Source organism: Globicephala melas, chromosome 15, assembly GCF_963455315.2.
Source record: "Globicephala melas chromosome 15, mGloMel1.2, whole genome shotgun sequence".
In the NCBI taxonomy this organism is placed as follows: domain Eukaryota; kingdom Metazoa; phylum Chordata; class Mammalia; order Artiodactyla; family Delphinidae; genus Globicephala; species Globicephala melas.
This window is the reverse complement of record NC_083328.1, coordinates 41,890,237-41,962,154: the sequence shown is the minus strand read 5'-3', so window position 1 is coordinate 41,962,154 and position 71,918 is coordinate 41,890,237. Positions and strand designations below refer to the sequence as shown.

Below are 71,918 nucleotides of genomic sequence, written 5' to 3'. Positions count from 1 at the left end.
TGTATCATTTACTTAGAAAAGTATGCATTGAGTTATATATATGTATATATATATATATATATATATATATATATATATAAAATAAATGTACAGCTTAACAAATTGTCACAAACTGAGTACATCCATGAACCTGATCCCAGATCAAGAGACAGATTCTTCTCATTTCATTTTCAAGGACTTAATTGTATTCTATTTGAGATCCAGAATTCTTATGAGTTTGGCATTGTGTAATAGTTAAATTTTGTTCTTTGGAAATATTTATGCGGTTTTTTGTATCATTAAGGGTAAGGTTAATCATATATTCTCAAATTATTCTGGACAGTTTTGCAGTAATGTAACACAAAAGAACTCTTGGAAGTCAAAATCGGCTCATGACTGACATGAGTTTACTGTAGAAATCTTTCACCTCTCCTACATATTTGACAATTTTCCTAACAAAATTCTTGATTGTTTACTGTGATAATACTTGAGTTTTAGTCTCTCTGTTGGAAGAAATGAATAAATAAAATCGGATAAAAGTTGATTTTAAGGATGTCATGGACAGCACGGTGACTACAGTTAATAATACTGTATTGCCAATTTGAAAGTTGCTACGAGAGTAGAACTTAAAAAGCCCTCATCACAAGGAAAAAACAAAAACAACAAAAAACCTTTTGATCTATGTATGGTGACAGGTGGTAACCAGACTTCTTGTAGTCATCATTTTGCAATGTACACAAATATTGAATCATTATGTTGTCCACCTGAAACTAATGTATTGGTATATGTCAATTAGACCTCAATTAAAAAACACCTCAATACAAAGAAACTCATTAAAGCACTTTTCAAATGTATAAAAATGCTTATTATAATAGAAATATAAATAATAAACCAATGATTTTTTAAAATCTGATTTTATAAGTCATCAGCTGGGTTTTAAACATGACCATTTTATAATAATATTGCATTTGAATACTTTTTAAATGTAAATAGTTTTCATTACTAACAAAATGCAGTGCTTATTGTGCATCTTTTCCAGATCATATCCCTTGTGCCAGCCTTTCACTGTCTCCTCCAAAGAACGTTGTAGTGAAGTCATCTACCTGAAGCATCAAAGGCTGACCTAGAAGATCACAGGACACATATCGGGCTGGTCCCATCCATTCGGGATCATCAAAAGAGCATCGGACGCCCGATCGCACTGACCCGCTTCAACCAGTGGTCAGAAGGTCACATTCCAGGGGCCGAGGAGTCTTGACCAAAAGATAATGTAACCAGTGGTGGCCAGAGCACCAGCCCTTAAGCTGGGACGTCAGCTGCCCCCACGGTGAGCACTTTCTGCCACAAAGGAAATCCAAACAAATGTGTCCAAGGGAAAGGCTCACCCAGCAGGCACGTGAAACACTCTCTGTTCTAGTGTGGTCCTCACACTGCACCTTTTTTTTTAATTGAAGTATAGTTGATTTACAATATTGTGTAAGTTTCAGGTGTACAGCAAAGTGGTTCAGTTGTACATATATATACACACATTCTTTTTTATATTCTTTTCCATTATGGTTTATCCCAGGATATTGAATAGAGTTCCCTGTGCTATACAGTAAATCCTAGTTGTTTATCTATTTTATATATAGTATGGTGTATCTGTTAATCCCAAACTCTCAATTTATCCCTTCCCCACCCTTTCCACTTTGGTAACCATAAGTTTGTTTTCTATGTCAGTGAGTCTGTTTCTGTTCTGTAAATAAGTTCATTTGTATTATTTTTTAGATTCTACATATAAGTGATATCATATATAACATTTGTCTTTCTCTGTCTGACTTACTTCACTTAGTATGAAAAATCTCTATGTCCATCAATGTTGCTGCAAATGGCGTTATTTCAGTCTTTTTTATGGCTGAATAATATTCTATTGTGTGTATATATATATATATATATATATATATATATATATATATACCACATCTTCTTTACCCATGCATCTGTTGATGGACATTTAGGTTGCTTCCATGTAAACAGTGCTGCTATGAACATTTGGGTGCATGTAGCTTTTCAAATTAGTTTTTGCCTTTCCTGGATATATGCCCAGATATGGATTGCTGGATGATATGGTAGTTCTATTTTTAGTTTTTTAAGGAAATTCCATACTGTTCTCCATAGTGGCTGCACCAAGTTACATTCCCGACAACGGTGCAGGAGGGTTCCCTTTTCTCCACGCCCTCTGCAACATTTATTATTTGTAGACTTATGGTGATGATGGCCATTCTGGCTGGAGTGAAGTGTAGTGTCTGCTACCTTCCTCCTGGACTGGTGGGGGACCATCTGCCCATCTCTAGGCTCACCTTAGCAAGGTCTACCCTACACACTGCTACATCCCATGAAGCCAGGGGACCAGGGCCTCCTGTAGTGCACTGCAGGAGGCCCAGGCCAATGAATGTTGTCAGTGAATGGATGAATGAATGAATGAAAACTACTGTGTTGATTCTGTCTAAAGCAACACTGTAAAGATGATAACTGTATTCATTATCTATTATGCATAACAAATTGCCCCAAAACTTAGTGGCTTAAAACAACAAACATTAATTATCTCACAGGGTTTCTGAGGGTCGGGAATCCAAGAGCAGCTTAACCGGGAGGTTCTGGCTCAGGGTGTCTCATGAAGTTGCTGTCAAGCTGTCATCTGAAGGCTCAGCTAAGGCTGGGGGATCTGCATCCAGGACGGCTCCTTGTGGGGCCTGCTGCTGGGGGACCTCAGTTCCTAGCTGACTGTCAGCAGGAAGACTCAGATTTTCCACACATGGGCCTCTCCATAGGGCAGCTGGAGTAGCCTCAGGGCAAGCCACCTGGTCTCCCCCAGAACTAGTGACCCAGGAGAGAGCAGAAAAGAATCCACGTTACCTTTACAACCTGGTCTTGAAAGTCACAAACCCCCCCCCCCACCTTCCTCTGTTCTTTAGAAGTGACTCACCAAGTCCAGTCCAGTCCACATCAAGGAACAAGGACTTCAGCTCCATCTTTTGAAAGAATGTCAAAGACTTTGTGGCTATACCTTAAACTCCCATAATGACCATGTTTTTCTTCCATCCCCTCTAAGCCTACCACACAAACACGTCATTCTCAGCCCACACTCAAATGTCCCAGCCCTGTCATCCCAACTGTATCCGCCAGCCCACTCTTTGATACTCCTTATTCTAACCCAAGCATCTGTTTGCAGGTCCTCACACACGCACAGGGCTGCTGCATCCGTAAGCCTTTCTTACGTTTGTTCTTTGAACAGGAATATTCTGCAGACATTTTGGCATCGTCATCTGCTACCCATCCATCAAACTGAGCTTGACCTTCACCTTCTCCGTGATGCCTTCCCAGTACCCCCACGGAAATCCTAAAGCATGTTGTACCCTCTATGGTTCTAGTCACTTTCTTATACTTTAAACATATTAGTGTTCATGCCTTCTCTTTCTCAATTAGACAGTAAGTTCCTTGAGGTGAGGCCCAGGCACATCACAGTACGTTCAAGAGTGTATCTCCTGATAATCTAATCTTTACCAGATGAACTAGACCAGGAGTCAGCAAATGCTTTCTGGAAAAGGCCAGATGGCAAATATTTTAGGCTTTTCAAGCCATGTGGTCTCTGTCACAGCTACTCAACTCTGCGGTGTATTTCCCAAGCAGCCAGAGACAGTCTGTAAACATATGGGTTCTGTTCCAATCAAACCTTACCTACAAACAGACGGCCGGCTGGATTTAGCCCACAGGCCATGGTTTGCCAACCCCTAAACTAAATATTGCTTATAGATTGTCAAGTTCTAGAATTCTAAGATTCAGATACAGGGATTTCTATAACTATTTTTAGATAATTTTTTTTTCTGTTGTGGAACTGTGCATATTTTTTACTGTTTCTAAATCTGGGTACATTTCCTTCATAAAAACAAAAAAAGATATTTTAACTTTACAAATCTTTCATAGTTTTAAAAATCATCTCAAGGGAATAGAGGCTAGATGAGGTATACATACAATTATATATTAACCTCTTTATTCCCATATTTTTAACACAGAAGTCTCTAATTATTGTATACTTTCCTATCTCATGTGAAAAGCAACTTGCTTTATTCCCAGTTTTAGCAAGACTACAATTCTTTAACGGTTAAACAATAATTTCTGTTTGAAGCTGAGTTTTAGATCCTTGTTCTAAAGGCAGATCTTAATTTCATCTTTGACTCATATATTAGCTTCCTTTATACAAAGAGAGTTGCATGAATAGTAATAGTTTAAGAATCAGTGACCCACAACCATATACAAGGATATAATATCATTACTTAAGGAGTGAAGTTGAGCTCAATAAGGGTATAATACAAAAATAAATAACTGTCAAGTTGTATTGAAACAGCCAGAGGATATGAAGGGATGTTAGTCTGAAAAGTGGAATTATGGGTTTTCACGAGGAAGTTACAGTGCTCAACAGAACCACTCCTAAAAAACTCAGCTCACCTTTACAACAGTGGATATGAAGCTTGAAAACTAACCTAGTGATAAAAAGAAACTTGCCATTTTCAGGGAAATGTCAGGATGCAAACTATATCCTTGTTTAAACAGAGCTAAAAGAGACGCCACTGTGTGTTTGACAGTGACAAACGGCTTCCAAAGTAAACGGCAGGGTCTGCCCACTCCTGCTGTCTGTAACCTGTTTTGCCGGCTGTCAAACCTTTGGCCTCCTTTCTACCTGTTGCAAGTGGTCATGGGAAACGATCATGAATTACCTACTGTCCTGAAATGTAGATAGACCCCTTCATTTCAAGTAGTTCACATCACCTCAAACTCTATATACAAGAGGAGAAGAACGTTGAAGTGTAATTCAAAAGCAAATGTAGAAGACATTCAAACCAGCTTTTGACTGACTTCTCTGCCTTTTCAGAGGGCAAGCCTTCCCTAGTTGTCCGTGGGACTTTGAGGATAGTATAATTAAGCCTCAGTATTTCAGAAAATACTTAGAAGAAAAAGAAGGAAAAAAAAAGATCCTGATCTCACAAGTGAGAAGGTACATATTTAGGTCAAATTCATTGACCGTTTATTTCAAAGGATAGTCCAAAGTTGATGAGCTAGATCTGGAAAATGATGGAAGAATCTAGAAAGTCTTTTCTTATACTGTGCAAAGACCTCTATTTTAATTATGGGACACTATTGGTAGGTAATTAGGTTTACTAAAACGTTATTCAAGAATATGCCTGTCCCAACTCCCTGGTGGTCCAGTGGTTAAGACGACGCACTTTGACTGCTAAGATCCCACAAGCCGCGCAGTACCGCCAAAAATAAATAAATAAATAAAAATAAAGAATATGCCTGTCCCATCAACAAGAGAATGGATAAATAAAATGTGGTTTACTTTTACAGTATAATACTACACAACAATAAAGAAGAACAAACTACTGGTACCCTTAAAACATGGGTGAATCTCACAATACTGGGCCAGACACAAGAGCACTAACAGTATGAATCTATTTACATGAAGTTGCAGGACAAGCAAACTAATATATGGTGATGGAAGTCGGGGTGGTGGTTAATTCCAGGTAGAGATGGAGATAGACTGGGAGAAGGAGTGAGAGAACCCCATGGGCTCCTGATCTTGGTGGTAGTTAACATGGGTCTCTACGTTTAGAAAAATTCACCAAAGTACATACGTAAGACTAATGTACAATACACACTTTACTGGTCTATGCTAATCCTCAATTTTAAAGCTCCCTAAAGCAAAAGTCAAGCAACTGTAAATAACTCTGAAATCAAAGAGAGTAACTGTAGGAAAGATCCAACAGGAAACAGGCACATCACTCATGGGGAAATAAAAACTTGGGAATATAAATGGAGAAAAGAGGAAGAGAGAAGGAAAACAGGAAAGAAGGAAAAGGAGCGGGAGCAGGAAATAAAACACTAATTTTGAGTGAAGGACAAGAAAGAAATTAACTATGTGCTTAACAACTCTACCGGAGCCTGTGTGATCTACAGTTTCTTCACACCTATCTTTTAATCCTTTATTTCCTCATCAAGAAGAATAAATTGGGAAGAAGAGCTAGAATTTTTGCAATGAAAAGAAGAAGGAGAAGGAGGAGGGGGGGAGGGGAGGGGGAAGAGGGGAGGCGGGGGGGACGAGGGGGAGGAGGAGGAGGAGGAGAGGTAGAAGAAGTGGCCCATTGATCATGTATCAAAACACACTAGAAAAGCACAAAAATCCAATCACTGTGGCAACAGTGCAAAATACATAGGCAAGCTAAGAGAGTGAAATAGACAACCCAGAAACTAGCACATTTAATTTAATATATTATAAAGAAGTTAGCAAACGTGAATAAGGATGGGGGAAAATATTCGATATAATTGGTTAAATCCTGGATAACCTTCCCAATGTGAAACCAGATGCATTCCCTAAAGGGCCAAAAAGCCTGGAAGTCTTAGGAAATCTGATTACTAGGAAAGATAAGCATTTGCAGAAAAGGTAAAATAAATATAGGTCATGAACACAGAGTTATCCAGGAACATGTTAAAAGAAATACAAATTTGTGGTGTTGTCAGAAGCCCGTATTGAAATATCCACAGGTCTTCCTCTCCCATGGGTTCAGAGGCTACTCAAGGGAGGTGTATCTGTTACTGTCCCTTTTCTATTTTGTGATAAAATCATCCTCTTCTCAAACCCTCTTGCTGGAAGTGGAGTTCCCACAGGGTCCTACAGACTCACACACAACAGCATGGTCTCTTGCCCACTTTTCAGCATTTGATGATGGTACCTGGGGAGATAAAGATAAGAAGGAAGGAGGAGAAAAACTTGCTCACATACAGTACTTCATAAACTTTATATGAACAGTCCCGTTCAAGAAAATGTGTTGTAAAGTGATTTGTAGCAAAATTTGGAAACAAGCTACATGTCCACCTAAAGGAAACTGATTAAATAACTGTAATGTCCCTATGGTGGAACATTATACAACCGGTAACACTTGTGCATTTGAAGACTGCACGAAGCACCTGTCATGCATTATTCCATCTACTCCTCATCAAACCCTACGGGATGTGTACTATGCTCACTCACATTTTACAGAGAAGAAACCCCTCAGCATGGTTACTGGCAGGGGTCTCAGCTCCTCGCCATCCGGACCTCTCCATAGAACTGCTTGAGTGTCCTCAAGACACGGCAGCGGGCTTCCCCCAGGGCAGGTGATGTGAGAGCAGCAGGGCAGGAGCCGCAGTGTCTTTTGTGACCCAACCTCAGAAGTCACGTGCCATAATTTCCATCGTATCCTGTGGGTAACACAGGTCAGCCCTGTTCAGGGTGGGAAGGGCTACGGAAGAGATGGACACCACACCAGGAGCAGAGAGTCAGTGGAGCCCCTCCTGGGTCTTCAGGAAGTGCAAGCTGCCCAAGATGCTTCCTGGGGCTTCACTGGGGAACCAAAGACCAAGCCAGAGACTGTTGCTGAATGTCTTCTGTTGGATTTTTGGCTACCCATTGGAGAGTCATTCCTTCAGAGACTGAAGAACAAATTCTCCCCTTGCTTGAGGATGTTGGAGACCTGGTGGTGCTGTGGATCCAACAAACACATATATGTGTAAGGCCTGGAGATACCAAGTTGGCGGTGCCTCTACCCAGGGAAAAACACCCCTGTGGCCCACTGACCCTTTTCCCCTTCAGGCTGTAGATTCCTCTCCTATGTATCAGCCTAGGAGGCATCTGGCAAGTAAATTGCTCATGCCTTCATTCAGCGGGAGGAATCGAGTGTCTGCTACCTACTAGGTGCCGAGAACTTAACACTGAGACAGACACGTGTTCAGGAGAACAGGTAGCAGGTGTCATCTGTGGGCAGATCTTCAGAACTCTTAGCCTCATCAATGCAGAATCCACTTGACCATCTACAATTTAAATTAGAGGAATGCAGTCCAGTTTTCCAAGAGTAAGTCATCTCCATCACCATGGCTGCAGAGGCATGTTCTGGGATAAGGTAATGGTTCATGCCCCGAGTGAGGCCGTTTGACAAGGATGCAACCTGGCACGTCATCTTGAAGTTCCTCTTCCAAAAACCCAGAGTCCTCACTCCCCAAAGTCTCAGGCATTGGGCCTGATGGAAAAACAAGGTGGTCTTAGGAGGTACCAGTGGATCAGCCCAGAGTTCCCCCAGAGGAACTATTCTGAGGTCTCCCATAATATAATTTTGGTTGAACAGTAATATAAAGCGCTATATATTTTGTGACCAACACCGGAAAAAGGATATGAGGAATGTGGGGAAATTTTCTATTTTATTTCTATTTCAGGTAGACCCTTTCTCCAAGGAGCTCTGGGGGCTGCTTGAACACTAGTCAACATTATATATGGTGCTTCTGTTCACACATTTTCTTAGATTGTCCAGTCCGGCTTCTGCTGTGGTTACTTTTTTTCCTTTCTTTCTCTCATTGCCTCTCACAGTTGTAATGTTCTGGTTTATCCATTTACTTAAGTGCCCTGAGACTTCTGTTTTAGAAATCTAGAATACTGAAACGACATGCTTAAAAATAGAATAGTTTTTACGATCGCAACATGTCGATCCAGGCTTTTATATATTACATGGTGAATAAATGCATTGACACGCTAAGAAATATTAACAGTGTGTCCTGCTTTTGTCAAAGTGCCAGTAAATGCACATCCAGCCACGGGGAGCAAAGTGCCTGCAAAAGTAGGGACAGATGTTCTTCCTGTGAAGGATTAAGTTCAAGGTGATTCTCCCCAGAGGATGGCATGTGACCCACGGGGGATCAAAATAATAGCTTTAGTAGGAGATTTGGCAATAGTCAAATGGGAGGATGTAGCTTGGATGTGAGGCCATGGCGGGCTCCAGGCCTGCCCTAAAGTGGGGAAACCGACAAGTCCATGGCTCTGCCATCAGCTCCAGGTGGGGAGCTGTGTCCCCTGCACAGGGCTTCAGCAGAGTGGAAGGAGGAGAAGCACTTGTCCTGGGCTGCTCACGGCATGGGACCCTGGGGGTCCAGACACATTTTCCTGATTCGTGAGAGGCAGCACAAGAAAGGAGAAGGTGGGGACTGGGCCCTGTTTTCTTGTTGTTTTGTTTAGTTTTTGCCTTTGAGGCCCAGTCACCCCACCCTCGGACATGCAGACCTAAACTACCAGCAAGCTGTCACCAGTCATGTTAGCTCCTACCTTTGGGGCAAGGAAGCAAGAGAAAGGCTGAAAGTTTCTGTTCCATGTTACTCCCCCTGAAAAGTGGAGATAAAATGTACGAAAGGAAGTAAGTGCCCATCTCACGTGCATTGGCCAGAAGACAGGGTCGTTGAAGAGACTGTTCTGATTTTGGACGTTGCTAATCCTCCTTATTCTTGAGGCTGTAGAGGGAAAGGATTTGGGCAAGAGTCTCACCCTGACCTCCATTTTGACACCATGAGTCAACCTCCATGACTTTGGGGGAGAAATGAGGAAAATAACCATTACTGTGTCATCCCCAGCTGTTGGGGGGCCACTAAAAAGCAGTCTTACGGTTTGAGTTCCTCCACAGAATAGCAGATTGGCTTCCCCTTCGGCCCCCTCCCCGTCCATAACAGCCCTGGGCGGCATTCTCTACTTAGCCTCCAGTTAGGGTCAGACTTCAAGCCTCTTGGAGAAATGTGTTGGCTCTTTTCCTCCAGAAGGAGAAATGGTAACTGTGGAGGTCTGTGGCTAGAACTTCCTGGTGTTACGACTAAAGCTCTTATGTGCTCAGTTCCTTTGAGGCCAAACCAATTGTCCTTCAGGCCCAAGGTGTGATTGGCCTCACAGCATATGTGTCCTAAAAGCAATAAAGATCCTTGACCAGTTTCCTAAATCAACTGACCGCAGGTGGCCAATATTGCCTGAGAAGCCTTCTTACTGTAGGTGCCTCTTCGGATCCAGTGGGCCTGGTCACACGTATGGCTGCAAGTCTTACGTTGTGTCCATGAATGAGTGGTGAATGTGGCTTCATCAGAAGTGTGGCTTCAGCCAAGCTCAGAATGAGAACAGTGGCAAACAAGGTGAGCAGACAAGCTGGTTGACTCCTTCAGGCCGTCCCTCAGCTCACTCCTCCCCTCCTCTCTGTTGCCTGGGCTGAGGCATCAGCTCTTAGATGGGATTGCTATGGGGAGCGGTGGCATCTTGAGAGCAGACTGGACAAAGACCTGGTCCAGACTCTGGTTCTGCTCTGAACTAGACAGTTCACCTTGGGAAATCGTTCCATCCTCTTAGTCCTGGATTCATGACCTACAAGATGAGGATAAGTGAGAACTTTTTCTAAAAATTTTATATGTGATTCCAGCTATGGTAGACTAGCTCATGATAAACCAAACCTCCCATACGGAACAACTAAAAACGTTGGATAGAATATTTAAAATACCTGTTCGGAGTCATCAGAGTTGAGAAGGCAGCAAGAATTTGAGGGGCCATGATCCAAGACAGAAGAAGAACAGAAGTGAGCCTGCATTTGGTCCAGCCTTTCTCCTTGAGAGATTTCTGGTTTCCAAAGCAGCAGCCTTAAGGGCTTGGAAGCCTAGAAACTGGGGCGGGGGGGTGGGGGAACAGCAGAAAGTGACAGTCAGAAGTCATTGAGACATGCTAGGTGTAAGTTTAAGTGGTCTCACTGTCTCACGAAGCTGGGTGGGGGAAACAGATCCCAGCAAAGAGGAGAACCCCTGGACAAAGGCATGGGCTGTGGGATCGACCATGTCAGGGACACAGCCCGGAAGTAAAGGCAAGCCAGACACAGACCAGCCAGGACACAGCCTGGGCTCTGCTGCTGCCTGGACGTGGATGGTCTCCCCCTTCTTCAGCAGCCTGCAGGAAGCACAAGTAAAGTCTACAGAGAGGAAGATAAGACTGTCCAGAGCCTCAAAGTATCTCTGACGTTTATCAAACAATGTCTGGTATTTAAGAAAAATTACTTAGCATACCAAGAGACCAGACAACACGACAGGACACAAGTTTAAAAAAAACAGACCCAGAGAAAACAGGCAACAGAATTGCCAGCAAAGGATTTTAAAACAGCTGGGATAAATTTAATGTTCCAGAAAAATAGAAGAGGGAGAATTTCAGTAGATAATTAAAATAATTTAAGGAAGAATTAAATGCAGATTCTATACTGAAAAATAAACTGAAAAGAAATGCTAAATAGATAGGTTCAAAAGCAGGTAAGAACTGATGTATTGGAAGAAAGATTAGTAGAAATTAACTGAGACACAGAGAGGAAAAAGACGGAAAATACGGAAAAGAACATATAGGACATGGTGAAGAAGTGTAACATATCATATAATTGGAATCTCAGAAGTAGAGGCACGAGAGAATGCGGCAGAAACATTACTTTAAAAAAATAATGACCAAAAACTCTCCAAAAGTGATGCAAGACATCAAATCTTAGATTTAGGAAGGGCTATACACCCTAGGCAGAAAATCGTACAAAGAAAACCACATTTAGGCCCATCATAGTGCTGTTTAACAGAGCAAACAGGAAAAAGTATCAGAGGATATAGAAGTTTTAAATGAGAAAATTATCAAACTTGACGTATTCAGTATATACAGAACATTGCAGGATATACACTCTTTTTGAGCTCTTGTGGAAAGTAGAAAAGTAAATGTAAATATTAAAGTAAGTGTGGGGTCTTTAAAGTTTTAAGGAACTTCAGAGGTTTTAAATCAGAGAGGGGTATATTCTGAGAAGAGTGGAATTAAGCTAATAATCAGTGCAGAAAAGATAACTCACAAAATCCCCTAATGTTTGCAAATTAAGTAATACACTCCTAAATTCCTCATAGAGAAAAGAAGAGGTCACAGTGGAAATTAGAAATTATGTAGAACTGGATAGTCATAAAATATAACATATTGAAAGTTGTGGGATACAGCAAAAGTCATAGTCAGGGGAAAATGTACAGCCTCAAAAGAATATTTTAGGAAAAAAAAAAAGGATAAAATTAATGAGCAACTCCAGAAGGTGGGGAAAAAAAGAGCAAATTAAACCCAAAGCTGGGAATAATAAAGGTGATAACAGAAATTGGTGATACAGAAAACTAACATATAATACAAAAATCTAGAAATCCAGAAGTTGTTCCTAGAAAGGAAGAGGGAAGGAGGACACAGAGTACCAATATCAGGAATGAAAAGGAGAACATCACTGCAGATCTTAGAACTTCTTTTTAAATGAGAGGATAATATAAACAACTCATTTAAAAACAACTTGCCAACATCATACAAGAGGAAAATAAAAATCTGAATAGTTTTATAACAATTAAAGAAAATATTAAATAAACTGAATATGTAAAAACAAATTTCTTTTACATAAATAAACTGAATATGTAAAAACAAATTCCCTCAGGGAAAGTACAGCTTCACTGGTGAAATCTACCAAGTACTGAATAAAGAGATAATATCAATCTTACACAAACGTTTCCAGTATACAGATAAAGAGACATTGTTCCTAATAATTTTATGAGGCCAGCATAACCTTGATACCAAAATTTGAAAAATCCATTACAAAGAATGAAATTTGCAGGCCAATGTTACTTGTAAATGTTGGTGCAAATTTTTAAACAAAATTTTAGAAAACCAAATCAAGTTACATGTAAAAATACTAACATGACAAACTTGAATTTATTTCTGAAATGCAACATTGATTAACATTCAGAAATTAGTAAATAATTCATCACATTGTGAGAATAAAGATAGAATCATATGACTATACAATAGATGCAGAAAAAATTCAATACACTTGTGATAGAAAACAAAAATGGTTTGCACATTGGAAATATAATAAAACTTCCTTAATATAATATAAAAACCAGTATATGAGAAAATCTAGAACAAACATGATTCATAATGTTGAAATACTGAACATCTTCACTTGAGATCCAATGCCTATTCTAAAATGCAATAAAGCAGACAAAGAAATGTAAAGATAAAGGCTGAAAAGAAAGAACAGAAAGTCATTGTTCACAGAATACATGAATGCATACATATAAAATATGCAAAAATCTACTTATAAACTATTGAAATTAATAAGTGAATTTAGCCAAGTCAATGGGTGTGAAATTAATATACAGCAGTAAACATCTAGAAAATAAAAACTTTAAACAGATACTGCTGATACTACAGATGATAATTATAGAATCAAATTCTCAGAAATAAGCCTAACAAAAATGTTCAAGATCTCTACACATAAAACTATAGAACATCATTGAGAAAAATGACTGGACGGATATATCATGCTTGGGGATTAAAAAACTCAAGATTGTAATAACATCAATTATCACCAATTTACTCTCTAGATCCAACAAAATCCCAATTAACATTCCAGCAGGCTTTTGTGGAAAAATTTGAAATTATATGCAAATGCAAAGGGCCAAAATAGCCAAGATGATCTTAAGGAAAAAGCTGAAAGATTTACAACACCAGATATCAACTGCATCTGGACTTCCTTTTTCTGAAGACACTTCCAGAAAAGTTATCTAATTCAAAGAGCAGAAAACAAAAGTATTGAAGGAAAATGAATAGAGTCTCAGAGACCTGCAGGACACTATCAAACAGTCTAACGTGTGTGTAACTGGAGACTGAGAATGAGTCAGAAAAAAAAAATATGAAGACTAATGGCCAAAGTATTCCTAAATATGATTTTTTAACCAATTCTTAGATCCAAGAAATTCATCAAACCCAAAACAGAAGAAAATACAAAGAAAGCGTACCTAGATATATCATAAGCTTCTAAAAAACAAAGATAAAGAAAAAAAAATCTCAAAATCAGGAAAGGGGAGTGGGGAAAGACACATTACATGGAGGAAGAAAAAATACAAACAGCTGACTTCACCTTATAGACAATAGGGGCCAAAGACAATAGAACAATATACATCGTCCCCCAAGATTGGTTCCATGACCCCCCAAGGATACCAAAATCTGCAGATGCTCAAGTTCCTCATATAAAATGGTGTAGTGTTTGCATACAACCGATGCACATCCTCCCATATACTTTAAATCATCTCTAGGTTACTTATAATTCCTAATAAAATGTAAATGTATGTAAATAGTTTTAAGTACAACGTAAATGCTATGTAAACAGTTGCCAGCATGCAGCAAATTCGAGTTTTGCTTTTAGGAACTTTCTGGAACTTTTTTCCAAATGTTTCCAATCTGTGGTTGGTTGAATTTGCAGACATGGAACCCAGGGATGCAGAAGCCCGACAGTATTTAAGATGCTAGATGGAGGGGACGGAGGAAACTATCAACCCAGAATGCAACATCCAGCAAAAATACCCTTCAAAAATGAGGGTCAACTAAAGACATTTTCAGACAAAAGTAACACGGAGAAAACTCTATCTCTAACAGACCAGTGTGGCAAGAAATATTAAAGAATATTCTGCAAGCTGAAGGGAATTGGTAGCAGATAGAAACTTCGATCCACAGGAAGGAATGGTAAATGAGTAAGTATAAAATAGGGTGGAAGGTTTTTTCTTCTCAAAATTTCCTTAAAACACAACTGACTACACAAAATAAAATATAACATTGTAAGGTGAGGTTTATCATGTATGTAGAAGTAAAACTATTGCAACAATGGCACACATGACAGGGAAAGTCAGTCCTGGAGGCTGGAAGTCCAAGATCAAGGTGTCTGCAGGGTGGGTTCCTTCTGAAGCCTCCCTCCTTGGCTTGTAGATGGTCATCCTCTCCCTGTGTCCTCACATGATCTTCCTCTGTACGTGTCTGTGTCCAAATTTCCTCTTCTTATAAGAATGCCAGTCATATTGAATTAGGGACCACCCAAATGACCTCATTTTAACTTATTTCCTCTGTAAATTCCCTGTCTTCAAATATAGTCACATTATGAAATACTGAGGGTGAAGACTTTAACATGTAAATTTGAGAGGGAGACACAATTCAGCCTACAACAACATGTACCAATAATGGGACAATTAGACAGCTTGTGCCTCATGATACAATAAATTGTAATGAACACAGCATCACTTTTGTGACATTCTTGCCAAAAATCCATAACCTGAATATCACCATGACAAAACACCAGGAAAACCCAAATTGAAGGACATCCTACAAAATTACCAACATACATTCAGGAGTCTAAAGGTGATGAAAGATTAAAGGAGGCTAAACATATACACAACTAATGCAACCTCTGATGCCAGCTTGGTTCTTGGGCCAGAGAAAGGGAATAACTGGCCAAACTTGAATAATGTCCACCAGTTAGCTAATAGTATAATGCTAATTTCCTGGTTTCAATCATCGTACTGTGGGAGAAGAAGAAAATGCTCTTATTTTTTAGGAAATACACGTGGAAGTGTTTGGACAAAAATCAGAGGATCTGGGTGAAAAGTTTATAGAAATCCCTTATATTATTTTTGTAATTGTTTTGGAAGTCTAGAATTATTTCAAAATTTAAAAGTTAACAGAGAATTCCCTGGCAGTCCACTGATTAGGACTCTGCACTTTCACTGCCAAGGACCAGGGTTCAGTCCCTGGTCGGGGAACTAAGATCTCACAAGGCATGTGGTGTGGTCAAAGGAAGGAAGGGGGGAAGGAAGGGGGGGAGGGAGGGAGGAAGGAAGGAAGGAAGGGAGGGAGGAAAGGCAACAGAAGAAAACAAGCAAAAAAATTAAAACCCCACAATTGGAAAAATTACATCAGGATATGTGTGATGAGCACCAAGCACCCATCCAGGTGCCTAAGAAAACCAGTGACGTTCCACTGGCACATTCGTGCATTTTCAAATGAATGGGAATGAATGATGTAATAAGTTGAAACCAACAGCAAAGTGTGCCTGAACATGCACCTTCTGGGAATCAGATTAACTCACAGATTTAAATGGGGTGGGGGAAGGAGGAGGATTTCCCCAGAGATCTTCCTCTTGGGCTCCTCAACTATTAATATAGCTCAGCTCAAATTCTGCTTAAAAGTAAACTCTAGGGACTTCCCTGGCTGTCCAGTGGTTAAGACTTCACCTTCATCCTGATCCCTGGTCAGGGAGCTAAGATCCCACATGCCTCACAGCCAAAAAACCAAAACATAAAACAAGCAATATTGTAACAAATTCAATAAAGACTTTAAAATGGTCCATATCAAAAAAAATCTTAAAAAAAAAAAGTAAACTCTAAAGAGCATGAACCATTATTAGAACATCAGCGGTGTCACATAGATTTAACTTACATAAAACCAGGTGAAAACACAGGTGAGCTTCCTGTGCCCTGTTTCCCCAGGTGTCACCTCTGAAAACATTGCTACCATCACACAAGCCCCCAAATTTAGACAACTGACAGGAACGTCCCATTCCCAGATAATTATTTCAGCATAGATCCAAGTTATGACCCTCACCCAATTAGGACTCTACTCAGGAATCTTCCTCTTCGTTCACTCCTTATTTAGTCATCCAGCTATAATTGAGTGCCCAGTGTGCACCAGGCACAGTGTTACAAGTTGCATGAATGGAAAGATAAATAAGGCAGAGTAGTTGTCTTTGACAAGCTCACCTTTACTTAAGATGTGGCGAATAAGTGTTTTCCCTTCTTTTATTTAAAAAGTTTTATTGAAGTATAGTTGAAGTACAATATTATACAATACAATATTACAATATACAATATACAATATTGAAGTACAATATTACAATATTACAATATACAATATTGAAGTACAATATTATACTTCAACTATTATATAGTTGAAGTACAATATTATATGAGTTACAGGTATACAATATAGTGATTCATAATTTTTAAAGGTTATATTCCACTTATAATTATTATAAAATAATAATAATATAATTATCCATGGATAATATTTTATCCATAATAGTTTGTACCTATTCCTCCCCTGCCCCTATCTTGTCCCTCTCCTCTCCCCTCTCCCCACTGGTAACCACTAGCTTGTTCTCTAGATCTGTGAGTCTGCTTCTTTTTTGTTATATTCACTAGTTTGTTATATTTTTTTAGATTCCACATATAAGTGACATCATACAGTATTTGTCTTTCTCTGTCTGACTTATTTAACTTAGCGTAATGCCCCCCAAGTCCATCCATATTGCTGCATATGGCAAAATTTCATTCTTTTTATTGATCTATTCATCTGTTGATGGATACTTAGGTTGCCTGCATATCTTTTTTCCCGTCTTTTTTAAGATTATTATGAAAACTGGAATTATTTGGGATTAAAATCTTGAGTACTGTATTCATATCCTAGAGCTGTCCTAACAAACAGCCATGACCTGGGTGGCTTCAAACAACAGAAATTTATTTTCTCATAGTTCTGGAACCTAGAAGTTCAAAAGAAAGGTATCAGCACGGCTGGGCTCCCTCTGAGAGTTTGGGTAGAATCCCTCCTTGCCTCTTCCCAGCTCTGAGGGTGGATGTCATCCTGGGTACTCCCTGGCTTGTAGCTGCATCAATCCAATCTCTGCGTCTCTCATCATATAGCATCCTCCTTGTATGTCTTTGTCTTCATATGGCATTTTCCTCTCCTTATCAGAATGCCAGTCATGTTGGATTATGACCCACCTAAACGACCTCATCTTAACTTGATTATATCTGCAAAGACCCTGTCTGCAAATAGGATCATCTTCACAAGTACTGGGGCTAGAGATTTCAGCTTATCTCTTGGGATGACACAATTCAACCCATGACATGCAGGTTTCAGTAAACAACTTTGGTCATTTCCTCTGGGAACTTAAATCTTCCTAAAAGAAGACAACATTGGTGTGTTTTTAGGTTTGATTTCCATGATATAAATGAGACTTTTTATGATTTGAGGGGCATATTTCTGGGCCTGTGGAGGAAGTTTAAATGTAATACTTGCCCAATTATGTGGACTGAAAAAGGCCATTTGAGGGGGGTGCCACGTGGGGATCTCAAGGGCTTTCAGATCTGTTATCACAGAAGTACTAATATATATGCTTTAGGTTGGAAAGGGAGGCTGCTGGAAAGAGAGAAAAGGAGAAAGGATATTCTATAACTGATAGGGTGGATGGTCCAGTCTCCACCCCTGCCATCATTTCACTCTTACCTGCTCCACACAGTGGGCTTCTGCAGAAAGATTCCCTTTGGGGAAACACTAAAACAAAAACAGTTCTCCAACTTAAAACATTTGAAAACCAAAAGCTTAGATTGCTGGGAAATTTTTCAACATAGCTAAATTTGTAAATTTCATTCCTACTGGTAATGTTTTTCTTCCTTCTGTTTTCTTAATAAAATTAAGTGGATCAATTTATTTTCTAGTTTAAATTATATTTTCCATTCCATTGTTTTTCTGCTCCTGTATGAATAAAATGTTACTGTCCTAAGTCCCACTGATGGTAAAGTTGTTTGAATAGTAGAAGACTAGAACATTTTGCCTTGATTTTTCTTAAAAAGTTCTAAAATATTTTTCTTTAAAAAATCAATAATTCACTTTTAAAAATTCAAATTCCAGTTTTGATTTAAAATGTTATTACTACCATTGATGGATGAAATCTTTTGAATTCACTTTTTTTCTCATTCTGAATGTTTTCACAATAAACTTTAGCCTTCTAAGATAACTTCCTGCTTCACAGAAGAAACATTGCATTAATAAAGTTATTCTTCTACATTCTTCTTGACATGATTCTCTATGTACCTTCCTTTCTCACTTTTTTTTATATCCTCCCTATTTTATTCTTTTGCTGTTCTCTTCTATTATGGTTAAGTTTCTTGAATTTTTAATTCCTTTTTATTGTAAGCCTTCTTTATTCCTAATGTCATTAGCCCAAATTTTTAAATATCTTATACTTAAGTTATTTGATTTTGGCAGTTTTTCTTTATTCCCTCTTATACCACTTTTAGTAGAAATAAAAAATATACTTTGTCTTAGTAAATGAACATGATCTTTACTGGAAAATTTTCAAACTACGAGTAGATTGTTTTTTAAAACTCCTAGGCTATCGCTTCGGACAGCATTTTCAACGCTCTATGTTCTATCTACATCCAGCTCTTTGCTTAGCCCCTGTAAATACTTATTTTGTAAAAATGTAAGCATACTGTGAACTGATATTTGTGGGTAGGCCTAGAAAAGCTGCAAGAAATCCATCAGGGAAATCTCAACCGGGAGCAGCCAGCGTGGCCTCTGGGCAGGTGCAGGGGGACTTAGCTCCTGCCCAAAAACAGATGGACGTGTCGCACCCAGTTCTGCACTTGCTGGCACCGGCCCCCAGCTCGCGCTTGCCGCAGGCACTGAACCACAGACTTGCCCTCGAGAAGCTCAGAAGGCACCCCCAAGTGTCCTCGACCTCGTAGCTCCTCTGTTCTCCGCCCCTGATGGCGTGGAGTGTGCAGAGCGCAGGGCCCACCACGTCGGGCTGAGAGTGCCACAGGCACGAAGTCCGTGCAGCCTTTACGAGTGACTTAGCTGCAGAGAGCAGCCTGCCCCTTGTCCCAAGGTGATCCACTTCAGGGATGGAACATCCTGACTCTCTCCCACAGGCTGGGACAGCCCTGGAGGGCCATTCCATCCTCAGAGCTCTCACCCAGGCAGCTCTCCCGCAGCCTGTCCTGCATCCTTGCTTCCCTTCTGGGCCTGTGATGCCAACAGCCCTCCCAGATAGGCACCCCTCATGCTAATCTCCATCGGAGTCCACTTCTGAGGACCCCACCCTGAGAGACTGTCATCAGACTGGGCTCCACAAACAGCCCAGCAATCTCTCCTCCCTTGGCCCAGCAGCCCCCCTGCTCGCAGCCCCTCTGTGTTTTAAAAGAATCTTTGTATGTTCAGTGAACAAAGGCACAATGATAACCAGTTTTCTTTTGCCTTCCTTTGGTTCTACTGAAGTGTGATTTTGTCTCACTTGCTATTTGCACATTTGCTCTTATCCTTTGTGACTGCTGTCTAACTCCTGTTATTTTCAGTGGTCCATTTTCTAAGGCAGTGATCATCTTTCCCCTACTGATTGCTATTTTCCCAAAACTATCCTTTGTCTTTGAACTTGATTTACAATACTTTTAAATAAGCTGATGTTTTCATTTGTATGCAGTCAAATCTCTCAGGCTTTTCCTTTGTGACTTGTGTTTTTAATATCTTATATAGAAGGTCCTACCTCAGAGGGAAAGAGGTATTTGTAACTATCTCAAAGAGTACGAAATTGTCTTTACAGATTGGGAAAACTCTGTTAGAGTCTTATTTGTTCCATCAGTGTTTAAAAAAATTATTTTGTCAGGATAGAAAGTAAAAGCCAGCCACTCTGACACCCAGAAAAGTCTGTCCTCCCACAGGCTCTTAAGTCACAGTCATGTCCAGGGGCCAGTCAAGGTCTTGGTCAACCTTCTCCAGGACTAGCTCAGCCTTCACTGCCTTTTAAAATGTCTTTCCTAGGACTGGGACCAGTTCCATAATTTCAGGGTCCAGTACAAAAAGAAAATTGGGGCCCCTTGTTCAAAAATTATTAAGACTTTCAGAATGCCATTTGCAGCAACATGGATGGACCTAGAGATTGTCATACTGAGTGAAGTAAGTCAGACAGAGAAAGACAAATATCATATGATATTGCTTATATGTGGAATCTAAAAAAATGGTACAGATGAACCTATGTACAAAACAGAAATAGGGTCACAGACGTAGAAAACAAACTTACGGTTACCGAGGGGGAAAGGTGGGAGAGGGATAAATTGGGAGATTGGGACTGACATATACACACTACTATATATAAAATAGATAACTAATAAGAACCTACCGTATAGCACAGGGAACCCTATTCAATACTCTGTAATGACTTAAATGGGAATAGAATCTAAAAAAGAGTGGATATCTGTATATGTATAACTGATTCACTTTGCTGTAGAGCAGAAACTAACACAGCATTGCAAGTCATCTATACTTCAATACGAAATTAATTTTTAAAAATTAATGCATTCATCTACCTTGAAAAACATTATTAAGAATTTCAAGAGACCAACAACAGAGCACTGAACCAAGTATGGGGTCCTTCTAAGCATGGAACCCTGTGTGACTACACAGGTCAAAAGCCCATGAACACCCCACCCAGAACATAGAGCCCAGTTCTTCCAGATCAATACCTTTGACCAGTTAGGTCAATCAAGTCCATCCAAAAATGTTTCATGAGTTTTTCACTTGAGTTGCTAAATGGTCGTGACGGTGTTCTTTTTAACTAAATTTGCTGAATCTACTGGGATGGGGGGAGGGTCGCGGGTGGAAGGAGATTATCAGGCTGAAAGTTCTGCAAACAACTTGAGGGTGATATCTGAAGTCTGTTGTCTTTGAAGATCCCAAAGACATAGCTCCAAATTTAAATACTAATCGCCAACCACTAATGATGGCCATCCTCTTAAGATGCTGGGCTAAGGGCACTTACAGGGAAGGTTAGTTGTGGCTCTCATGGCAACCCCATGGGGCAGGCATTGGACAGACCCAACTTACAGATGAGGAACCAGAGTCCTGAGGGAGAGACGGAGTCAATTCTCAAGGTAACACAGTCTGTTAGCAGTGAATGAGGGCTAAAGTCAGGTCTGAATCCCCACCCCCCTGCTTGACCTCCACATTGTTCTAGCACCGCGATCCCAGGCCCCACCTTCTACAGATATTACGAGAGAAAATCTGGATTTGGGAAGGCCGTGCGGAGGCTCACATGGTGGTCTGACACTTCCCTCGCCCTTAAAATGGGCCTCCTGCTTGTAAAAGACCCAGAACTCCCAAGTATACCTGAACTTGCAAAAGCCCATACTTCAGGGCTGAGGGAAGTACAACTACTCTGTTTTCAGCTAAAGACAAGGATTTTTTTCCCTTCTCTGTATAAACAGCAGGTTGTTTTCCTAGTTCTTAGCTGAATGCCAGGCCTCAATAAAAAATAAAAGAAAAAAGAAATTCTTGCATAGAACATTAAGGATTCAGCAACATGAATCTCAAAAACATAGGTGTTCAGGCTCCGTGGACACAGCCAGCATTTCGGGTACGTACTTAAGCCCGGCCTCCTCCCGACAGTGTTTCAAGGCTGGAATTAAGAGCTTTGGCATTTAGTTAACCCTCTACTTTCGATCCTACTAGAAATAAAGCTAAAATGACCTGTTCATAGCACTGTGTGTTACTTATCTGCTTTCACAGCTGCCTCCAGGCCCAGGGCAAAGTCTGAAAGCAAGAATTTAACTGACTATGTGATTAAAGTCAAAATCGAGAGGTATATGTGTATATAGCCATATACATATATGACTTCCTCATCTCTCCAGTTCACTGTCTATGTATAGATACTAAAATAAAACACCGAACAACCATAACTTTTCATACTTCCCGTGTTCCCTTCAGGATACAGACAACTGGATAGAAGTTTAAAAAAAATTTATTCGTTCTTCTCACTCAGATCTAATGTGATAACAACCCAGGTGTGCCCCCGATTCCATATCTCATGTTTGTTTTAAACAATGATGGTCAATGCTCTTACTAAGAACCCTGAAACAAGATGCCAAGGTGAATTCCAAGTGACTAAAGATGACATTGTCAACACAATATTGTAAAACCTGTATTTTTTTATGATTACTTAGAAATATATTAACGCATGTATGTGAAAACTAGAAAATAGTACAGATGAACAGGTTTGCAAGGCAGAAATAGAGACACAGATGTAGAGAACAAACGTATGGACACCAAAGGGGGGAGGGGAGGTGGGATGAATTGGGAGATTGGGATTGACATATATACACTAATATGTATAAAGTAGATAACTAAAGAGAATCTGCTGTATAGCACGGGGAACTCTACTTTGCTGTACAGTAGATACTAACACAACATTGTAAAACAGCTACACCGTAATAAAAAAAAATGGAATTGGTAATCCTTTTAATATATTACATATATTAATATGCATAACATATATATTATACACATTATTTTAATATATATTACATGTATGTACTATTATATATAACATACAATAACATATACATTATATATAATATATACATTACATAAACATATATGTAATATATACTCTATGTGCAATATCTACATACATAAGTATATGTATATAAATGGTGTCTACTGTAGTAGGTTGCAAAAATTGATCATAAATTCCTCCCACCCAAGTATGCAGGCCCCTTTGCAATTGACTTTGCTGTTCTCAAATAAAGAGGTGGAGACTATTTGATCACCTCTAGTGTCTGAGTTGGCCTTGTGACTTGCTTTGACCAATAGAAGGCTGTGGACTTTCAAGGCTAGACTTTGAGAGACCTTGCAGTTTCCACTTTTGCCCTCTTGGGCTATGGCCCTGGGATTGCTAGGTTGGGAAGCTGGTCTAGCTCACTGCCTGAGAGGGGACCGTGCAGAGCAGACCTAAGGAGAGCCTGTCAACAGTCAGCACCAACTGTCAGTCATGGAAATGAAGCCACCTTGGACCTGCCAGCCCTGAATGTAGCTTTGGAAGTGAGCCCAGGGGAGACCAGCCAACCAACAGAATCATGAGAAATAATACATTGTTTTTGCTTTAAGCCACTATATTCTGGAATGGTTTGTTACACAGAAATAGATAGCTGATACACATATACTGTTATGCTGCAAATGTCAGGTACATATGATAAATCTGCCTTTCCTTGAAGCCAATCCCAAGGGTAGGGACTCTACAAGTGTAACATCATACAGACATCAGAAACAGGTAAGACATCAAGAGCAGAGACTCTCCACTTGGGCAGGGGAAGGAGGGGATTATCAGAATCTCCTGGTCTTGCAAGGATTAAGTGCAGGCTCTGAGGCCAACGTGTATGGACTCGAGTTCTGGACCTGCCATGATTAGTCGGGTACCCTCAGGCAAGTCATGTTACATCTCTGTTCTGTTCCTCAATTTCTTCATCTGCTGATGAGAACAGATGTAGTACCTCCCCCAAGTGAGGACTGAATTAGAACATATTCACAAAGTATTTTAAGGCATACATGGTACCTAGTAAGTGCATAATAAATATTAGCTTTTCCTATCGGGGGTGGAGGGAGTCACATCGATGTTGTATCTTTCTATCTCTGCTAGAACAGCTTGGGACAAACACGGGACTAACATTTCTACCTATACCAGGGTGTCCCATAAAAAAAAATGATGGCTCTTTCAAGACTAAAACTTTTTCTCCCAATACTACCTCTTTTTTTTCAGCCATAATACTTATTTTGAAACAAGAATACTTTATATGTGTGAGGGTCTGGGAATTTTATTTTTATCCAAGGAATCCTGAGTTTAAAGGCTCCACGGTGATAAAAACAGATGAAGTTAACTAGACCATTTATTGTTTTCATGTGTATTAAACTTTCAAAAGAAATCTCTTATGGGACCAATACTCACCACCGTTACAGCCACTGATAACATCACAACCAAAAGTGGAGCTCGCAAGAAAAAACCTATGCTAATTTGTTTTCATTGAACTCAATGGAATGAAATTCTTGCAGCCAAAATTTCTTCTGATGCTGAGCCTAGTACAACCTGAATAATTCTCAAAGGCGATGTTATCATGACAATTCAAAATAAACTGTTGGCTACATTCCTGACGGAACTGATAGATCTTTGATTCTAAGGTATAAGCATTATTTACATTCTTGAAAGAATCCATTCTGTGGGACCATAAGGACCCAAACATTGTTTTCCCTGCGCTTTTTTCCTCTCTCAGGCTTCTTCTGCCTCAGTGTAAATATTATCAAGATGCCTCAGGTGTTTGACTTGATGATGGTGTTATCCAAATTTAAAAGAGAGTGATAGTATGCTGGGCAGAGCAACCTGGAAGGAGGTACAAGAAGAAATGAGTCCAATGAATTCAAATGGCAAGTGTTACTCTGGAGCGTCGTTCAAAAAAGCATTCTTTGGCGGGGGGGCGTATTAATCATTATCCCATGGTTCAAATGACATCATAAGATGCAGGAGTCTGCTTGCTTTTGAATATTTTAGGCACCTCTGATTATTTTTCAAGTCTAAATGAGAACTAAAAACACATTGTAGCCAGCACATTTTCTTTTAATTTTTAAATTCATGCATATTATTTAAAAAATGGAATCCATATGCTTATAAAAATTCATTTACACTTTGCACTTCACAATGTGTGACAGAGTCTTTTTATAAATCTTTTAATGTCTTTGTTTGCTTTGGAAAACATCCGGTTTGTGAGAAAAAACTCCAAACAAATTCATGTCAAAACCCAACTGCCATATTCAGTTAACATGCACTTTTCACGACTGATAAGGCTGCAAACATTCGGAATAAATCCGAGGTCACCCTCTAGAGCAAAGAAGCGTTGTTAGGTAAGAAGATCTGGATGGATGGAGGTCATATCACTAAAATACTTGATCCTACAGCTACCTTTTAAATGTTATTTTGTCACATGGATTTGGTGTGTGTTTTCTTAAAGCTTTGAGCATTTGTGGATTTCCTCTAATTAAATTTCAGCAATAGATGAAGATTTCACCTACACTTCCAACTCCAAAATGGACACCTGAAGCGGATAGGTCTTCTCCCCTCCTAAAAGTCTGACACGGTCTTCCAAGGGAGGAGACCATCAGTGCAACTCTTCCTGAAGGTACCAAGTTGAAGGCTTTCAGAGCTACCTCTTCACGTCATAGCCAGAGGGACGGAGTCAGGAATGAGATGACTTTGACTCAAAATTCATTTACTCAGCAAAGAACAGGAAGACACAGCCGGAGCCCAAGCAGCTCCCATAATCAGCGCGCTAAGGTAAGCAGCAGAGGCAACAAGATGTTTAACCCCCTTGAGGGGAACAGAGTAGGTTGAGGTCTCTGTACATCAGTTTCCAGCCTCCTGACGTGACAGGAAACATGGTCACATAACATTGATGTAAGTGGACTAGCCACACAAAATCTACTTCAGTGCAGTCATGGTGGCTCCTGGGCCATCACTGATCCCCACAGGGCTAGCCATAGATTCATCAAGCACTCCTAAGGTCTTGGTGAACGTCTCAGGGCTATCAGATTTGATAAGTAGCTGACAGTGGCAGCTCCCTCTGATGCTGTGGAAAGTTCCAGTCAATTCAGAGACTAGCACTGGCAGTCTCGATGGCCTCTGTACCTTTCACAAATCTAACAGACAGCAAATATGGTCTGCAGGGTGGGACATGACTGAATTCACCCTAAAATGTTGATGTGCATGAAAAAAGGAAGAAAATGATAATAACGATACTAATAACATATGAGCAGAACCCAAACCGAGTCTCTGCTCTTTACATATTATCAAATTTAATCCTCACAACTGCCCAGGGAGGGAGCTGTTAGTCCCATTAAACAGACAAGAAAACCAAGGCTGTCAAGTTTTGTCAAAACTTGACCAAAGTGACACAGCTGCTAAACAGTAAAACCAAGATTTGAACCCAGCCAACTGTGCCACCTTTTAATCACCCCTTACCCATCTCTTCCCAGATTACGTCCCTCGGGTGGGGTGGGGGGCTGGGGGGTTCCACACCTGGTAGTCTGAGTCTAATACATGTAAAAGTGCAGGTGAAAGACAATCAGAGAGCTCCCCCGCTTTTTAAGCTAAGGAGGAAATTCTCTTTACCCCAACTGTAAGTGACCTTTAAGGATTTTATCCTAAAACAAATACAGAAGGGAAGAAATAGTCATTTTCTACCTCTCTACAAAAGATCGCCCCTTACTTTAAATGTGAATCATGATTTTAAATGATTAAGAACTTCAAAAAGATTGCTAAAAATGCTTAAAATGGGGAAGCGTCAAACCCAAATTAATCAAAATATCAGAATCGCACGAATACAGATAAAGTTCATTTCCTGAAGACATCAGTTTTGACAGGTTGCTCTTTAAAACTCGTATTTGTTCTAGATTCAAAGCATTGAATATATGTATCTCTTAGAGTCAAATTTAGAGGTGAAACCTATTTCTAAGGTGATCTTGATTCTCATCTAACTTATTTAATAATTCCCACGTGGATAAGCCTAGAAAATCTGTTTTTCACTATATGCCGAGCCTGTCCTCTTTGTTCCAGAATCAAAGCAACTGATTATCAATTACAATAATAATCACAACAGAAAGAGAACTCCTCTTGTAAACAGGTGTTGTTCACAACTGGACAGGTTACCACTTGAACAGAATGATGAATTTTTTGTATGTTTAGTGTTATCTTTGTATTCATCTTTATCTTGGTGGAACAATGTGTGCTCCCCCTGGTGGCCAGAATGATACCTTCGCTTCTCAGATCTAGTTGATCATATCACAGCTTGTTTGCCAAAGGAGAATTTGTTTGTTTTTTTGTTTTTGTTTTGTTTATGTTTCACAAGCTTCGAGTTCCAATTTCAACTCTTTTTAAAAGATCAATTCATTCAAATATCTTTCTCATTTTTTCATCCAAGAGGTTTGTTTTGAAATTAAAAACATCCAATTAAAGAATTTTTTTTGTTTGTTTGGGGTAAAATTAAATCTTATAAAGTTAAGACCACATCCACCAGTGACCGGAAGAATGTCCCCAAAGTGAAAGTTGTATGGTCAATATAAGACACTGGAGATAATCCATCCAGTCCATATATCTCACTAGAGTAAAAGGAAATAGAATGTTACAGGATGGAAATGTAATTTAATAGCTGAGTGAACACTTGATCAGCTTATTTCATCCTCAAGAAGAAAAAGGGTGAAGGCAACCCAGGTGGTTAAATTGTAATGCAGTTGAAATTCCATCACCCATGAAAACTGTAATTGGGATTCCACTTTTGGACTTGGCCAGCCCAGAAACAGATGTGTGTTCCAACGAGGATCGCAGACTGCTCTCCTGGAGAAGAGCTCTTTAGAGTGAAACAGGGGTTTCAACTGGTTTCAACTCCAAAGAAGAGACTAGACTAAATTGAGTATAATTGTTCCAAGTGTTTAGAATTCCCAAGTTGGATTGGTACTGAATGTGTGGTTTCCCTGTTACTGCCTTGAAAAAAGAAGACGGTGTGATTCCTTCTTACTCTGTTCTTTCTTAAGTTTGAGATCCAACAGTTTGGCTAGAAATATCTCAGCCACAGTGAGTGAGGCTATAGTTCAAACAGCAAGGTCAAGGTGAAGACCAAATACCATTTTGTGCGTAATTCCCGCCCATTAAAAGAATAGAATCAAATGTTTCTCATTACATAGCCTGCCTGGATGCACAATCCTTTGAGCTGAGTTCCTCGGGCACATTTTGGCAAGATTCTAAATTCATATTACCTGGCCTAACATGGAGCAGGTAGAGTTTCTTTTGAAAAGAAACCCTGGCCAATATAATTCTACCTAGAGAAACTGATGCCAGTGGGCTTTAACCCAGACCACCGCTCCATTAAATAAATCCCATCCTCCTTGACAGAAGTCAAGAAACAAGCAAACAGGGAAACACAGTTGTCAATGAGCGGGGTCCACCCAACAGGAGATTAACGCCACATGGTTTTCAAGTGAATTGGGGATAAGTAAAAAGAATGCTCGTGCCAGTGTTGGATGTTTACATTTTATTCCTATCCAGTATTTCTTCAAACGAGGGTCTTCCCCATCACTTTGCCTCCATCTCTCTTTCCTGACCTAGAGAGATGGTGTCCTTTCAAAGAAAGGAAAACTGCATTCTTCAGCCCCTGGCAGCTTTGAGCATCGTTGGGTGATCCGTAGGACAAGCCAGGATGTCTTCAGGAAGGACAAACCTCTGTGTCTCCTGTCCTTTGGTTTGCTTTCTTTCCTCCTTGTCCCAAAGCAGCCACCTTTCCTAGGGAAGTTCTTACAATCCATTCTAAGCCCTTTCTCCAATCATGAATGCCACAAAACCCAGTCTTTATTCATTTAAAGCACGAAGCTGGCCCTCTTTACAAATACTCTGTTTCTAATAAACCCTTGTTGATATGCATCCATTCAAGAGAATAAAGTGAATATGCTAGAGCTGGTGGTGTGCAAAGATCAGATCTCCAGACCCCATCTGTGTGCACCCAGCACAGTGCTGTATGTACCTTTAAAGCACAAACACAGAAACAGAGTTCTGCTGCCTGCATTTTTTCTCCTGGAAGGAATCATTAAAAAACTGTAACAGCGTTCACCTTTAAGGACAGAGATGAGGACAGGAAGAAACTTTCACTTTTCATTTCAATGTTTCTGTGCTGCTAGAATTTTCTAACGATGTACATATATTACTTTCATTCTTTTAACAAATCCAAGGGTTATTTGAGTGGTTACATGTCATTTTCTGTTTATTTTATTTTTGGTACTTTATTTTAAAAAATTTATTCTTAAATTAAAAAATAATAAAAGGCAGGTACTAGTGCAAATTTCCTCTAGAGAGTGATTCTTTCTCAAATTATTCTACCCAACATGGTACTTTGTAACCTTATCATGAGTCCCCAGAACAGATAGACCAACATGCAGGGAGAACAAAAAGGCAATCCTTAATGGGCTCTTTTGAAAAGTGTTTCAATGCTGAGTCCTTCCATCAACCATAAAAACGACTCCCCTGCCCTTTGTTAACAGCGAAAAAATAATCATCTCCAGACAGGTGAAGCAACACCAGGGCTGGGCTTCCAGCAGGCCAGTGCTGTTACCGCATGGGAGGGTGCATTTCACAGACAGGACACCGAGGCTTGGTGAAGTCACAGGCCTCCTCCCCACTGAATGGAACAGGGGTTTCACCTAAGCTCGCTGGGACTTTCCAGGGCTCACAGCCTCCAGGGAGGAGGGAGAGCCCTGCATATCCCTCAGGACGGGACAAAGCGTGCTGGCCCGCTGACCAGATGCTGTCCATCCTCCGTGAACGCGCCCTCAGCGCCAGCGACCCTGGAAGGCCCGCCTCCAGCCACAACACTCGGGGAGCTGCGGGGGACAGACTTGGAAAGTGCCTCCCTTTGCAGGTGGCAGCCTCCATCCTTCCTGGACTGCATTTTCCAGCTCTTCTCACCCCTGATCCCAGTCAGCCCATACACAGAGCACGACATGGCAGAGAAAAAAAGGATGACAGCAATGAGAGCTGGATTCTTCTCATTTCTTCTGAAAAGGTGAGGTGCTTTCTTCCTGGCCCAAGCCAGCCAGTCCTCCAGGCAGCAAGGATGGTTGTGTGAGATGCTGTGGACGACTGAGCACGTCAAGCTCATCTAAATACTTTATTCCTGTTATCATTATGGGCAGCCTCTCTGCAGGAAATGCTGGCACAGAAGGCTGAGGACCCCAGGCTCAAAGTTTGAGCCCCAATCCTGGCTCTCTAATGAGATGGTGTCACCCAGTTTCCATGTCCAAACCCTGTGATCCAAAGCTTGCTGTATGTGGTCCAGAGAAATAAACTAGGTCTCTAACCCTCAATATTCCTGTTTATAAAATGGAACTTTTTGTATAAGCAAGAGACTTTGAAGACCTGGGAAGAAAAGCCTCTATATGAAAAAAAGCAGATATTCTTTTCATTAGTTTTGATGAATACCTCCAGCAGGTACTATTGCAGTGAGATGCAATGAAAATAATTCCCCCACCGGTTCCCTCCAAGCAGACAGCTCCACTTACAAGCAAAACCTTCAATTCGAAAATCTCTGCTCTCAGTTTTAGAAAAGCAAACAGTGGGAGGAAAAACAAAACAAGTGGCCAGAGACTCCTCTGTAGTGAGAAATCCCTAGGTTATTTGGTAGCCTGTGATAGTTTTCTTTAGCTTTAGAATGTTAAAAAATGTTCTGGGAAAGTCCTCCATTGTTCCTCACTGCCTTCTGCCCATTTTTTCCCTCTAAGAATTAACTTCATTTTAGGATGGTTTCTGCATTCTGTCTCTCTACCTCGAGTTTCCAGGGACCATCCCTGAAAATGTTCCTCCCCTCTCATTTTCTCTTCCACCTCAACCTGGGTTACAAAGTGTTAAGGAGTAAACCAATAAAACAAATCCCTCTTTGCAGGATCTTAGTTCCCCCAACCAGGGATCGAACCCGTGCCCCCTGCGTTGGAAGCATGGAATCTTAACCACTGGCTCGCCAGGGAAGTCCCAGAACAATTCCCTCTCAATAGTGTTTATGCTGGAAACCCAGGGGCTAAGTCATTGAAACATACCTATACAACACTCCAGTCTGGACACAGACTTGCTTACCCTTACAAAGCACACATACAGATGCTTTCCTTTATTCAAAGGTAGCCATGGTTAACAGGTGATGTCAGACTCTCACCAGTGACATTTTTCTGACTACAGAGATTGAAGTTTTATGTCCAGGGTCCTGCCACCAGTGCTCCTGAACTTGGGAGCAGTGAACGGAGCTTGTGTCCTGCTCTAGAAGACACTTTCTGGATTTTTCTGACCCCCATCCCTTTGCAAGCCAGAAGCCAGATTGCACCTTTGTACCCGGAAGCAGTTTGTCGTTTAAATTAACAAATGTGCTGACCCCTGAATACCAAAAAACAGTGCTGATGCGTCTACCATATGCCAGATTCCCTCCTGTTGGGTGTGGAGGGGTAGGAGGGGGCACCCCCAGGGCACGCATGGTTTTCTAACTACAGAAAACACAGTGGCCCCAGTGCCCCTACTCCTACCCCGGTCTTCTTTGGGGTGACATCATCTCAGAGGAAGCAAAGAGAAGCCCAGCCACTGGGCACTGAGAAAACATCCAAAGAAGAATATTTCCTGATAATATCCTTGGGGTGGGGGGAGAAGAAGGGACAGTTCACCGAGGTTTTATCTGGGTTCATGGTTATAAAAATATGAAATAAAAACTGTGGCTTCTCCATTTCCCAGGTTGGAGCCCCTCGGTGAGGCCTGGGGCCCCCGGAGGGGTGGAGGCTAAAAAGAGGAGGGCCTGTCGTGGAGACTGGTCTGGTGCTCTCGGCAAGGGGGTGAGGGTCCGGGCAGTGCCAATAAGGAGAGGCAGAGTCGTGACTTGTAAAGGCCAAGGAGAGAAGACTGCGGACCCGGCTGGACCACAGGAAAGGGAGCCCACGTAGACGGGGAGACGGAGGGAGGAAAGGAAGCGAGATAGAGAGGAAAATGAAGAGGGCGAAGGTGGGGAAGGAAAGGAGGCTCAGGAGGAAGGAGGGAAGAAAGGGAGGAAGAAGGGAAGCGAGGCAGAGCGGGAAAGAGGGAGAGAGGGGAAGGGAGAGAAAGGGAGGGAGGGGCGGTGCCAAACAGCCCGGGGAGAAGTAGGAAAAGACGCTGGAGGCCCGCTGGACGAGGGAGGCCACGTCAGAGCAAAGGTCGCGGCGACGAAGATGCAACAGTCTGAAGCCAAAGTTCAGAGAAGCCGAAAACCCCGGCCGATGGAGGAAGCGCGGCTGCCGGGCGCGGGGCCGGGCGAGGCCGGGGCTGATGGGCACTTCGGCCGCGGCGAGTCCTCGGGTCCGCGCCCCACTGCGCCCGCCGCTCCGCCGCCGCCTCCGGGCTCGGGCTTGGGCTCGGCTCACGGACGCGCGGCCCTAGGAGGTCGAGGCCGGGACGGGCAGTCCGTGTAAGCTCCCGAGGCCGTCGGGGGTCTTGCCGCCGGGGCTGGGCGGCTTCCGGTCGGCCACTGCGGGAGGAAGCACACGGCGTGGGGTCACTGCAGGGAGCTGCGCCGAGCGGGAGACCCGGGGACCGCGATACCCGGGAACACGGCCGACAGCGCAGGGTCCCGGGGAGAAGGGGCGGCGCGCGCTCCACATCTCGGGGTTGCAAGGAGGCAGCGAGACCGCGCTCCCCGGAGCCCTCGGCACCCACCCTTCGCGGCCCCGCGGAAGCCTCTCGCCCTCCCAACCTGGGTCGCGGCTCTCCTCGCAGGGCCCGCCTGCAGACGCCCCGCGCCGCGGGCCCCGCGCCGCTCAGTAAAGCGGGCGCCGGGCGCAGGGAGGCACTGCAGAGCCAGGCGGCCACGGGCGGGGCGGTGGTCCGATCGCAGACCGGGGAGGGAGCGGGGAGCTGAGATCCGCGCACCCCGCCTCCCGAGCCCCCACCCACGCCAGACCCAGCTGGCGCACCGGCCCAAGAGGCTGCCAGCGCGTCAGGTCACGGTCCTCAAAGCAACTCAGGGCCCGCGATGGGCCGGGGGTGGGGGGGAATCGAGTGGGGGTGGGTCACCAAAATACCCCGCGGGGAGGGCCCAGGGTGGCCAGGATCACCCCCGACGTGGGAGGCGGTCGCGCGTTAGGCGGGCGGCAGACTTCGTTCTGCCCCCGCGGCCCGGGGATCCAGATGCGCTCATCACTGTGGGCACAGCACGTCCTGAGGCCTGTGGGCCTCCGGATTTAGTGACAGTGGACTTGCCATATTAGGCAGCATTCAGCGAGTTGCTCTATTATTTAGGGTTTTGGGAAGGGGCCCAAGTTTTGCTACTGGAAGCCAGAAAATTGACGCCACGATTGTGCAACCCCTGTTTTTCCCTTTCCCGACGCCCGGCCCCTCGGCTTCTCCTGCGCTGGAAAGCACAGGCTTATTTATACCTAAAAGCGCCTATTTTCAACTTTCTTTTCTCCTCCACACGTCCTCCTTTAAAGGGGGAGCTTGGGGGCGCCTCAAGTTGGGGTGAGGGGGAGCTCCCGGCTGTTTCCTCCTGCAGCTGCCCTCGCCCCGGCTCTGGCGCACCGCCCCGGGGCCGCGCGGAGCCGGACCCACACCTCTGCGCCAGGGGCGCGCGCGCGCACATCTGGTTTCGCAGAGGCGGCGAAGGGGTCTGGAGACCTTTCCAGGACCGACCCCTCGCTCTCCCTTGCCTCTCAGCTCTCTTTCCTAAACACAGTTGTGGCCGCTCAGCCGACGAGGTTTTCAGACCTTTTCATTCCACCCAGTACACACACTTGGAGGTGAGGCCCTGTTTAGAAAACAACTCCGGAGTTGGAGGTTTCTCAGCCAAGGGCCGGTTGCCTGAGAGACAAGCGAGAAAATGAACTCGTGAAAAATAAACACCCGGGAGACCAGAGACAGATTTCACTCCGCTCTATGGGGGCGAGCCTGCTGCTGCGTTTGTAGCTCTTCCCCCGCCCCAGTCCCTCCCCATAGGACCCCTCTGCCCCTCCTTTCCCACCTGCAGGAATCTGGGTGACGGAGTGGGTACGTCGCGGGGCCCCCACGAAGGCTCGAGCCGGCGTTAGGCACTCTGCAAGCTTATTTAAACTTAATGGGCAGGAATGGGGACAAGCTTTTTAAAAAATATTGGTACTTCCATTCCAGGGCCACTGGGACACTGGGGTGGGGCAGGGCGGGGATGGGGGAGATGTCAGCGGAGTCCTGGAAAGGGGTCCCCCAAGGCTGTGTCAAAGGAGACCGAGGTTGGCGGCGGCGGGCTCTCAGGCCAACGCTTGCGCCCTAGTGTTCCTGGCAAAGTTCGCTTTTAGGATCCTTCAAGAACTAATCCGGAGCAGGGGCGACTGGAACAAGCCGCGAGTTATCTCTAACAAATATAAAAGACACATATTCTTTGAGCCTATGCAATATCTTATAAATTTGATTTCCAAATCTTTAGTCTTTCCAAAAGCCGGCTGGGAGGGACCTCAGAGCCGGGAGGTTTTGAGGTTTCTGAAAACACTCTGTAAATACCATTTGTCTTGAGGGAATGCCTGATGGGGTCTGTCACCTGTCTGGAAGGGGAAGGGGAGGGAGATGGTCTTGTCTGGATAGGGGTCGGAATTCCTAGAACACGGGCCCCCCTCCACTTGTAGATGAAGTGGAACTTTCCTATGCTCTCAGGCCTTAAGAATTAAAGTTTCCTTTCACCGTCGGGAAATGTAAATCACACTGTCTTGCCTAAATAATAGGGAACCCAGACTCACAACCCTCTACCAAGATAAAGTTAATAAATTGTAATGAATAATTTGACATCTGAGTAAGCTTATCTTAGGATAATAATGTTCATTCGCACCTGATGTGGAGGACATATTGAAATATATGTATATACATATACAAAATATAATATATATTATTATGTGTATATTGTCCGTGTATGGACTAGGTGATCAGAAGTATTTGTTTTATACTGAGCCGTTGTGATATTAAACCGCCTTCAGTAAAGAAACTGTTTTCTTACTGAAGAAGTTCAATAGACACTATTCCTACTACTCTTATGAACAATTAATGATAGTAAATTGTCTTATGGGATAGGTTTCTTTGAAGATAATTTCTTAAGCAATGATTAGAAAATTAAAGGCAGTGATTCACATTACTTTGCTTTGTAATTTTTCAAAGACCACTTGTGAGTGGGGGCAATCTTTCAATTCCATTTCTCTGCCAATGAGAAGAGTGAAAATCCATAACCCAAGTAGATATGCAATTCTCATTATTTATATGTTCCTGTTCAAACACAAACATTTGTATGCCAGCTGGAGAAATCATTTTCAATGATCGACCTGATTTATTCGATGACCCTTTACTTGGATCTTTAAAGAACTGTCAGGATCAGAACATTGTTATTAATTTAACAATGAATGTAGCTAATTACTGCTGCAGATTTTGGAAATGGGTGGGATGTTTCATAATAGGAAGTGAAAATAATGGTGAAATGGACAGGAATGCCAGTGTCATTCAATGGCCCTGTATTTCTGAAAGGAAAGTATCTTCCAAAGGAAATTAACCACCAGTGAGTACCCCCTGCCCATCAAATTAACTAGAGTTAGCCTAGAACTCAGAACTGTGTGTTTCACCTTTGGATTATTACCTACATTTCATAATTTGTTTCGAAGGTAGCGCTTGAAATACCCTGGGACAGAATGGCTCTGTTAGGAAAGGACCGCATCACTCTGAAGATAGCGAGTCCTTTTTCTAAGTCTTCCTGCTACTTGGGGTCAGCCCAGGGGGAATCGTTTAAATTTGTGGATACACTTTTCTAAATCAAATTAACCTGCTTAGTTAAACGATTAGTCTAATGAGTATAATTTGGTAAATTCCATTTTAATTTCTAATTCAACAGATAACCTCAGGTGTCAAGAAAACGAGTAGGTCCAAGTCCCAGGACAAGGCTCTGAGCAAAACACTTCCCCTAAGACCCCTTATCTGTCCTTAAAGGGAAAGATCGAAGGAGCTCTGAGTCTCGACTTTTAAAATTCCCTTTACTTAGATTTTCCTGTAAATGAACAAGTGGAATTTTCCTATTATTTAAATTAAATTTAAAGATTGAAGGAGTTCTAAGTCTCAATATTTGTAAATTGATATCCCAGAATTTTCGTGCTCTAAAAAAGTGACAAAAAATTTTTTAACTTTTGTTCCTCCGCTTGACTGTTAATGATGGCATCTTAATCCTCTCTCTCTCTCACTTTCTTTCTGTCTCTCTCTCTTTCATAGATCACGCTATTATGTCTCAATGAAACTACTTGGAAATAAAGTTTTTGCCTGGGTATCACCAAAGAGGAAGCCCCTCCTTTCCTCTGCCTACCCAGTGCCACCTGCCCCCACTTCTGCCTGGGTGGGTATAAGGCAGATCAGCTGCAAAGACCCTTCGGGAATCTGGAACATCCTTGTGCCCCACGCAGCCCCCAGGTTCGTGCTCAGCCACCTTTGCTACTGAGGCCGAGAGGCCCCACCTCCACCCCGGAGTGACTCCTGCCTTTTCCTAGAGGAGTTGAAGTTGCAAATTCCTGGCGCTCAGAACCTAAAAGCAGGCAGGTGGGAAATTGGCAAAGCCAGTCATTCCTTTCACCGTGAGGAAAATGCAGAGTCAAGGGCAGGTGAGCTTTTCCCAAGTTACAGGAAAAACTAGAACCCAAAGGTCAGTGTAAGAAGATGTCCCTCTCACTGTGGACCGTGAATTAAATACCTCAAATCTGTTAGTTGGCTTATCAGAGAGCAGATTTATGGAGGAGGAGGGGAAGAAGAGTCTAGACTTAGACACACATGATTGAAATGCTGTCTCCTCTCCCAAAGGATGTGTTCAAGAAGAGGAATGCAAGGGGAGAACAGGGCCTGCTTGGGAAAAAAAAAAAAAACTCGGACATGGAAGAAAGAGATGGGCAGTACGTGGAAGGGGTCCAGGCCAGGGCAGGTCCAACCCCACCTGCGGGGTTCAGGTGCCACAGCAGGTCCTCCACAGAAGGTACAGCTCCACAGGCCACAGGAAGGTGCCCCTGGAGGGTGCCTTCTAGACCCTTCTACGGACAGAGAAATGAGACCCAGAGAGGAGGTCTTCTTAATCCATACAAGTTAGGGGACAGTCCTGGGGCCTCTCTCAATCTCTGCCTGCCTTTCTAGGGACACGGCTTATACCTATTAGAAATTAATCTGCTCTGGTTTAAAGTGTAACCCAGAGGAAGAATCTATGCCGGTACCCACTCCAGCCTCTCTGTCTCCTGTCTCTGTCTCTGTCTCTGTCTGTGTCTCTCCTTTGCTCCTTTGCACCCTTCCTAATCCTCCAGCATTCGTCTGAACCCCTCCCGCCGGCCCGCGCCCCTCACCTTCTCGGCTGGGATGCTTGAAGGTCACGGCTGCGGCAAGCTCCCCGCCGTGTACGGTGACGCCGGCCCCGGGGGGCGCCAGCGGGGGCCCCTGCGCCGGCGGCCACGGCGGGCCCGGGGCGAGGTAGCCGCCGGCCGGCGAGCTGTACACACCGTGCTGGTTGGAGGCCGGGTAGGCGCAGGCCGGGAGGAAGCCGCCCACCGCGGGGAGGCCGGAGGCCGACTGCGGGGAGAGAGAGCGACAGACCGTCGGCAGCGGGCAATCCCGCCGACTTCTCCAGCACCGGCAGTTACCGGGGTGGGGGGGGTCCCCATTCTCCCTGCTGTCCCCACAATGATTCCCCATGCGAAGTCTGGCCTCTAATTGTCCTGGCAAGGACTGTGGCAAAGCGATGTCCACTCAAATTGTTAGAAATAATAACAAAAGGTGAAGGGGGTCATCATATTCACCGTCCGGGACTTAGAGAAAGGGAGTCAGTCCTCAACCTTTTGTGTTAACGGGGCCCAGGTTTTTTAGCAAAAGTGTCTTGGCAAAAGGCAAGTCAATCCCCTCCTAGGAAAGGAGAGAAATATGCCCGCAGACCAGACATCAACCTTCAGCCCAACTCGCCTCCCCTGGGGGTGGAGGGGGCCTCTTCCCTTTCTCCCTACTCCCCTCCCTCTCCCTCTCCCCTGATTAAGGACACCTCCTTCCCCGCGCTCAGTTACCTGCGTGTATTTAATGTCTGCCTCCAAGGCAGGTTTCTCGAGCCCGTTCACGGCTGGGCTGGCGGGGAAGGCCGTGCGGTTCACGCCGGCCCAGTCTTCCATCTTCGGGGAGTAGGCGGCGCCTTCGCTCCCCCCCAGGGCCCCTGCGGGGACACAGGAGGATTAGAAGAGGTATCTGAGTCCGCGCTGGGCACACGGGCAGCCCTCCGGCCCGGACATCTAAACGCGTGCCTACAAGCGCCCAGCCCGGATCCGAAGGCACGACCCAGGCTCCTCTGAACACCCGGCGGCAGATGCTCAGGGCAGCGGGGACCCCAGATTTCGCTGTTGCTCCCAGCGGGGCAGAGAGAGGGTGCTGGGGACCTGCCCCTCGCTCCTCCCAGGTCTCCACCCGCTTCCCACGAAACAGGAAGTTTCCGACAGGGAGAGGCTGACGGCCAGATCTGGGCACCCTCTGCCCAGGCGGCTTTTCCACTTTGCAGAGACGGTGCCCCAAAAGGTCCAAGTTCAAATCCACAGCAGGCTCAAGAGAACTATATGGGCTTCTCAATGTCTCAATAAGCGTCTGGAGGGCTGGAAGCCGTTTCTACTCACAACTCCCTCCAGAGACATCCCGGGTCTCCAGAAAGAGGCATCAACCCAGCCACCCGTGAGCGTCCCCGGCTCAGGTCTGCTCCTCGCACACGTGTGTGTGCAGAAAACCGAGAGAAAGCTCCAGATCTGAGCTCAGGCATGGAGAGGTCACCTCCCCGCTAGCTCCCCACCGGACGCTCCATGGGAAGCTTTGGCCCAAGCCTGCGGCCCAGGCTGGGTTTGAGCCACAAGGAGAAATGAAGCCTGTGCACGGCCTGGAGGCACGGCTCACAGCCGCTGGAGCTAAGCCTTCAGTTTCTTTCTGGACGCCCCTCCTGTCTCTTGGGCTACAGTGAACTTTGCCTCTTATGCTCCTGCTGAGTCTGCGCACCTAAGAACACGCCACTCTCTGGCCGGCTGCTGGGGGCAGGGGACAGTGCAAAGAGACTACAGACCCGGTCCCGGCCCCCACCCATTCTTCTGAGCCCCTCACCAAAACTGCCCCTAACCTTCCCCCCTCTCCCCGTCCCCTCCCTCCACACCCAGAGATTGCAAGCAAAGGGCAAATCCGTGGGAGCTTTCACCCTGAGGATGGCTGCAGCCTGCAGGCGCCTGTCACCCGCCAGGCCACGGGGCCTGCTGGAGATTCAGGCCACACAGCAAGACCGGCCAGCCAGACCCTTCGCCTTTTACTCAAAGAGCCTTTTTTGGGGAATGGTGAGGGATCCCGAAAGATCGGGATCTTAAGAAAGGGTCGCAGAATTGACTTTGCGGTTTGTTTGGCTTAGATCTGGCGATAGGGGTTTGCATACTTTTTGCAAGAATGAAAAAGCGCAATTTCAAGCCTCCGAATTTGTGGTCGGTGATTGCTCTTCTATTTGGGAAATATTTTCCATATTTGTCATAAAAAGTTCAAGATGTCCGAGGACTCCCACAGAAGGCCCAGGACCCTCAGTCTCCCTGGCCAACCCGGAGCCCTCCCCTGAGCCAAAACCGGTTGGAGGAGGCCCGCGAGAGTGACCCCTCACCCGCATGCCTCCCCCCGCTCCACTTCTGCCCCTTCCAGGAAGGCTACAGAAGGCTGGCGCCACTGACCTGTTTGCTCCATAAACGTCCGGATGCCCAGGATATTGCTGACCGAGTGAGCCGAGGGCCATGAACGGGGGATGCTGACGTGGCCCGCTGTGCCCGGGACCCCGTGGTGGCTGCCCATCTTGGCACCCGTGGGCGACACGGGGCTGGGGTAGGGATACTGGTAGATGTGGTTATAGGGCAGCGCCGGCTGCGGCGGCGGCTGCTTGCTCGCCTCGTACGGGCCGGGCTGCGCCAGGCTGCCAATCTTATTCCGCAGGATGCGGCTGATGGAACTCACAGAGGGCACGTTGTACTTGTCGCAGACGCCGTCGGCTAGCAGCCGGTCGCGGATCTCCCAGGCAAAGATGCCGGGGTCGCCCTGCTTGTAGTCCCGGATGTGCTTGACCACGTTGGGGGTAGTGACGCGGGGTTTGCTGCCCCCAATGGCCCCGGGCAGGATGGAGCCCGTCTCGTTGTAGCGCGCCAGGATCTTGCTCACGCAGCCGTGGGATACGCGAAGCTGCCGGCTGATGTCACAGGGTCGGATGCCCAGCTGCGCCAGCTCCACGATGCGCAGGCGGATGGCGTTGGGCAGGGGGCGGCCGTTGACGAACACGCCGCCCAGCTGGTTCACCTCGCCGTACGTCTGCTCTGCGGACGCGCCCGACGAGAGTGAGGGGAGGGGAAAGAACACCGGCGGGTTAGCCGAGGGTGGCCGCGCAGGGACAGGGGCTGCACCCGGGGCACCTCCGAAGGTGACCGGCGGGTCCTCGGAATCCGAGCAAACGGACCCAGTCCGGTCCCGGGAGTTGGCACCCGCGCAGGGACCACGGCGGGGGGAGCCGCGCACTTCAGCCCTCCGTGCCCTTTCGCGACTTCCGACGCGTCTACTTGGGACATCCCCTCCCGCGACACGCCGAGCGCCCCCCACCCACGCCCGGGGCTGGGGGCGTGCGGAGAACGCGGCCAGTCTGGGACCCGGGACCTGGTCTCCCAGGGACCGCGGGCGCGAGGGAAGGGAGGCGCCGGGACACCCCCCGCCTCGTCCGCCCGCCCCTTACCCATGGCGCGCGGGCCGGCCGGCTGCCTGGCGCCGAGGCGGCCGGGGCTGGGCCCGGCGCGGTCCGGGAGAGCTGGGGCGCCGCCGCCGCGGGAGAGGCATAGAGGGAGGGCGCGCGCGAGCCGAGAGCCGCGGCGGCCGGGCCGCGGGCTGGAAGAGCGCCGTGAGCCGCTGCCGAGCGCGCCGCCGCCCGCCGCCGCCGCCGCCCGCTCCCAGGACACTCTCCACGCCCGCGACCCCAGGCCTAGGGTGAACTTCATCCGATTAGGAGAAATTCGTCTGACCGGGAGGCTGCGGAGTGCGGGGATCAATTTGACGTGTCCTCCACGTCAATCTAGGCAGTCACGCCGGAGACGCGCTAGTTGGCAGCTCATTGGTTCCCGTCACTGCGCCCCGACGCCCCCCTCCCCGCGCTGAAACTCTACCCCCTCCTTCTGTGCTCCCCCCTCAGCCCTCCTTCGGAACCCAGCCCCCTACACACACACACACACACACACACACACACACACACACACACACACACACACACACACACACACACACACACACAGTCCTAACCCCAGCCGGGCCTGGGACCTTCCACTTGCTCCGCTTCCCTCGAAGCCCCTCACCCCTCGGGTTTTGAGAATGATGGGCTAGTCATTTCAAATTGATGAGTACTTATTAGTACTAGTACTAGTTTGGGTTTTAGTTGTATCACTAACCTCCGCTGCCATTACTACTAAGATATCCGAGGATTAAAGTCGATTACGGCACGGTGGTCAGTGTGGGGCTGCCTCTCCCATCTCTCTCCCTGGGCAGGGTCAGGGGAAGAGCAGTGTCAGCGCCCCAACTCCGGGCGGGCGGGCAGCGTGCTGGTGTCGCAGTGAGAGCCCAGGGTAATGCAGGGCGCCTGGCCAGCCGGGTCCAAAGTGTTTGCGATGGAGTGACTCCAGAGTGCCCCACTTCTGGCTGACACCCCAATTTCGCTCTCAGAAGATCTTTACAATGTTTAACAGCTACCCACTCCTTGGGATAGTAGTGTGATTTCAGTGATGTTAGAGGGGGCACATTCTAGATTCTGTCTCCCTGTGGACAGGTCCACCCACTTGAACGCATTTCTCTCAGAGAGGTGACCCAGGACTCAGGTCAGAAAGGGATTCTGACCTGCTGCTCCCAGAACAGGGACCCCACACTGTCCGGACCCCAGGGGCGTCCTGGTGGCCTGCCAGAGGTCAAACGCTATAGCTCCTGCTCTAGGTCATTCCAGTTCCTTGTCTTCCAAGCTGGAAGCCTGCATCTGTCCATGCTGGGGGGAGGGGGGGGGCGTGGCCTCATCTTTCACCCAGCACCTGTGGCTTCCAAGGGGTCTTTGTTAAACCACTGAATGGTCCTTTCCCCTTCCTGTAAGTGGGGTTTGCACAGCCCTGAACTCTTTGGACTTAGCATTAACCATCAACACTTTTCTCTACTTCTATCCTGCATCAACATCGAGTTGTAGATTTCCCAGCCTGTGTCACTAACTGTGGTAGTCCCAAAGGGAGCCTTGAGGTGGGGTTCAGGAGAGAGCAGGTAAAGGGAGAAAGTTCCTGGTTTTGACAGGAGAAGACTGGGCCCTGGGAGTTCTGAGCTTGGGGCCAGTAATTGCCAAGGGCATTTAGCTGAATGCGTAGGAGCAGAAAGGGGGGCCTTGGAGGGAGCCTAGGAAAAGCCCTGGCTCCTGGGATTCCTGTATGCTCCCAGCTCTCCTCAGAAGGAAGGAAGTGTCCCCCGCCACCATCTCCCCAAAAGTCCAAGCGCTTGGGGGCTGGCAGAAAGCGGCACGCAGCTCCTGGACGGTGATGCTGCTGGAAGCACAGACAGACCCACCAACGCAGCAGGGAGCAGTGGAGACCAAGTCCCTGACTCCTTTCCCTCCTCTGCTCTCGGGAGGGAGTGCACAGGCCCCGGCAGATAATTCCAAGAATTATCCTTGGAAAAAGAAAAACCAGGTTCAAAAGAAGTGAGGACTCTCCCTTCCTGCAGCACAGAAAACATAGTGCAGACTCGGGCTCCAGAGACTTCAGGGAGGCCACAGGGACCGGTAGAGGTTAGTCAGTACACTGGCGAGAGTTGGGGGTGGGACTCTTTGGAAGATAAGGCCCGTCCACGACCGTGCAGCGTCGGGTTTCAGAGAGGGGAAAAGGTGATTTGGATTAAGGTGGGCAAAGCCAGGAACTCTGCAAAGGCCCCAAGCAGAGCACTGAGTGCCCGATGGACGTGGGGCCCTCCGAGGCTGCGGGCAGTGGGATACGCCCTGCTCAGTTCTCTCCAGGTGGTTTGCAACCTGTTAGCCCCTGATCTAGACTTTCGTTGTCTGAATTTCAAGTCGGGCGCCGGAGACCAAAAAGTTTTATTCCGGGAAACGCAGCGTCCATAACCCGGTGCGCCCTCAAAATAAGGTGAAGCAGCTAAAGCCGTTTCTACCCCCCCCCGCCCACCCCGTAGGCGCGCTCGGAGAAGAACAAATAGAGCTGGGGTGTCTGGGTGAGAGGTGGTTCGCCCCAATCTCCCTGTCAGGGGAGCATCACCCCACCTATGCCAGTAAACCGCGGGGCGCGGGAAAGGAGGTGAGCCCAGGTCCCAGGACGGCATCTTCTCCCCACTCCCCTTGGCGGAGATCTTCCAGGGCTGGGGGAGACGCTAGGAGGATTGCGCCGGCGGCTCCCTGGGGTGTCGGAGCCCGCCGGCCCTCATTTCACAGCCCACATCCCTCGCACCACCACCCCTCCAGCCGCCGGCTGCCCGCTGCTGGACCACACAGCGCTCGCGACAGCCTGCTCCCAGCCCGCCGCCAAAAAGCTTACAGTTTGTCGCCACCTGTCGGCCCGCGGCTCGGCTCCACTGGCTCCCGCGCGGCGGGCTGGTCTGGAAGCGAGGTGGCCCAAAAGTGGGCTTGCAGAAAGAAAGGAAAAGACTCTTCCACCTCCCCGGGATACAGCTTGGTCTCCTCCATGGCAGGGGGCGGCGACGTGGTCGGTGCTGAGCGCGCAGAGGTAAAAAGCTCGCGGGTTCCACGTCTCTGCTGGGCTGGGTTTGGCTCCGTTGTTTCGAGCGCCTCGGCGCAGCGTGGAACAAAGTGAAGAGCGGCTCCCGGGGACGCAGGGCAGAGGAGCTAAGGGCGCCCGCCGGGACCCGGGAGACAACGCGTCCCGCTAGGGCTGGAAGCCCGGAGGGCGAAAGACAGATTCGAGGGTCCCTGAGTGGCTTCGGAGACTGACGCGGGTTTCGCAGGACAGAAAAAGGAGTAGCAACTACGTGCCAAAAGCGAGCGGCAAAGAGGAGGCAGGAAGAGGGTGTCGGTCCTCCCGGGAGGCAGGATGGGCTACGGGTGAGTACTCCTGCGGTTTGCCGCCTGGGCAGAACCCGAAAGTTAAGGCTGTGAGATAAAGGTTCGGTGACAAGGTCATCCTTGGAGCGACAGTCACCCCACTTCACGTCTCCTGCGTCGCTTTGCTTTTTGGTGGGACTGTATCGGGGAGTTATTTGGGTGCAAACGAAATGTGCCAGCCGCGATAGACCGCGGTGTTCCCGGAGCCCGTGCATCGCAAAGGCTTCAGGAGAAACCTAAACCAGCAGAAGGAAGTCCCGCTCGGGTCCCGCGGGGCTGAAGGAGCAACCGTCGGGCCGGGCACCCTTCGCTTCGGCGACCTGGAAGGACCCGAGCGCAGAAAACAGAGGCAGCATCTCGGGAGGACCCTGGGCCGAGCCCGCTGACTAACGGCGAACGCCGGTACCCAGCCACCTCCCGCCGGGGACGCTGGACCAGCTCGGGCTCCGAGGGAGCGGGGACGGGATGCCGGGGCCTCCCTCCGGCCCGCGAGCCCCAGGCCTGCGGGCCTGCACGCGCTCCGGGGGAGTCCTGGCTCCGTGCACACCCCGCACTTTTTTTTTTTTTTTTTTGCGGTACGCGGGCCTCTCACTGCTGTGGCCCCTCCCGTTGCGGAGCACAGGCTCCGGACGCGCAGGCTCAGTGGCCCAGACGCTCCGCGGCATGTGGGATCTTCCCGGACCGGGGCACGAACCCGTGTCCCCTGCATCGGCAGGCGGACTCTCAACCACTGCGCCACCAGGGAAGCCCCACACCCCGTAATTTTGCTGTGATTTTAAGTGCACTGTGCCGTGAGTCGTGTGGTTGGAAAGCAAAGTCAAACCGAGTCTCTTCACTTTCTTTTTAAATTAGCTTTAAAAAAAAGATAGGGCAAGCTACGGAAAGCGCTTTGTGCACCAGGTTATGTTGTGCCCTCACCCACCGCACTCACACAGTTTTGCAAAGGCGATCCCGCGCAAACTCGTAAGAAGTAAGTAAGGAGTGGACAGCTGCTCAGACGTAAGGGAGGAAGAGCTGGCCCAGATCAGGGAATTGCAAACCCCACGGAATGCGCGAACCGAGAACTAGCTCGCCGGAAACGGGACTGTGAGATAAAGCAACGGAACCCCACCCGGAGTGACCGCGGCGTTGGGGGCCTGGGGGGAGGGGAGGAGGGAGGAGGACTCGCGGTTGAACTGGCCCTGTTGAAGGCGGCGGAGTGGACTCACAGGGAAGAGGGTGGGTGCGTCACGCCCTGCACCTGCCGCTCCAGATTGGGACACAGAGACTCCCCAGACCCCGAATGGAAGATGTTGAAGATGATGCCAGTTAGCATGAAAATAGAGTCCCAGGCACAAGAAATACCGTAGGCTTCTCAGACAGATTCCCGAGGCTTGTTTCCACTTGGCCTGCTGGTGGACACGCTGGCCTTGAAGTTGGTTGCCTAGCCTCGCCTTTTAGTTGCCAGCCTGGAAACGGGTCGAATAGGCAGTGATGGGAAGGAACACCGTTCCCCTGGGGGCTGTTCCCCTGGGGGCCGTTCCCCTGGGCGCTGACCCGGGCATGTCCTTGGAAATGCAAGGGGAGAGAAGCAAGGAAATGTTTTTTTTCATTTTCCTAAAATGAAACGGACAAACAAGAATAGATGAGTATTGTCCGTGTGAATAACAGTTTCCGGATTCCATTCAGAGGGATAGGGGGGGAAATCAGAAAACAGAAATCTGCCCTGAAACCCCCACTAGAAATAGAGGGAAATTGAACACAGCAAACGAATATCTGAGATACTTCCTACCCTGCAATGCAGGGATATGACTACTACATTTGTAACATTTCTTTTGGAGTAGAAACGTTTTAAATGTCGCATTTGGGTGATAAAAATTAACTACAGGAAACTGGTGCCATGTAGGAAGAAATGGTTTCTTTGAGTTTTTCTGAAGGACCAGCGGGCGTCCCTGCAATTCTTTTGTGGTTATTCTCATGGGGGCAAAATCCACAGTTTCCCTCCTCTCCCTGGCAATGGGCGTATCAGATAAGCTTCAATTTCCCCTTATATAAAATGACCTAGACCGTCTAATTAGATCTATTTCATTTCATTCCATCAACCAAAAGCCTCCAAAGGGCTCTCCAAGCACTGGTCAAAATTCCACCTCTGCAGTGAGCTCTCAGAAATGTTTATATGACAGTGCTAAGAGTCTAAACAGCAATATTAAAATGGAAATATTTGGGAAACTTAAAATGTCCATGGGGCATATCTCCTGTACATGGTCTGGGCACTTGGAAAAGGAAAGATCTAACAGGGGTACAGAGGACAGAAGGGACATTTTCAAAGGAGACCAAGAGAGTGATGGCATGTCTGCCTACAGGATGACTCGCACAGGCGGCAGTGGGCGAGGGTCTCCCACTGCCTAGTGGATGCCCCTGTGGATCAGACTTGCTCTGCTACAGATATTGACATGTGTGAGACATCCACACCGGCCAGCCTAATTGGAACCAGCTTGAAGTGTGCTGCCCTTGAATGCTTTGGAAATTTCTGATCCTCCATGGACATAGGACCTGGAGAATGGATGGAGGACATGGCAACTGAAGGACACATGTAGAGCCCTTTTCCTTGAACTAAAGAAATGCCCATCCAGTTGTGATTTACATGGATTTGTCAGATTTCTCATTAAAGATCAGTGCTCTCCAATCTCATAGTGCAAGCGCTAGAAACAGGGCAGTTAGGAGGTTTGAACTAAAGAACTCTGAAACCTGCTGGTAGAGGGTTTCCAACTTCCCCTCAGACCGACAGTGAAGCAGGCATCCTGCCCCCATTTTCTGTTATCCATTTCTTGCAAGCTTAAAATTATCATTCATAACTAGATGGTAATGATTTTACTTTTTGAATCCAGCATACTATTTGGAAACCTTGCTGTTTGGGAATAAAGTCTTTGTTCCAGGCTTGTGGGTTGGTTGGTTTAGTGTAAGCTCAGAAGTCTTAAAGGCCTCTGGAATTGTATGTTCTCATCAGAGTAGGATCTCCTCCATGTTCATTTAACTTTTCATATAGATCCCTATGTTATTTCTCCCTGCAATGCTGCTCAAATCATTTTCTTGTCAGAAATCAAGTGTCTTTTATGAAGAGCTTTCTTTCGGGCACAAATGGGATTTTTACTTGTGAGTAACTTTTTACTGCCGGGCTACTTGGTCACTTTTAAGCGGTTACCGCTTGATATCTTTTTCTCTGTAATTGCTGCAATATCTCAATGCCTGCTACATATACATATATATAACATGTTCGCAGCTCGGTGATGGTTTTAATTTTCTCCCCCCCCTCCCCACATGTATGGGCTATGGAGTTTTATTGAAGACCCGTAATGCCTCCGGTTTTGATTTAGTGTTTTGGAGTTTGTGATCTCACTGCCCGGTATGGAAAATATTAGACAGGGTCTGCAGATTGCATGCCGGAAAAGACCCACATCACCACTGTGGGCCGAGCGCTCGTCACCAGCTCCCCAATAAGCCGAATGTGTGGCCATTGGAATCAATGCTCAGTTTTTGTGCCTTGGATAGAGACCATCTCAGCCAGTCCTGCCAAAGCAAAGCTTCTTGAAGACACTGATTCTCCCAGCGGCTGCACTTTGGAATCATCGGAGGAGACTTCGAATGCCCGGGTCCCACCCACAGAAATTTTGGCTGAATTTTTCGGGGTGCAGCCTGGGGCTTTGAAGAGCTGCCCAGGTGATTCCAATGTGCAGTAAAAGTTGAGAATCTCTGCTTTAGGGAGGGGGTGATGTAACTTGATGCCTCCCGCTTTGCAGCGGTGTTGCAGGATGCCCGAGACCGGCTGGCGACTGACCTGCCTCATTCACCTCTGTGGGCACCTTAACATGACACATGAAAACATGTTTAACTCCATGGAGCAAACGTCCTTCCTGTGCGTTTTTACACTGTCACTTTGGCCCCTCTCGAATCAGCTGAAGAGGGAGAAGGCTGCCTTCTCAAGCTTGCTTGGCTGCCCTAGGTTTGCTGTCTTTAAAAGCAAGAAACTTGTATCCCTGCCCTCACACAGGTGATCACAGCCTCCCAGTTAAGTGAAGCCATCTTCAAAAGGAGCTGGGGTCTGAAGCGGGGGGGATCATGGAGACGGAGATTGGCTCAGCTATTGGTGCTGATGAAGATGGACTTGGGGAGAAGTGGCAACGAATCATAAACGCTGCCCATCGGGGAGTCAGAGTAACTGCATTGTCCAAGGAGGCGAGAAATGAACTGGCCTTTTTAACAGGGTTAAATAACCCTGCCCTCTTGCCATGTAAGGTAGCAGGGCGGGCATAACCCTCAAGCTTCTCATAGCATCTAAGAAAGACTGAATCTTCTTTAGGGCTAAGTGTAGCTTAGTATTTTTCTGACTGTTTCTGCTGTTAACATTATTTAATTGCCACGCACATTGGAAGGCGAAAACTTTATCACAGGGCTGCGGCAGTGTTGCATTTTAGATCTCAGAGTTGCTTGCCCCCCAGATCGCTGGTTTGCTGTGATAAGGACAGAAGTGTCAATTCATGGGGGGAGGGTAAGGGGGGGGCGGAAAGAGAAAGAAAGAAAAATGCTTGACTTATCCTCTTTAAAGTCTCAGAAGTCATTAAAAGGAAAACTCCTTTTCATTTTTAATTAGTCTCGCCTTGGTAATAAACGTGAAGATTTAGATTGCTCTATTTGATTTGGACTGTTTTCTAAGCTTAGGCGTATTCCAGAATATGAACTGCATTTCATTTTTAAACAAGTTCCAAGAAAATCTGAGGTTAACTCTGTTGCTGCAGTGCCTTTATGTCCTTGACTTCTAAGGTGCAGAGTTTTAAGATCCTGTCTAGCTATAACATTTTGTTTCTCCATCACTATAGGATCAAGAGAACAAATACACTAATTCTTGTGGGGCTTTTAGGTCTCGTTCATTTTTTAAAATCTTACATGAGCACCTCTTGAGGAGATCTTAAACTATCTATTTTAGGAACCACATCAATTTTTTAAAGTGTCTTATAAAAAATTCTTTGTGTTCACCTAATTTAATAAGATGATACTCTTTCTGTTATGTTCTAAGATAATGGTAAAATAATTTAAAGGTACAGGGAAATTAATCATAACAATAACAACAGTAAAAATTAAAATGCCCTTAGAATGGTTCGGCATTTCTCAGCAACAACTGGAAGCTTAAGATTTAGAAGGTTGTACCCAAGGCAATACCAGATTCAGAACTCAGTGGCAGGACACCGGCCTTCCAAATGGTGTGCTGAGAAAATGTGTTTTGACAGGGTTTCTAAGCATCGAGACGTGGGCAAAGGGGATACGTGAATTAACATCCATCCAACTGGGAAATACTCAGCGTTGGGAATACTCCTCTTGACAGACCATCCAGGGAAAGGTTGGCTCCCCCATGACGGGACAGCATAGAGGTGCTGTCCATTTCGCTTTCCGTAATAACACCTCAGGTTGAGCCAAGACTCTGCCGGGTCTAATCTCCTTCTGTAATTATGTCTCACAAAATACAAGCCAGGCCGTGATGCGAGGACCTGGTCTTTGCATGTGCGGGACATGTGTTTGTATTCTCGATGTCAGCCAACTGATGTGGGCAGAACGAATCTGGTACTTCCATCTTCATTTCTCTTTAAGCTGGGGTGTAGGTAACTGCAAGGGGGCCGGTGGGGTTGACTGGGGCTCAGCACACAGCAGAGGTTCAATCTAGACGAATGGCACTCCATGAGGTTTGATGGTGGTTTGCTTCCCCTTTGGGCCCCAGGTCCTCCTGTCTTTTTAGGCTGGATTCATGCTGCCCCTCATTACCGAGGGCATGCGAGTTCGGCTGAGGGCTTTCTGTTCTCATTACGCCTTTAGAGCTTCTCTTTGTGTCTCTAGTATTTAAGCCGCAGGGAGGTTGGAGGAATTTATGATCAGATGGGAGCCGAGCCGAGCTGCTACCCACAGTGAGAACACGTGTGTGAGCACCATCGTGGAGCTGGCACACAGAGGTCGACGCACCCTCTTTAAAGCGGACGCATCCATGGGTCCAAAATGTACGTGCATCTCAAACTCAGCAAAGGACCTGGCTACAGAAAAGCTTCGTATAGCTGAGTCGAGGCTTTTTATTCACTCTGAAGTCTCAGTTTGGAATCCAGGCTCTGCCACTTACTGAGACCTGTACTCTGAGCCTCGGTCCCTCTGGGACAGGGTCATAGTAAGGATTCGTGGCCTGGCTGTGGAAAATGCTTCACCACAGCAGGTGGTTAATCCGTGGCCCTTATCCTCTACATTGGTTTTCTATAGTTTTAAGAAACTCATGCATTTTAATTCTTTGTCTCTTGGATAGGACATCTGTTAGACATGCAGTGGGTGATTTGCTTATAGAAATGTTTATAAATCAAGCTGTCTTAAATCAGGTCTTGGGAAGGAAACAGCTTTAAGGTATTTTTCTGAGTTTCTGTTTGTTTGCCACATTCTTTCGTGGTTCCTTCTGGGGAAGGGCCACTCCTGGGGAGACAGGGTCCACAGTGAATAGGTGGTGAGTGGCAGCTGTGAACACTCGGGTCTGAGAAAGCTGAGGAAGAGGAAATCCATGCATGGCCCAGAGTTTTCCGATGTCCTGGGAGGACAGTGATTCTCACCAGGCCACTTCTTCCTGTGATGCGAGGCCCGCACTAACAGGACTCCCGGGCCTGTTCTGGCTTTACCCGCTGGAACACCAAACTCTTCCTTTGTCAGAAATAAGAAGATCTTATGTCTGTGTTTGCTTTCTTGCTTTTTTTGTCTTAAGTGGAGGTTTTTCCTTTCCTTGTTTGCCTTCTGAACATGTTCTTTCTGCTTGAGGAAGTGCTGGGCACTCCCTCAGGGAATGGGCCCCGTCCCTTGTGAACCAAGGCTTGGGCTTGGCTGTCAGGGGGCTGTCTCTCCGAGGCCTCCACAGTGACGGGTTGCCCCTGATGGAGCCAGAGTGAGGTTTGACTTCCGTGCCTACCACAAGTTACCATCCCCCTGCAAATTTGCATCTCTCTTGGGTTGCCCCCCATTTTAACTTTTCCCCATTCCCTGAAGTACCTCAACTCCAAGGATTTGGTGAAGTGGCAACTTTGATTCTGAAAAAGGTCACACCCTTGAGATAACCAGGCTGTTACCTGTACCTTATTCATTTGGGCAGAATGCTTTAGTGATCTGATAGCCTCTGTTTATTCTGGGGCCGGCGCCTTCCGTAGAGCAGTGGCCACTATGGGGCGCTGCCCCGACCCACCTCCACCCCAGGTCTGAGCCCCTCATCCCCGGCTGCTGGGAGTGTAGATGCTGACAGCTCCCAGCCGGCCCCTCCCCACTGCTTCAGCTGATGACAGCCATCACACTCAAGGATTCTCCCCTTCCTGGGGGCAGCTTACATCCCATGACTGCAGACGTGGGGACCCAGAAACCTCCACAGGGACAACTGTGAAAGGCCATCCCAGGGCCAGGGCTCGGTGTGGGGTCAGCAGAGGCCTTCCCAGCACTGCCGCTTCTCCTGCTCAGTCCTGACCCCTCGCCCCTCAAGATGTCGATCCAAGAACACCTCTCGGTAAACCTCCTGCCACAAATCCTGACTCAGCCCACTTCCCTGGGAGACCAGCCTGTGACAGACGTTCCCTCCTTTGCCAACCATGTGGGCTCGTTATAGCCATTTCCTTGCTCCACAGATGAAGGGAAGAGGCATGGAGATAAAATCACGGCCACCAAATCACACGGGGAGGGAAGCCAGGGTGGCTGCCCCGCCATCCTTCTGCCCAGCTGCGGGAGCTGCTCCGAGTGGGTGGGACTTCTCCCCGGAGAGAAGTGATTGGGCTCGGGTCCACCGGGGGCCAGGAGGGGGCTGTCTGGGCTGCAGCAGGACCATCTCAGATTAGCATCAGGGATTGAGAATCTGAAAAGCAAAAGAAGGCAACAAATATGAAGGTGGGAGTGCTCCTTCCCTCCCACCTTCAAATGCAGTGACTTTAAAACGTGGTCTGGACTTCCCTGGTGGCGCAGTGGTTAAGAATCCGCCTGCCAATACAGGGCACACGGGTTCGAGCCCTGGTCCAAGAAGATCCCACATGCCGCGGACCAACTAAGCCTGTGGGCCACAACTACTGAGCCTGAGCTCTAGAGCCCACAAACCACAACTACTGAGTCCACATGCCACAACTACTGAAGCCCGCGCACCTAGAGCCCGTGCTCCGCAACAAGAGAAGCCACCGCAATGAGAAACCGGCGCACCGCAACGAAGAGTAGCCCCTGCTCGTCGCAACTAGAGAAAGCCTGTGTGCAGCAATGAAGACCCAACACAGCCAAATAAATAAATAAATAAATTTATTAAAAAAAATAAAAAGAACATCCCACTAGTGTTCAAAAAAAACATAAAATAAAATAAAATGTGGTCTGGCTCTGTTTCCAACATATGTACATTTCTGGAATGGAAATACAACAGAACCTCCTAAGGACGCCACAAATTAGAACTTGGGAACATGAACCATGCTGGTGGGCTTATGCCAGCTCTAAAAAATAGCTTCATTCAGCAAATTAATCAAGTAGCTTCAATTACAAGGGAAACATATCTACTGAGAAAGGAATGATTTTCAGACTTTTAGGAGCTTATGTTAACATGTAATTCATTTGAGCAAATATAAAGTTCTTTCTACAATCAACACACGGGTGGTGATGCAGGGATTAGGAACAAGATGCAGTTTTCAGTCTTTATGGTCTTTATGTTCTGGTTACAATTTCTGAAATTTGGGTGTGCCTCCCCTGCTGGGGCTGGCAGTGAGAGAGAGGGAGCTCCCAGCCATGCAAAAGCACATCCTCCTGAAATGTTCATCTCACCTCATGATTTTGGAAAATAACATGATTTTGATAGCCAAACAAGCACACGTTGTTCATGGCATAGGAGACAAGTTTGTTACCCTTTTTAAGGGCAAGACAGATGTCAGAAACACCACCCTGGCTCCCTGGAGCCGGTGATCAGACGGGGCATTCACCTGGGCCATTAGAGGGTACTGTGGGGAAAACCTTGGAGCCCTGCTGAAGGCAGAGCAAGCAGAGGTAAAGCCACAGTTCCGAGGCAGAAGAGGTCACGAATGGCCGGGGGCCACTGGGCGTTTCAGGAAGGAGTCGGCATCTGAGAGGTACCTTGAAGAGTGGATTTTGACAGGTGGAGGCCCAGAGGGCGGAGGAGGGGCAGGAAGAGCCCTTCCAGCAAAGAGAAGGTGAGCAAAGGAAGGTCACAGGAAGGCAGGGGTGAAAAGTAAACAGTTTGGCTGGGAGGGAAGCAGGGCCCTGGGAGGAAAGTGGGGGCAGAGAAAGCAGGCAGGAGGGTTAAGGCCGTGCAGTGTCGAGCCTGGAAGTTAAAGGGCAGTTAAAGTGGAGGTGTCAGAGTGGGGAGGCTGGGGAGCTCAGGCCCCAGTTCTGGGGGAGAGCTTGGACTTCAGAACACAGGCTGTGCAGACTGAAGGCAACTCCTGCTCGACCACCATCGTACTGGGGCAAGTCATCAAACCTCAGTTTTTCCATCTGGAGAATGGGGTCACAAGAGAATGCATTTCTTGACATGAAGAGACTTAAGTGAGATCAGGAAGCTAAGGCATGCTCTTGGGACAGTGCAAGCCACATAGCAAGTGCTCGATAAATGATTGTTGTTAGAATAATAGTCATTAATGATTATAATCACATATAACAATTTTATTATAATATATACTTGTTATCGTGGGTCTCCAGACAAATTAGTGAAATAGTGAGAAATCAAGAAGAGGCCAGGTGAGCTGTGACCTGGCGATGCTGAAGGGGAAAGACGCCCAGACAGGCGTTTTGCTCTGCTAATCGTAAAATGATCTTAGTTATGCACAAAGGCAGAATTTCTGCAAGCCACAGCCTGCTGGCTTCCGATATATTTTTCCCTGGAGAACAACAGAACCTCATTCCTACAGACTCCTCGGAGTCAGGTGTGTTTTCCCAGAGTTCTCCTCCCCCACCCCCTCCCCCATTCCCACCCAATCATCTCAGTACTGGGAGCAGCCACTGGAAAACAGAGGGCAGCGTGTACATGTCAATCCCAGTCTCCCAGTTTATCCCTCCCCCCTTCCCCAATACTCTGTGATGACCTATATGGGAAAAGAATCTAAAAAGGAGTGGATATATGCATATGTATAACTGATTCACATTTTTGTACACCTGAAACTAACATAGCATTGTAAATCAACCATACTGCAATAAAAAAATTTTTTAAAACAAAGAAAAGAGCAGATTTGAGCTTCACCTCCTGGGGCCTGGGGCCAAGAGGGAAGGAAAAGCATACCATCCAGGACCTCCCTGGGATCCTGGGGTTGATGGAAAAGGTCTATGGGTCTTGACTGCCTGCCACACCTGCCAGTAACAGGCCTTCTCTTCCCAGAGGTGACCATGGACCTTTGACACCATGGACCACTCTTTTTATTTATTTTTTTAATTATTACTTTATTTTCATGAAATTGAAATTATACAATACTATTTTTATCACTCAACTGTATTAATAAGTAAAGCAAAAAAGAATCAGCCCTCTGAAGTTATTTGCATTTAACCTGGCTAGAAAAGTCAACCCGATTATTTAACCTTTCTAATTCTCTTCTGCCCCACATATGGCAGAACATCTTTCTTATTTTAACTTGTATATTTTGCACTTTATGTTGTCTCCTTTATTTCCTTCTTAACAATTTTTCCCTTTATTTTCTTCTTAACATTTTTTCTTTTTTTTTTTTTGCCGTCAGTTTGATTGGGTCATATCCAGTATGTCAACTAAAACTGATATAAAATGTATACAGTGCTTGTATCGGTCTGGGTCCAATCAAGAATAGGAACCACACAGTGGGTTAAGTTTTATATAAAGAATTATCAAGTTCTGATAAAAGAATGACTAGACGGAAACTGTGTACGGTATTCTAGGGCTAAGGGAGAATACCCAAAGAAGGACAAACTTAGAAGGGTCCCCCTCCCCAAGGCTGGTCCAGATCTTATTGGAGAAGGTGTAATTCAGCGCATTGGATAGCAGAGAAGCTTGCTGGTTTGCTCTGGCCACAACTGTTCTTCAGTCTCCTCTGGATTGCAGGTAATCAGGAACCAGTGGGGTGAGCTTGCAGAGGGAATGGGAGGCAAGGCACAAGTGTGCTGTGTCCAGGTCTGCAGTGGGAGGGGGGCAGGTATAGGGGAAGGGGGTGTCAGCTGCAAAGTGAGCAGTGACTCAGGCAGACCACCCTTTTTAAAATTTCATTCTATCTTTTTATCTATTGACAAAAATACAGTCACATGACTCGAGTTCCCAAAAGGTTTAAAGCGGTCCCCTTTAAGTACTCTTGTTCTCACTCACATCCTGCCCTGTTCCTCCCCTGAAATATACAGGGACCCACTTTTATCTGTTGTTTTTGTGTTCTTTTATGCAAATAAACGCAAACAAGAACACCTGGTCTTACCCCACTTTCTTACACAAAAGGCAGCGTGCCAGGCTCTCTGTTCTGCACTTCACTGTTTTCACTCACCCTGGAAAACTTTCCGTATCAGCACAGGGAGGGCCTCACGCCCTTCTTTTAACAGCCGAGTAGGTTTCCACCGTCTGAGTACAGTGCTTATTCAGCCTCTTAATTGTGTCCAGTCTTTTGCTATTTTGTGGGCACACAGATATGCATCTGTGGGATCAATTCCAGAAGTGGAATTTCTGTGCCAAAGGATACGTACATTTGTAACCCTGATAAATGGTGCCAAATTGTCCTCTACAGGAGTCCTACCATTTTGCACTCCCAAGGGCAACTTTTTCAGCCCATCTGTTAGGGGCTGGCTGGGGTATTATTACAGTTATTGTTGGCATTTCTCTTCGTAGGAATGAAATGGAACATCTTTTCATGTTTCAGGCCTTTAGTGGTTCTTTTTCTGTGAAAAGTCTTTTCTATTGGCTCTTTTCTCAGTTTCTAGGAAATCTTCACATATTGGGAAGATTCACACTTTATCTGTGCTATGTTTTTTTGTTTGTTTTTACTTAAAAATTTTTTAATTTTATTTTGGAGTAGAGTTGATTAACAATGTTGTGTTAGTTCCAGGTGTACAGCAAAATGATTCAGTTATACATATACATATATCTATTCTTTTTCAAATGCTTTTCCCATTTAGGTTGTTACAGAATATTGAGCAGAGGGACTTCCCTGGTGGTCCAGTGGTTAAGACTCCCCGCTTCCCATGCAGGGGGTGCAGGTTCGGGGAGCTAAGATCCCACACACCACATGGTATAATTTTTTTTTCCCAGATTCTCACTTGTCCTTTGACTTTGCTTATGGTGATTTTTTTTCATGTAGAAGTTCTTGACTCTTAGGAGTCAGATTACTCTGTTGTGTTTTGTTTTTTGTTTTTAATGTTCTGGATTTTGTTGCACCCTTAGAAAAGCTTTCCTTCCTCCCTGACACGAAGAACTCCCCCATGCTTCCATCTGCTACTTTCCTAGCTTCATTTTCTTCTATTTAAACTGTGATCCATGGGCATTAACCCAAGTGTATGGTGGAAGGTGTGGGTCTGTCTTTCTTCAGAGGGTCACCTGGTAAAGGAACCCCTCATAGGAACCCTGGCAATTCCTAGCCTGTCAATTACTGAAGCCTTTTACCTGCACTGTCGGCATCTTGTCACCCCCACCGTGGACAAGCGATTGCCCAGAGACTCATTCTAAAATACCTGTTTGGCCGTACTGTTCTCCAGCCCCTGAGCTCAACCTACCTGTCCCTTCCACAAATGGCCCTGCTCAGTGTCACCCTTTCACAATTCTGGCCACCCAGGTCATTCTGCACAGGGGGTGTCCTCCGGGTGGTCCTCCCTCTCCCTGGATCACCAGACCCTTTTAGGGAGACAGGGAGGGAGCAGAGTAAAGTGGTTCAAATGAACAACAGCAGTAATATCATTTATTATGCAACTTTGTTATGCCCAAGACACTGCTCTCAGCCCTTGCACGCATCCACAGCGTTCAGCACAGGGCCCGGGCTGTGTGTGTTCGAAAAACATCATCTACACGTCCGGCTCTCTCTTGTCTTTTATCCTTCTATGAGGTCTCTATTTTTGATACTAGTCTATTAGCTCTTTCTGGAACACATTAGAATTCAAAAATTGTCTTCAAATCTTCTATGGCTCTAATGAAAAATTGTCCATTAATAAGACTGGCAACATCTGAACCCAGTGATCAATCTTCACATCACAGAAGAGGAACAGCCAGACCTGTGTGCCTCCCTGGGGGGGCAGTCGAGGCCCAGGGCCCAAGCAGTGAACCGGAATCGGATCACCTCATCACCAGCTTACAGGGCATAAAAGATAAAGGTTGTTTAAATGACCTCACGGGGATGCAATTAACCCAGCCTAAAATGTGGGAAATTCTACAAAGCAGGGACTCCATTTATCCAATAAATAAATGGCAAGGGGGAAATAAGGGTATATAATAGATAAAAATAAAATTAAACTAAATAAAGGAGGCCTAAGAGATCTATCAACCAGGGGAAACGGTTGACTTTGTTGGAATCATGATTCAAACAAAACAACTGCAAAAACTCACTTATTGATCAACCACGGAAACGTGAACACTGGCAAAATATTAGAAGATGCTAAGAAATTATTGTTAGTTGTTTAGGTGTATAAATGGTGTTGTGTTTTTGTTTTTTAAAAGTATCCTCATCTCTTAACTCTACATACTGAAATATTTACTGATCAAATGGCATCTGGGATTGGCTTTAACATAATCCAGCAAATGTACTTGATGTGTTCCAGTACATTTCCTACCCTTGCCTGCTAGGTCCCGAGCTGCTCAAGGAAGCAGTCAGGGAGCAGGCTCTACACCTTGGTACTGGGCCTTAAAGCGTAGCATTTCCAGGAGGTATTTGCTGAATTTGCTGAATTTCCTGAGCACGGAATCACTTGAGTCCAGGAGCTTAGCTTGGTTTCCAAATGTCCCCCAGTTTGAAGGTTGCCTCGAGGTAACTTGGGTCATCACATGAATCTGATAAGACAACAGTAGTTTGGTGAGAGTTGGCATTCTTAGTTTTTCATTGCAGACACTGTCAAACCCATCTTCAACACCCGTCTCCTCCCACAAGCAGGAGCCCAGAAAATGGTGGTAGCCATAGCTCTCGACCCCCCTAAGGGTCTGGGGGACAGGAAAATCAATGAATATGCTCTGCTTCGAATGGTTCTTAAGCCTTTTATTGTTTCGTTCCCTGGCATGGTTGAACTCAGATGGCTCTCCAAAGAATAGCCAAAGCCACCTGTTCTGTTCTCTTCCTAAATGTCCACTTCCTGCTCACCTATCATGCACAGGTCTACAAGTCCTGCTTTTGTACAACATATATATCTCAATTGGAGGGCTAAGTACATGTAACATGAAGCACACTTTTCCAGTCTTGACTTTATTACCAAGTCACCATGGGGACCCCGAAAACCTTGTGATTCAGTTTTCTCTGTATGATATCCCTAGGGAGCATTTTTCCAGTACCCTCCCCTCCATTTGTCTTTCTTAAAGAACTGGTCTGTTTTCTCTTCAGATGCAAAACTGTTTAACCTGTCATGTTTTCCCCAAATGTTAGTGTTCAGCTGAGCTAATTACATTGTATATTATTGCTGGAGTATTTCTTTCACCATCCTTTTGTGACCTTCCCCTTTTATTGGTCTGATAGATAGGCAACCTTATCGACAGGATATGTTGATATAAAATGAAACAGATGTTTCAGATACAGCAACGACACCATGCACCACGCCCTTTGGTGTCCTGCTTTGCTTTCTTTTGTTTCATTTTGCTTTGTTTTGTTTTATTGAAGTATAGTTGCCTTATAATGTTGGGTTAATTTCTGCTGTACAGCAAAATGATTCAGTTAGACATATATATACATTTTTAAACATTCTTTTCCATTATGGTTTATCACAGGATATTGAATATAGTTCCCTGTGCTATACAGTAGGACCTTGTTGTTTATCCATTCTATATATAATAGCTTACATCTGCTGACCCCAACCTCCCGCTCTATCCCTCCCCCAACCCTCTCCCCCTTGGCAACCCCCATCTGTTCTATATACCCAGGTCTCCTTGATCTTGGCCTCACCTGCATGTGCCCCCACGGAGACATCTGCAGATGTCCGTCTTCCTGAGCCACCTGGAACAGCTGGCTCTTGGCAGTTCGAGCGATCTGAGTCCTCCCACCACCAGTCAGACCAGCTTGCACTTGACTTGTCCTGAGTCATCTCCACTTCCACACCAGAGCTGCCCCAGACAAGGCCTCCCCGCCGAGAAACAGCGGCCCAAGTCACGGTGTCGGCTGTACCCAATGACAAACGAGGCTCCAACAGTCTCTGGAGCAGTGAGAAAACAAAGTTATTTAATATTTCCAGCTAGGAATAACCTGCAATGCATTACACTCACGATTCAGGTCTTGAAAATAGAACTGGAACTCTGAATTTCGGAAGAGTTGAAAGACTTCCTGTGTTATATAGAAAATAACCAATAAAAAACGAAGATGAAGTGCTTTTAAGTCAAAAGAAAACTGCTCAGAGGGAACATTCCATCTATGCTTAGAAACAGAAGCTGCTTCGGGGGCTGAACTTCTGAGGTGAGGATAGTTATAACCAGGTGCCCAGCCCTTGGGGCAGGTGTGGCACTGAATACTGGGAGACAGACACAGTGCAAATAAACCGCTGCAGGGGGCTAAGAGAAGGTGATACCGAAGAAAACAGGCCCTTTTTGCTGAAATAGTCTTCACCTGAGCGGATTTGGGGGTACATATACCAAGTAACATGGAGGAATTGCCAACTTGGAGGTTTAGCCCACACAAGAACCACAACTGATGAGCAAAACCTTGAGGTCAGCCTCCCCCAGCTGCTGGAGCACCAAGGCAGCTGCCTCGCTGTGACAATGTCCCACTCCGGTACCACACGACCCAGAACCGACATGCTCCTCCTCCTTAGCCTTGGTAGCGAGAGCTGCAGCTTCCTGTGTGCCTTCCTCGGGCCAGGCATTGTTCAAAGCATTTGTACATATATCTTGCATGAGGCTAAACTGACATCACATCATCCCTGTTGTCCAGATGAGGAAACTGAAGCACAAAGAGGACAGCTCGTGCCTGGCCACACAAACCAGAAAGTGGCCAAGCCAGGATCTGAACCTGGCATCTGCCTTCAGAGTACACACCTACCCCTAGGCTGTGCGCACTGGGCACAGACACTGTCCTCAATTCAGGAGGCTTCATCCTTCCTCTGAGACCTAACACTTAGCCAACTCGGAATTCCCCAGAACTGACTTCTGGGCAGCAGGCTCTCCAGGCCCTGAAGGTCTCCTGGGCCCCTCTCACTTACCACCTAGGGAAGTGTTGACTGCTTGCCAGTGCCACCCCCACCCCGCCCTCCGAGGAGGTGGCTGGTGGGAGGAGAGGTGATGACAGGCAATTGGGAAATTTGGCTAAGCCTGGTTTCGGAACTATTTGGTAGAGGACACTCTTGGAGGTGATTTATAAAGTGAAGACTTGGGGTAACTTGAAGGCTTCCGTTGTCCATCCATTCCATTTTAACTGGAGGTCCCTTGTCCCAGGTCCCTGGCTGCATGTCCTCAAACTCCTAAAACGGATGGTGTCATTGTGTCTCTGTATATATATATTTTCCCAAGAGAGTATCCTTTGTTTTCATCATATTTTCAAAGAATTTAGCTAAAGAACTCAAATCATCACTGTCTTTCTTACTCAAACTTGTGGATAAATGAAAGTTTATTGTGAAATAGGCTACTTGGTGGCAAACAAAAAACCACTGAGGGCAGCACAAGAAATTTTACTGTTTACGACCAGGAGTCAACTTAGCATTTTATAAAACACAAGGTTAGTGGAACTTGGAATCAGAGGACCTGAGTTCTCCTGCCAGCTCGGCCATTGACCAGCTGTGTGCCCCAAGGGAAGTCTTGAATTTCTCAAAGTCTCAGCTGGCTCATCTGTAGAAGGAGCATAGCAAGGTGTGCCTTGCCCGCTAAACACAATGGTTCAGTTGTGGGTCTAAAAAATATTGAGCCTGGGCCTTGTACTTTAGCCCTGGAAAGTGTCTGCAGTATTTTCCTAAGCTTTGGAGAGTGACCTGGAGGACACGCCATCATCTTGTCTGGCCACGCCCACTCTAGACCTTCCCCCTCTGTGAGGGATGGGCGTGGAGATGAAGGGAAAGGCCCGCGCTAGTCTGTTCTTGGGTTGAAAGTGGGGAAATACTACAGAGACCCTGGTCTCCTGAGCGGCCACAGCGCCGTGGTTAGGGCTACACAGAGAGCGGTGCCCTGGGTTGCAGGAGGGCTGCCAGAGAAGGTGAAAGCCTCAGGGCCCCCTTCATCCTCATATGGGGTCGGCTTGCATGGCCGCAGCTCCGGCTCAAGCACTGGTCCACACTGACCTTGACCGACTGGGCTGGGATCGCAGCACCCCCAGATCAACTGTCTGTCTTCATTGATTCCAAAGGCCCTAAACTCCAGCCATCACTCAAGCCTCTGTTGCAGGACCTCTCTCAGACCCCAGAATGCTCGTTGGGGGCCTCTATCTGAAATGATTTATATTCTTTTGTCTCGTGGCTTTGTATTGCCGAGCCTAATGACTGTTTCTACTTCATTTTCAGATGCTTAATTACAGTGGAACACTTCAACACCATTAAATTAGAACAAGCTACCAGCTCACTTTTGATTGTGGCCTGGCACCCTTCCCAATGACGTTTGCAGCAATATCAGACATTTAATTCATACCACACATTTTGCTAACTTCGGAACAAAATGGGAAAATGCCTTCCGAAAAGGCGCTTGTGAGCCAGGGACGCGTCCACCAAAGAGAGAGCTTGGGCAGCACATCTCATTCTGCTAATGAGTGTTCAGTGTGTCGAGGAGACCAGAGTCCCTTGTCTTGGAATATAATGATTTTCCAATTTGGCTTAAATAAGGACTGCTTATATTACATTTTGTGAAAACTAATGAAATTACGTGTTTCTTGTAATCATGCTTTTATTTACACGGCCACGTGATAAGAAACCTATTATTTGGACTTGGCAAACGAGCAGACATGTCATTAATCCCCAGCCTTTTGGTGTGGGAAGTAAGCTTTTTAGGTGCCATGAAACCTAGTAATACAGGTACACAGGTTTGAAGGGAGCTGAAAGCAACCTAAGGCCCCTGTAAGATAATATTGTTCGGGAATGGATGTTAAGAGTTAGTTTGTGTCTTTACAACATCAGTCATATGAGTATTGTTTGCATCTGACAGTTTTTCTTTTAAGATTAATGTGCTTATGAAAACCTTGTGCGTTCCTCTACAAGGCAAGCTTGAAATCCATCAGCATTACCATCGGCATGACACAAAGCTGGGAGAGCAAACCAAATGACAAACAGAATCTGGTTTTCAGAGGCCAGTGTGTGTTGAAGAGAAATGATCTGAAGCCAAAGTTGGCCTCCTTCCAGAAATTCCTCCTGCTGCACTGTTAGCACAGCCCACCAAAGGGTGGGGGGTAGGGGTGGGCAGATGAACATGGAAGGGGGGACAGGACCTCAGGGAGAGGGGAGTCGGAGAGGAAGCATGATTGATCGAAAGACTTGGTCTCTACAGCAAACAACAGTCATATGTAAAACCAAGTCGTGGAGAAAAGCTTTGTGAAAAATGGGGCTTTTTCTGGATCATTAGGGAAAGTCATTGCTAACCTCAGCATTTGACATGCAGTTGGTGTTGTGCAGTTGAAATGCATGATGGGTGGATTTGAGAAGAACAGAGGAGGGGGACAGTGGCCTAAGGGGAGACCTCAACCGTGTAAAGAGCCTGTACATTCTGCAAAGGGACGCTTGAGCTCGTGGGAGGGGGAGGGGAAACGTGGCTTGGTCTCTAGGCTGAGAGGAGATCAAATCGGTGTCCCGGCTTGAGAAATCAGGGTGATGTCTGCGGAAGCAGGAGATGCATCCGGCACCTGCAGGGCTCAGGACGAATCATCATCAAGACGGAGGATAGATGCGGGGCCAGGCAGACAGAGCGGCAGGGAAGGGGAGCTAGCAGGGCTCCCCACAACTACCCCGTGTCCTGGTTGACAGCCCAGTGAGCTGAGAAGGATGGAGAGGTTTCTTACCCACCACTCCACCCTGTTAGCTACCACCTTTACTGACCTCAGAACGTTTCACTTCACCTCAGCTTGGCCGGATCCCACTTTCTCGGCTCAGAAAGTGGGTGGCCAGAAACAGAAGAGAACAACGATGCAGAGTTCCCTCGATCTGCAGCCTTTCTGAGTCCCAAATCACTTCCAAATGCGGCAGCCCAGTGGAGCGCCAAGAGATCGTGCTGCCTGCAGCGACGGCACATTGAGACGTGATGAATCGATGAACCGGTGGGACCCCGAGGCAGCTGTGCCAGCGGAGCGGGCCAAGAGGCTGTCACTGCTGGGGGGAGCTGGGATGCCTTCGGGGGAGGCCAGGTTTTCACACCCTCCCAGCCCAGGCCCGCACTCTTGGCAGGGGCGGCTTCCAATGGGCGGGTGTCTGGCTCTGGAGAAGCTGCAGAAGACCAAGTGTCTGAAACAGACATGGATCCAAGAGCGAGGAAGATGGAAGTGGCAGAGAGTGAGTCCCACCAGCTGCCTGGGACCCGTTCCTAGACATCACATCTGGGGAGACATCACATCTGGGGCAGCTGCCGGCCTCAGAGAAGCATGTGTGAGCAGAGATCAGCCCGGCTGCCCGAGAAGGCAGCCCTGCCCATCTCCACAGCTTTCAAGGAAGGGAGAGAGGCCTGGGGGCCGAGTCTGCAGCCACCAGTGCCCAAGGGCTGCAGCCCTCTCTCCCCACCCTCCATGACATCTCATCTGCAGGACAGATGAGGGTCATCCTGTGTGCATTCACTGGGTGGGCTATTTAGTGTGTCCAGGAGGGGTTTGAAAGCAGAAATTCTTATAATGCAAAATGTGTCTTCACCTTTGCTTCTCTGGAAGCTGCGTGGATTCCTCTCACCCGCCCCCCACGATGATTTCTTTCCCGTGGAGGTGGCCCTCTTCAAAGCCGGCACTGCAGGGAGAAGCAATGGTCTGGAACTGGCTGAAACCTCTGTCAGGCTCTTTTTATTTTAATCTCCACGTTCTGTGGAAGGAAGGCAGCCTTCCAGTCTCACTCCTGTCACTCACTCCTAAGCCAGCCCTGAACAGGTGATTAACAACCCAGCAAAATGGGAGTAACCCTCACCTGCGAGATGCAAGCAACAGTGACCACGGATGCAGGAAACACCAGCCATGAGGAATTTACAGGTCAGTGGGTTTTTAAATCGTCATCATAGACCTAGTCTATTGACAGAACACGGGATTTTTTTCAGAGTGAAGCTCAAAACTCTTGAAAGAGAAATAAATGGAAGGCATTGAAACGTGGTTAAAAGGAGCATCTTTCTCGTGATGGTGATACGGATATATCTATTCCATTCGAGTGACCTAAAGCTCTTGAAAATTCAATATTTCTTTCATTCTCAGTAAATAAATAGTGTTTCCTTTCTCTTCCCTGTAAGCGTGCACCATAAACCAGCTCATTCATTCCTCTGTTGTGCCATGAAGAGGTCCAGGGGGGACATGATTGTACATAGATTGAAAGAGCTTACCGCATCATTTTTCTCCCCTGTTCAATGGTGCATTTTGGAAACGTCTGCAATCCATGCACACAGAGTGCCCACCCATCCTTGAGGGTGCTTGGTGAGTCCCACGCCCACAGCAGGTGAGAAATCGTAGGTCCTCAAAGGCTCTCATAGACACAAACATAACTTGCACACGCTGTCATTTTTCTGAATGACTGAAGTGGACATTCATCATATTTTCTGATCTGACTCTTCTAAGAAGACTGAACATTCCTTGTCTCCTTTTGACTTACCAGTACGTATACTTATAGCCTCTCATTTAAAATTTTTAACCATTTTAACTTGTGGTAAAAGCCAATTTTCTCGGTATACGGTGGTATGAATTTTGATACATGCACAGTCACGTAACCACAACCTAATCAGGATTCCCCTTCTTTTCTTTCAGGGAACACTCATAAACATGGCAAGTCTCTGGATGTAGTGATTCTTTGGAATAGTCTCCTTCAGTTCATCTTGTACCTGGAGAAACAGAGGCTACACGAAGATCGTGGAACTTTTTTGCTCAAAAACAGCTTTTGAAGTACTGTCTTGTGGAATGTTTACTATCTTCACGAAACAAAGTAGATTCCAGGGAAAGAAGTTAAGTAAGGTGTGGAGTGGAGGAAAGGCTGTGTCAGCAAGCGAAATTGTCATTTTGCAACATGAGTTCAAAATTTAAATGTTGCACACAGCTGGGTGGTGATGTCGGGCTACACCGACGCTGACTAGAGCCTGGATGCTACAGCCAAACTCCCTGGGCTCAAGTTTTTCTTTTCTATTCTTTCCTTTTTTCAGCTTTACTGAACTACACCTGCTATAAAAAAAAAAAAAAAAACTGTATGTATTTAATGTATACAATTTGATGATTTATCTGGGTTCAAACTTAGTTGCCACTGTGTAACCTTGGACAAAATGCTTAACCTCCCTGTGCCTCAGTTTTCTCATCTGTAAAATAGGTTATAATTGCATCTGCCTCATAACGGCATTGTAAGGATTGAATAAGGACTAAGACACATGGTAGGCGGTCAATAAACGTTAGCTATTATCTTCATTAGTACAGTACTGTCAAGAAATCTTCTTTTCATGCATATGATTCCGTTTCAGACGCGTAAGCCTGGATCCAGTCGTGGTGAAAATAACACCAAAAGTCAGGAGAGGAGAGTTTGCCTCCGACTTCAGGCAGCTTTTTAATGTAAAGTCTATCATGTAAGAGGGCTGGTGGGGAAAATCGCAAAGCTTTAGCTCCAGGGTGGACAGGAAGCTGATCTTACCTGGCGTGGAGACAGAGCTGGCCAGGCAGGCGCTCAAGGATGTCACGGGAACAGTCCCACCTGGGGGGAACGATTCCTCCCACTCCAGCACTGGAATGGGGCGCCGAGGAGGGTGCCTCTGAGGCAGGGGTGCTCTGTGCTGCCTAAGATGCTGGCTTTGGACGGAAGGCAGGGCCCCTGGGCACGGACACGTCACAGCCCTATTCGGGACCTCAGACTTGCTGGCCAAAGTGTCCCACTGTTCTGCTATCTGTTGCAGTGTAACTGACCGTCCATACTTAGTGATATGAAGCAACGTGCATTTGGTCCTGCCCAGAGGTTCTGTGTGTCAGGAGCCTGGACGGGGCCGAGAGCAGGTGGCTGGTGTCTGCCCCTCCATGTCTAAGGAGTGACGCCAGCCTCAGGAGGCTGGGGTCCCCTGGAGGCGTCTTCACTCCGTCGTGTGTTGCTGGGCTGGGATGACTGTCCATGTGGCTTGGGCTTCCACACAGTGTGGAGGCCTCAGAATGTCTGTCTGTTCGACATGTGGCTCAAGGCTCTGTGCCCCCATGGACGAGTGGGAAGCTGTGTGGCCTGGGATGACCTCATCTCAGGAGTCCCGTGGCGCCAATCCCCCCACCTACTGTAGGTCACAGGTGAGATCAGATCAAAGGTCAACTCTGTGGGAGGAGGTTAAAAATCCGTGACCACATTTTAAAATATCTGTACCTGCCCTTATGAAGTTTACAGCACTCTAAACAGACATTAGTAAATAAGTTTTTTTTCCTCGTCCCCCTCCCCTTAGCCTCGAAGAGGCAGGGGTTCTCCCCTCATTGACTCAAGAACCCCGTGTCTCTTACAAGCACTACAGAGCAGCCCCGGCCCCGGCTCCTAGTTGGTCCTCAGCCTGGTTCCTTGCCCTGTGGTTCCCCTGGCATTTTCCCCTTGCTGTGCTGTAAATTCCCCACCACACTCTTAGCTGCATTCTTGTGACTGTTCTACAACAAAGCTGCAAATTCTTTAACACTCTGTCCATTGAGAGGTGGTGCCTCTAACCTTCTCTCTTGAATCCGGGCAGACTTGTGCCTCCTTTGATCCGTAGATTATGGCTGAAGTGAGGTTATGTGACTTCTGAGTCCAGGTTATAAAAGACCATGCGAGCTTCCGCCTAGTTTCACTGGAATGCTCCCTGTCATAACCACGCGCTGCCGTGTTAGAAGTCAAGTGCACCTGAGGCAGCGTGTTGTGAGGAAGTCCGAGCCACACGGAGAAACCACACGTGGTACTCCGGGCAGCAGACACGAGAGTGGAGACGCCTTTAGATGATTCCAGGTCCCAGAAATCTGAATCTTCCCAACCGAGACCTCAGACATCATAGAACAGAGACACGTCATGCTCCCGGTGCCCTTCTGAGCTCCTGACCCACAGAATCCTTGAGCATAATACAATGATTAGTGTTTTGGGCCACTAAGTTTTGGGATGGTTTGCAGGGCAGCAGCAGCTGATTTGAACAATTGTCACCCCCGCTCGGGCATGTGAGGACTGTGGCTCCTTCTGTGCCACACGGGAATATTGGGAGAGTGAACTCTCGGCCATCTTTTGGCCACCCGGGCGTTCCACGGCTGCACCTTTCATGCAGCCACCAAGCCACCCTACAGGGTGGTCTGCATCCAGCATACACGGCACTATGGGGAAAGGTTAGCTTTAACCCTTCCAAATATCCAAATATGCTTGCCGAATCTGGGTTCAGAAGTGGAAAGCCAGAACACGTGCCCATCTGATGACCTGTCTCTCCCCATCATTCCCGGGCTGACATATGTGCCATCTCTTTATCTTCTTTCCCTGTGGCATGGACTTCCCTTGTATCCAGTCTCGGGATTCCCTCTGCCCCCGATTTACAGTAAAACTTCACGATGTTGCCCACAGAGTTAGGATCCTGATGTGCTAACGCAGCTAAAGAAACTTAGAATCTACCTTTGTCTCTCCCCAAAGCCTGCTTCTCAGCATCAGAGTCGGGAACTCCAGAACGTCTTCCCTCACACATCAAAACACTGACTCTTGTCTCGCATCCTTGCTGTAACAAATTGAAGCCTCCCTCAGTCTAATGGACCCTTGCAGACCTGGGCGGAAGTCACAAAGACCAAAGCCGCTGATATATTCACAAATTTCAATATACATAGATACTCAGACTGCAATATCTCCAGTAATAATAATAATAACAATACCTTAGGATGTGAACTGTACAACTTGAAATGAGATTTCCCCTACAATGTCTCATTTCTGTTTCACAGCCCTCCTGTGAGCGAGTAAGGGTGATCCTCGTTACTGACCAAGAAACCAAGGCTCAGAGAGGTTCAAAAGCTTGCCTGTAGCCACACAGCAGACAAGTGAGCAAGGAAGAGCCAAGCCTTTTGCCCTTTATAATATATGATAAAAAAGTCACTGAAATGTGCAGTGTTTCGTGGTCTTTTTTATCTGGGGTTTCTGAGCGTATCAGAGATTAAAGGGGGTGAATTGCAGCAGGGTGGCATGATCCTTTAAACCCTCCAGCCCCCCTCATCAAAAAACATAGAGCAGGGCTTCCCTGGTGGCGCAGTGGTTGAGAGTCCGCCTGCCGATGCAGGGGACATGGGTTCGTGCCCTGGTCCGGGAAGATCCCACATGTCGCGGAGTGGCCGGGCCCGTGAGCCATGGCCGCTGAGCCTGCGCGTCCGGAGCCTGTGCTCCGCAACGGGAGAGGCCACAACAGTGAGAGGCCCACGTACCGCAAAAAAAAAAAAAAAAAAAAAAACATAGAGCAACTAAAATAGAGAAACCAAAATCCCACGAACCTCAAAACATCAGTGGATGGAGACAAACCGTCCAACAGGGTCTGAGAGGTGTCAGCTCCTGTGCGTGAGGACGAGCAGAAAGTGAGAGCACATCTGACGGCCCTGAGACAAAGTGACCCCTCAAACCAGCAGCTGAAACTGGAGGCGCGTGTGTTCGCCAAGGTGCTTAGTTGGTGTCCCAGGGGCTGGAGCCGGGGAGACCAACAGGTTCTCAAAACTGACCCCTAAGCTCAGGCTTATCCTGAGGGTAAGCTGCAGGGGTGGTGGTCCTGCCTGGACGGACAGTCGTGAGAGAGGAAGAAAGGGAGGCCCAGACCCTGCGATCTCTGAGATCAGTGGCCAGGCTGCTTACTCCTCACACCAATAGTGCAAGAGGCCGTCTGGGCCAGGAGACCATATAAACTACCCTAAGTCCCACCTACCTTCTAAAAGTTCCAGAAATCTAATTCAAAATGAAAATGAGAACCAAAAAATGCCCCAAGTCAAATCCTGTACAAAATTATTATAAGAAAACAGAGAAGACAGCGAAGGAAAGGGAGCACTTCCTCTGCAGCACATCTTTCTGGAGTACTTTTTACGCCAGCACAAGGAGAATTTCACAATAAATTATGATGATATTCAAGGGATAATGAATGCATTTTCAAAGCCTAAAGAAAGGATAAGTAAGAGTTAAAAATTCCTCAGGACTGTGAACTTTCTCCTGGAACTACAGGAAGGTAACTAACTTCTCAAAAGACACAATTTCCAAGAAGCATGTGTGACCAAGAACCAGGAGTATCCTCAGATCCATCTGACCTCAGCCACACTCAGAAACAGGAACCAGTCCCTTGGGCCACGTCCACACAATCAGGGGGAGGGGAGGTCTCTGTGTGTGCGTGTGTGTGTGCTGCGTGTGTGTGTGCATGTGTGTGTGTGTGCATACGTGTGTGTGAAGGAGGTTGCAAACCCAACATCAACAACACTCTCTGAAAGATGAAACAAAGACGATTCCCCGATTTCAACCCAGCCTGGGTGAACACTTGTACTTTGGACAGGGTGCCAGGTTGGGGATGAACGTGAACAGTCTGAACATGGACTTACCAGATCTCAGAGGTGACAGAAGCGGCCAGAACTGTCCATCCACCAGGCAACCTGAGCCTGGAACTGGAGGCGATAAGAAGGCCTCCTGCCTGGGACTGATGGCTCTGCGTTTGCTGTTTGAAACGCTTCCGATTTTTTCTGAATTTGGGTTCGTAAGTGAAGTCGTGTGGGAAGAGGGGCACGGACCAGGGACCGGGAGGCTCGTCCCACGCATGGTCCCCCAGCCCATGGCTCCCTGTCCCCGGATCCTACCATGGCCACCACCTCCTCCCCAGGGGGCGGTGACCTGGTCTCAACAGGGGCACTGGGACGGGGCGAGGTCAAGATCAGACACACCCCCTCAGGGTGTCTGGGCAGAGCGGCAGCCGTCCGCCCTGGCTGCAGCACCTTACACACTGGGTGAGTGACTTGGCGGGACCCGACCCACCGTGTCCCTGCATCAAGGATGTTGTAATACTCGGGCTTCACCCATCAGCTGTTGGCGGGGGGCCAGTGGGAAGGGGACATTAACTTCCCTGCCCTCAGGTGGGGCCCCACGTTTTTATCTTGCACCAGGTGCCACAAATTATGTCGCCAGCCTTGCACACACTCTGGTCCGTATCAGTTTGGAGGTTTGTCCCAAGTAGCCCATAGCTAATAGTTGTTAAAGTCCTGAGAAGGTTCTAATAAGACACTTCTTTCCATAAACTAGAGGAGATTTGAGGTGGTTCCTTTCACTCGCTTGCTTTCCTAGAGAAGGAGGGACAGGGGTGGAGGCATCCTGCCCGGTGACCTTGGAGAGCTGCAGCTGAGGTCAGAGAGGGCTGGGTGATCTGGGCTGGGCACACGTGATTTTGGTGACTTGGGGGAGTGGAAATAGAGTGGAAATCAGATAGGAAAGGGTTGGGAGGATGTCAAAGTAGAGGCATGCTTGGAAGCAGGAGGAGGGAAAGAGCAGGGGTCGAGCAGAGATTTCTTTGAGATGGAGCAAACCTGGAGGGAAGAGACCTAGGAGGCGGGTGTGGGTCAGAGAGCCGCACGCCCATGCCACACCCCTTCCCAGGCTGGTCCATGTCCAGTGGCTGGTTGCCGTGGAAGGATAAAGCCTGGTCGTCTTGACCAAGTCAGGACAACTTGGAAAGGCCACTCCACTGCAGAGCTCCCCGTGGGGCGGGCAGAGGCGGTCCTTGGACCTGAATCGTGGTTGCACGCCTCCCGTTGCCCTCTGCTGCTTCCTGCCCCTCCCATCCACAGGCATTGATCCCAAGGACACTCCTTAGTAAGCATCCTGCACGCTCCACTCTGTCCCAGAGAAACGCTCCTGAGGGTTGGTTTGACAGGTGCGGTCAAGGGGCCAAGGGGACCTCCAGGCATGGATGGGGGGGGCAGCCTTCTAAGAAAGGCCTGGGGCTCAAACACTGAGCCGTTGGCCCCACTCAGCCCACTGGCTCTGAGCAGCCACAGCTGCCTCAGCTCTGTGTCCCTAGAACCCGTTGCTAGTTCGCAGCCAGCCCTGTGAGCCGCTGGACCAGCCGGTCCCCAGGCCCCCAGGGTGGGTCATGCTGGCAGGTCACTTAGGAATGTAAGCTGTGTGTCATCAATTGTGTGATACTGAACTGTTCAAATTTGGTTCCACTGACATTTCATCTTGGAACTATAGCACTATAGAGGATAATGCCAACATCATGAAAAGGGAAAATAAGTATAAATAACTGCAAGACCAGTCCTCATTGGAGTCACATCCAGAGCTCACACACCAGGCCTGGACCCCCTTGACCCCCCAAAAGATGGAGGAGCGGGGCCCGCTCAAGCCGGCTTCTGATCTCTTGGCCCACCACTAAGCGAGTTTTGGTACCCTTCTCTGACATGTCCCCCTCCTCCGAGACGGAAGAGCAGGAAGAGGAGATGCGGGCTTCTTCTGGAGAAGGGGAATGCCCCCGAGTGACTTCTTGTTAAAATGGGCGTGCCTTCATCCTCGGGGCACACAAATCATTTCTTGTGGTTTATTGTCAATATTGAGGAAGAACAAGATGTAAGATGCTGTGCAAAACACAGGATATGTGTCCTTGTTTCTCTCTATTGGATTTACTTACTAAATTTATTAATTCCCAAAACGTGACATGTATAAAGAGTTCTACCATTTATTAAAAAAAAAGACAAGCCTCAGAGATCAAAGGGTGTTAG

General features: G+C 46.6%; 1 protein-coding gene across 1 annotated transcript; it reads right to left on the bottom strand.

Annotated features, from left to right (window-relative positions):
- Window positions 1–32,284: 32,284 nt before the first annotated feature.
- On the bottom strand, window positions 32,285–40,894 carry PAX1 (paired box 1). The gene is made up of 5 exons (XM_030872648.1): window positions 40,636–40,894; window positions 39,596–40,225; window positions 37,928–38,070; window positions 37,220–37,442; window positions 32,285–32,376 (listed from the first exon to the last, which is right to left on the bottom strand). Exons 1-5 carry the CDS (start codon window positions 40,892–40,894, stop codon window positions 32,285–32,287), a joined length of 1,347 nt encoding a protein of 448 aa, XP_030728508.1.
- Between the last annotated feature and the right edge of the window lie 31,024 nt (window positions 40,895–71,918).

What these genes read in the sequence shown, in the direction of transcription:
- PAX1 (XM_030872648.1), bottom strand. Translation starts at nt 40,894, where the DNA reads ATGAAGTTCACCCTAGGCCTGGGGTCGCGGGCGTGGAGAGTGTCCTGG. An exon ending in GACGTTTATGGAGCAAACAG is followed by an intron (nt 38,071 to 39,595) that starts GTCAGTGGCGCC and finishes GTGTCCCCGCAG; the next exon opens with GGGCCCTGGGGGGGAGCGAA. An exon ending in CAGACATTAAATACACGCAG is followed by an intron (nt 37,443 to 37,927) that starts GTAACTGAGCGC and finishes CTCTCCCCGCAG; the next exon opens with TCGGCCTCCGGCCTCCCCGC.